Genomic DNA, 72,089 nt, shown 5'->3' with positions numbered 1-72,089 from the left:
ACACTCGAAACTATAGTGATCCTTGTACTCAGCTCATTATCATCCAAAGTTGTAACTATTTTTCTTATATTGAAGTTTGGTGATCGGTTGTTGCCATCACCCGAGGTTTTTTATGCTGGAGATCATACATTGATCAAGGGCTTTTTCCTCGTATAAATCATTGTGTCTTTGCATATTTCACACTGAAGTGATCCTTTACTTTTTCTATAAACCATGCATCATACCCCATTTACATAAAGTTTGGTTGCATTATCCTTGTGTGATTTTTGACCAAAACAGTTTGGCGCCCACTGTGGGGCAATTGGTGCTTCATTCATAAGAAAACTTTCTGTTCGAAATCATTTCAAAGAATTACATGGCTTCATCATTGAAAAACATGTCCACGGCGATGTCTGCAGTCACCTCGTCTCAGAACACTCTGCCTCCTCCACCGGCAGGATCCCAGAAGAATGCTGAGAAGAGACAAACTCCTACTAACTCTAAACCTCCATCTTCTTCTGCTATGAATTCTTATATTCCCAGTACTAGTGATGTATTTACTTTGATTTTGCAGATGAAGGATCGCATGCAGCGGCAGGATGAAACTAATGAAAGGATCCTCAGGGAAATTGGAGATCTCAAAAGACAAAGGAGAACGACAGAGGATCATTCCCCACTGATGCCCAAATCCTTGAGCTTTGATACTCCAATGATCACTTCTCAGCCATCGGAAATTCCAGACGTGCAAATTATGGGAGAATCAAGAGGATTGCACCTCGGATCAACAGCAATGACTCAGACATCAGGCTCACACTTTCAGCCGGCAGGATCCTATCCCCAGCATATGGGATCCTTCATGAAATCAGGAGCCTACCCGGGAGCGCAGCAGTTTCAAGGATCCTACTTTGTTCCAGGATCATCCCAGGTTCAAGGATCCTCCTTCGTTCCAGGATCATCTCAGATACCAGGATCCTTCCAGATACCAGGATCCTCCCAGATGCCAGGATCCCTAAAAAGTTTGCAAACAGGAAGTCTAGATGTCCATCAAGGGGACTTCATTCCAATGCAGACCATTGCTTCCACTGGTCCCTCCGTTATTCCAGAACCCCAGCAATATGGATTCACTAACTTGAACCCAATAGGAGGTAACACTTTAAATAATTATCTTACCACTAACCATGGATTCATGCAGGATACAGGTATCAATCATGCTATGGCCAGGGAGTTGCAGAAGCTAAAAGATATGATCTCAAGTGTTCCAGGGGTAGTCAAGCCTATCCCAGAGATCGCAGATGGAAGCCATAAGGTATCTCGCTTTGCACCACCAATTTGTGATGCAGAGGTACCCAAAAGGTTCCATATCCCTACTATGAAGCTGTATGATGGTACAACGGATCCTGAGGAGCACATAGCATAATACAGGGAAAGGATGGAGATCAATCCAATCCCGGAAAAGCTAAAGGAAGCATGCCTATGTAAAGGATTTGGATCCACTCTTACTGGATCAGCTCTTAAATGGCTGCTAAGTCTTCCCCCTTACTCTATTACTTCATTTGCTAATTTAGTTAATTTATTCAATAACCAATTCTCTTGTAGTAGAAAATTTGAAAGATTAACTAGTGATTTGTACAGGATAACTCAAAATCATAATGAATCATTAAGGGATTATATAACTAAATTTAGTAAAGAATCCTTGGACATTCCCAACTTGGATATGGCTACGGCTGTTGAAGCCTTCAAAATGGGACTGCTTAAGGATTCATTGTTCTATGATGATCTTGTTATGACCCCATGCAGGAATCTAGATGAAGTAAGAACTCGGGCACTCAGGTTCATCCGGCTAGAGGATGACAAAAGGATCCAGGAGAGACAAGTAGGATCCTCAAAACAGGAGAAGCATGGATCCTCCTTCAAGAGCAATAAGTTCAAATCCTACCAAAGAAACGACAACCAGAATGTGCATGCTGTTGACCAAGAAGAGGATGATGAAGATTATCCTCCAATCTCAGAATATTGTTTTTCCGTTGATAATCATGAGCTAATCCTTGCAATGCAGAATCTAGGAGAAAAAGCTAGGTGGCCCAGGAAAAATGATAAACCATCCGGGACTAAAGACAAGTCAAAATGGTGTGCATACCATGAGGATTTCGGGCATCTAACTGAAGAATGCATAGCTTTAAGAAAAGAGATTGGATATCTGTTAAGCAAGGGGCACCTAAAAGAATTGTTGGGAAGAAAAAAGCAAAAGACTCAGGATCCTGAAAGGATCCCTGAGAAGGCTCCAGCACCTCCGGCAAATGCACAAGTGATCAACTTTATTTCTGGAGGATCAGATATTTGTGGTACATCCTTCTCGGCAGCCAAAAGGCATGCAAAGGAGTCAAAAATGGATAATGGAGAAAGACCTATTAGAACATCAAGTGTCTCAGAAGGGAAGATGATAACGTTTGATGAGGATGATCGCATTAACATTCAGGATCCTCATCATGACAGTTTAGTTATTACTCTCTTTATCTCTAACCAATTTGTCCGCAGGATCCTTATCGATGGAGGAAGCTCAGTGAACATTATCCAGCTTGATGTTCTGAAGAAAATGGGTATTACAGAATCAGACATCACACCAAGATCCTCCGCGCTTGTAGGATTCAGTGGAGAAACGAAGAAAACTCTGGGGGACATCAAACTCCCAATCTACATGGAAGGATTACATAATTATCAGAAATTTTGTGTTATTGACTGTTTATCTTGTTGCAATGTTATCCTTGGCAGGCCCTGGATACATGATATGAAAGCAGTCCCATCCACCTATCATCAATGTGTGAAACTCCCTAGCCCATGGGGTATAATCAAGATCGACAGTGATCAGCAGGAGGCTAAGGATTGTTATACATCATCCATGAAGCCAACCTCGAAGCCAAGGGAGCAATAGCAATTACAGTATCCTCCGAGGAATGCCTTGGAGGCAAGGGAACAAGATGTGGATGAAATCCTCTTGGATCCTAGTGATCCTGAATCAAAAATCTATATCGGATCAGGGATCCTTGGCAAGATGAAAGAAGACATGATATCCTTCCTCAAAAGAAGAAAGTCTACCTTTGCATGGAAGCACGAAGATATGACAGGTATATCTAAGGATATCATAACTCATAAACTTGGCATTGACAGGTCTATCAAACCAATCCATCAAAAAAGGAGGAAGTTTGCACCAGAAAGGAATGCCATTATCCAAGAAGAAGTAGAGAGACTACTTCGAGCAGGTATGATCAGAGAGGTAAAATATCCAAAACGGTTAGCCAATGTGGTCGTTGTCCAAAAGAAAAACGGAAAGTGGAGGGTATGTGTCGATTTCACTGACCTGAATAAGGCATGTCCCAAGGATCCTTTCCCACTACCCCACATTGACTCCATGGTGGATGCAACAGCGGGGCATGAACTGTTGACCTTTATGGATGCATCATCTGGATTCCAACAAATTCAGATGGAACCATCTGACCAAGAGGATACAGCCTTTATGACCCCAACAGGTTTGTATTGTTATATTGCCATGCCTTTTGGATTAAGAAATGCAGGTGCAACATATCAAAGGCTGGTGAATATGATGTTCAAAGATCAAATTGGACAAACTATGGAAGTATACATAGATGATATGGTAGTCAAATCAAAGAAAGCTGAGGATCACCTAAGGAATTTGGAAGAAGCATTTGATATCCTTGATAAATATAACATGAAGCTTAATCCTTCAAAATGCCACTTTGGTGTTAAGGAAGGAAAATTCCTAGGATATATGGTAACTCAGAGAGGCATTGAAGCAAGTCCGGAGCAAATTAAAGCACTAGTGAACATCAAGTCCCCTGCCAATGCTAAGGATGTGCAAAGGCTAACAGGCAGGATAGCAGCTCTGAACAGGTTCATATCAAAATCCTCAGAAAAATGTAAAGAATTTTACGATATCCTAAGGAAAAACAAGAAGTTTGAATGGACTGAGAAACACGAGAATGCTTTACAAGCCCTTAAAGAATATATGTCCTCAGCACCAGCATTAACAAAGCCCGAAAAAGGAGATGTGTTATCCTTATATTTGGCGGTATCCTCAACCGCTGTAAGTGTTGTCCTTGTTAAGGATCATGAAGGTACACAATATCCTATCTACTATGTGTTAGGGCTGGATTTTTACTATGAATGATCCTTATACGTGATCCTAACCAGTGATCCTTATTTCTTTGGCAGGCAGTGATCCTCAGCCGGACCTCAGGATCAGGATCACGGGACATTGAGGTGATCCTAGTACTAACGGTCATTTTCGATTACTACAATATTATTTTGCAGGAATATCTAGCAGGATATGCCCTACATATCATGATCCAGGGACGCGCTTTTACAAATATGGCAAGAGCTGAATTGAAGATGAACGTTGTGCCGGATATGGAAACATGGCTTGATCTAAGGGCAGCAATTTAGGCTAGATTGTCTTTATTTCTAAAGGGGTAATGAGCTGATTAGTGGTCTATCTACCTAAAATAAGTTACCTACACATGTATAAATACCCATCTTCCTCATTCGGAAGAACACACACAACATACGACACAACTCTCAACACTTAGACACTCAGTGATCCTTGTACTCAGCTCATTATCATCCGAAGTTGTAACTACATTTTTGTTATATTGAAGTTGGTGATCGGTAGTTGCCATCACCCGAGGTTTTTTATGCCGGAGATCATACATTGATCAAGGGCTTTTTCCTCGTATAAATCATTGTGTCTTTGCATATTCATCACAGAAGTGATCCTTTACTTTTATAGCTAACCAAGCATCATACCCCGTTTACATAAAGTTTGGTTACATTATCCTTGTGTGATTTTTGACCAAAACAGATTGGCGCCCACCGTGGGGCAATTGGTGCTTCATTCATAAAGAAAATCTTTTGTTCAAAATCATTTCAAAGAGTTACATGGCTTCATCATTGAAGAACACTTCCACGGCGATGTCTGCAGTCACCTCAGCACAAACCACTCTACCTCCTCCACCGGCAGGATCCCAGAGAAATGCTGAGAAGAGACCAACCCCTTCTTTCTCTAAACCTCCATCTTCTTCTGCTATGAATTCTTCTGTTCCCAGTACTAGTGATGTGTTTGCTTTAATTTTGCAGATGAAGGATCGTATGCAGCGGCAGGATGAAACTAATGACAGGATCCTCAGGGAGATTGGAGATCTCAAAAGACAAAAGAAAGCGGCAGAGGATCATTCCCCACTGATGCCAAAATCCTTGAGTTTTGAGACTCCAATGGTCACCTCTCAGCCATCAGGGATCCCAGACGTACAGATCACAGGGGAGACGAGAGGATTACATCTCAAGTCAGCAGCAATGACTCAGACATCGGGCTCGTATTTTCAGCCAACAGGATCCTATCCTCAGTATATGGGATCCTTCATGAATCCGGGAGCCTATCCGGGGGCACAGCAGTTTCAAGGATCCTACTTTATTCCAGGATCGTTCCAGGGCCAAGGATCCTCCTTTGTTCCAGGATCATCCCAGGTTCAAGGATCCTCCTTCGTTCCAGGATCATCCCAGATACCAGGATCCTTACAGCTGCCAGGATCCCTAAAAAGTTTGCAAGCAGGGAATCTAGATGTCCATCAAGGGGACTTCATTCCAATGCAGACCATTGCTTCCACTGGTCCCTCCGTTATTCCAGAATCCCAGCAATACGGATTCCCTAACTTGAACCCAATGGGAGGTAACACTTTAAATAATTATCCTACCACTAACCATGGATTCATGCAGGATACAGGTACCAATCACGCTATGGCCAGGGAATTACAGAAACTAAAGGACATGATCTCAAGTGTTCCAGGGGTAGTCAAGCCTATCCCAGAGATTGCAGATGGAAGCCACAAGGTATCACGCTTTGCACCACCAATTTGTGATGCAGAGGTGCCCAAAAGGTTCCATATCCCTACCATGAAGCTGTATGATGGCACGACGGATCCAGAGGAGCATATAGCACAATACAGGGAAAGGATGGAAATCAATCCTATCCCAGAAAAGTTAAAGGAAGCATGCCTATGTAAAGGATTTGGATCCACTCTAACTGGATCAGCTCTTAAGTGGCTGCTAAGTCTTCCCCCTTACTCTATTACTTCATTTGCTAATTTAGTTAATTTATTCAATAACCAATTCTCTTGTAGTAGAAAATTTGAAAAATTAACTAGTGATTTGTACAGGATAACTCAAAATAATAACGAATCATTAAGGGATTATATAACTAAATTTAGTAAAGAATCCTTGGATATTCCCAACTTGGATATGGCTACGGCTGTTGAAGCCTTCAAAATGGGACTTCTTAAGGATTCATTATTCTATGATGATCTTGTTATGACACCTTGCAGGAATTTAGATGAAGTAAGAACTCGAGCACTCAGGTTTATCCGGCTAGAGGATGACAAGAGGATCCAGGAGAGACAAGTAGGATCCTCAAAACAAGATAAGCAAGGATCCTCCTTCAAAAACAACAAGCTCAAATCCTACCATAGAAACGAGAACAAGAATGTGCATGCTGTCGACCAAGAAGAGGATGATGAAGAATATCCTCCAATCTCAGAATATTGTTTTTCCGTTGACAATCACGAACTAATCCTTGCAATGCAGAATCTAGGTGAAAAGGCTAGGTGGCCCAGGAAGAATGATAAACCATCCGGGACTAAAGACAAGTCCAAATGGTGTGCATACCATGAGGATTTCGGCCATCTAACTGAAGATTGCATAGCCTTAAGAAAAGAAATTGGATACCTACTAAGCAAGGGGCATCTAAAGGAATTGTTGGGAAGAAAAAAGCAAAGGACCCAGGATCCTGAAAGGATCCCTGAAAAGGCTCCAGCACCTCCGGCAAACGCACAAGTGATTAACTTCATATCCGGAGGATCAGACATTTGTGGAACATCCTTTTCAGCGGCCAAAAGACATGCAAAGGAATCAAAAATGGACAATGGAGAAAGGCCTATTAGAACCTCAAGCGTCTCAGAAGGAAAGATGATAACATTTGATGAGGATGATCGCATCAACATCCAGGATCCTCATCATGATAGTTTAGTTATCACTCTCTTTATCTCTAACCATTTTGTCCGCAGGATCCTTATCGATGGAGGGAGCTCAGTGAACATAATCCAGCTTGATGTCTTGAAGAAGATGGGAATCCCAGAATCAGACATCACACCAAGATCCTCCGTGCTTGTAGGATTCAGTGGAGAAACGAAGAAAACTCTGGGGGACATCAAACTCCCAATCTATGTGGAAGGATTACATAATTATCAGAAATTTTGTGTTATTGACTGTTTATCTTGTTGCAACGTTATCCTTGGCAGGCCTTGGATACATGACATGAAAGCAGTTCCATCTACCTACCATCAATGTGTAAAGCTCCCTAGCCCATGGGGGATAATCAAGATCGACAGCGATCAGCAAGAGGCTAAGGATTGCTATACCTCATCCATGAAGCCAACCTCGAAGCCAAGGGAGCAATAGCAATTACAGTATCCTCCGAGGAACGTCTTGGAGGCAAGGGAACAAGATGTAGATGAAATCCTCTTGGATCCTAGTGATCCTGAATCAAAAATCTATATCGGATCAGGGATCCTTGGCAAAATGAAAGAAGACATGATATCCTTCCTCAAAAGAAGAAAATCCACCTTTGCTTGGAAACATGAAGATATGACAGGTATATCTAAGGATATTATTACTCACAAACTTGGCATTGACAGGTCTATCAAGCCAATCCATCAAAAAAGGAGGAAGTTTGCACCAGAAAGGAATGCCATTATCCAAGAAGAAGTAGAGAGACTACTTCGAGCAGGTATGATCAGAGAGGTAAAGTATCCTAAATGGTTAGCCAATGTGGTTGTTGTCCAAAAGAAAAACGGAAAGTGGAGGGTATGTGTCGATTTCACCGATTTGAATAAGGCATGTCCCAAGGATCCTTTCCCATTACCCCACATTGACTCCATGGTGGATGCAACAGCGGGGCATGAACTGTTAACTTTTATGGATGCATCATCTGGATTCCAACAAATCCAGATGGAACCATCTGACCAAGAGGATACAGCTTTTATGACCCCAACCGGTTTATATTGTTATATTGCCATGCCTTTTGGACTAAGAAATGCAGGTGCAACCTATCAAAGGCTGGTAAATATGATGTTCAAAGATCAAATTGGAAAAACTATGGAGGTGTACATAGATGATATGGTGGTCAAGTCAAAGAAAGCTGAGGATCACCTAAGGGACATGGAAGAAGCATTCGATATCCTTGATAGTTACAACATGAAACTTAATCCTTCAAAATGCCATTTTGGTGTTAAGGCAGGAAAGTTCTTAGGATACATGGTAACCCAGAGGGGCATTGAAGCAAGCCCGGAACAAATCAAAGCATTAATAAATATCAAGTCTCCTGCCAATGCCAAGGATGTTCAAAGACTAACAGGCAGGATAGCAGCTTTGAACAGGTTCATATCGAAATCCTCAGAAAAGTGCAAAGAATTCTACGATATCCTAAGGAAGAATAAGAAGTTCGAATGGACTGAGAAGCATGAAAATGCTTTACAAGCCCTAAAAGAGTATATGTCCTCAGCACCAGCATTAGCAAAACCGGAAAAAGGAGATGTGTTATCCTTATATCTGGCGGTATCCTCAACCGCTGTAAGTGCTGTCCTTGTTAAGGATCACGAAGGTACACAATATCCTATCTACTATGTAAGTAAAAGTCTACTTGATGCCGAATCCAGATACTCACACCTCGAAAAACTCATCCTTGCATTAATCATGGCATCCACGAAGTTAAGGCATTATTTTGAAACTCATACTATTATTGTTAAAACTAATTTTCCAATTAAGAATGTCCTCAGGAAACCGGATATGTCAGGGAGAATGGCTAAGTGGGCAGTGAAGCTTAGTGCCCATGATATAAGATACGAACCAAGAACAGCCATTAAATCTCAAGCACTAGCTGACTTTGTGGCTGATTTCAGTAGTGATCTACAAAAGGAAGCAGAATTGGAGGTCCAGCAGCTGGATGAGACCAAGGATCCTTGGATCCTACACACTGACGGATCCTCAAACATCAAAGGCACAGGGCTAGGGATCCTACTAAAATCGCCACAGGGGGACATAATACCCCACTCTATAGCTTGTGAGTTCCAGGCAACTAACAATGAGGCTGAGTATGAAGCCTTAATTGCTGGCTTACAAATTGCTAAGGATATGGGGGTAAAGTATCTCGAAGTATATGTAGATTCATTATTGATCACCAATCACTTTAATGGATCCTATGCTGTTAAAGGTGAAAAACTAACCAAATATTTAGAGATAGTCAAAGAATTGGCACTCTCTTTTGTTTCTTTTAGCTTAACACAGGTACCAAGGGAGGATAACACGGAAGCTGACGCATTGGCCAACCTAGGATCATCTTTGAAGATTCCAGAAGATATAAGTATCCCTATCATCCATATCCTGGCTCCTGCTATTGAAAAACAGGTGGCCATGGAAATAGAAGAGGATACTGCAATGATCCCTAGTCAAGAAGCCCAACCTAATTCAGGATCATGGATCTCACCGATCATGGGATATTTGCAACACGGGGAGATCCCGATGGGAGAAAATCCTAGAGCTTTCAGGATTAAGGTATCTCAATTCACAATTCTGAATAATGTATTATATAAGCGATCTCTTGCAGGACCATATTTGAGATGTATCGAGGATCCTGAAATTGAAGAGGTGTTGAAGGATTTCCATGAAGGAGATTGTGGAAACCACACTGGGGGCAGGGCATTATTCTCAAGGATCCTTAGAACAGGATACTACTGGCCAACCATGAAAAGGGATGCTGTAGAGTATGCTAAGAAATGTGATCCTTGCCAAAGACATAGCAATATCCTTCACCAACCAGCTGAATTACTACACCCCATACCATCCTCTTGGCCATTCATGAGATGGGGAATGGATATAGTTGGCAAGCTCCCTAAAGCACCTGGTGGAAAAGTATTTATGCTTGCCATGACTGACTATTTTTCCAAGTGGATAGAAGCTGAAGCCTTCGCTCAAGTCAGAGAAAAGGAAGTCATATCCTTCATTAAAAGAAACATTATAACCAGATTTGGCATCCCCTCTGAAATTATATGTGATAATGGTTCTCAATTCATTGGAAGGAGAACCACTAACTTTTGTGACAGTTGGGGAATCAAGATGATAACATCAACACCAGTTCATCCACAAGCCAATGGTCAAGCAGAATCATCCAACAAGATCATCATCAACAATCTGAAGAAGAAGCTAGGATCCAAGAAAGGAAAATGGGCAGAGGAGTTACCTTATGTGCTATGGGCTGATAGGACAACTCCCAAGAATGCCACTGGCCAAACACCTTTCTCTTTAGTATTTGGGGCAGAAGCAGTGATCCCAACAGAGATGGTGATCCCAACCGCTAGAACAAGTGCTCGTGATCCTGAAGAAAACGCTACAATCCTAGCTCAGGATTTGGATACTATTGAGGAAAACAGGGATCTAGCTAGGATAAGGATGGCAAGCTACCAACAAAGGATGGCTGGTGCCTACAACAAGAATGTCAGGATAAGGAAGTTCCAAGTCGGAGATATGGTGTTGAGAAAAGCATTTCAAAACACCATCAATCCTGCTGACGGGAAGCTAGCACCAAAATGGGAAGGTCCCTACTTGATTGAAGCTAAAGCAGGAAAGGGGGCATACAGGTTGCTAACCATGGAAGGAAACTTGTTACCAAGAGCCTGGAATGCTGTTCACTTAAAGAAATATTTCATGTGAACATGATCCCTCCTGCATGTGATCCTTACATTGAAATATCCTTGAAGGATCCTGGAGATATCGTTGATCCTTACTCAGGTAATATGCTTATCCTAAAACTATTGCATTTTCTTACCTTTTGCCTAAGGATAAGGATCATGTATCCTTCATCCTCTACTCACAAACCATTTGAGTTATGATAGTTCAGGTATCTCCAGCATATCATCAAAGATCTTCAAAAGCATCACAGATCCTCGGGTCCAACCCCAGTTATCCTTGGGATTATCCCCAGTTTCCGCCAGCAGCGCACGATGATCCTGATATAGTTCATGTCTTTGGGATCAGTACCCATTTTCGGGGCTGGCGACCTCATCGTACTGGCTATACTTGGGATCCTACGTATAATGGTGGACGCACCATACATCCGTTCCTAAGGTTTCTAACGTTTTCACGTTAGCTAAGGTTTTGACATTTTCATGTCACTAAGTTTGGATAGTTGCCAGAAAGGGCCATACTCCAGTTTACATACGATCCTTTGGGCTTGTCCCCAGTTATCCTTTGGGCTTGTCCCCAGTGATCCTCCGGGATCGTCCCCAGTTATCCTTTGGGCTTGTCCCCAGTGATCCTCCGGGATCATTCTCAGTTATCCTTTGGGCTTGTCCCCAGTTACTAACTTATCTTTTATATTGGCTTAGTCCCAAGTTATATTCCATTTTTTCAGGTTTTCGAAGTTAAACGATTAAGGATCCTTAATCCTTATTATCCATTAAAGTTTTACCTATGGTAATTTCGATTAAAGGTTAGGATCCTAACTTGGATCCTCAGGTATGATCCTTAACTACTTTTAATTTCATTATTCATTTGAATAACCTTTAGACCTTGACAACTGAACCTATGATCCTTAAAATAAACTATCTTGGAAACTTTCGATTATAGGATATTTGATCCAGGATCATATCCTAAATTTCTTAAACATAATTTGCTCAAACTTTTCAAACAAACATGTGTCAAAACAATTGAAAATCAAAAAGGATAACAACACAAGATAAGCCAGAAAGATTGAAGTTATATTATTAAACCAAAGGATCATTAACCCTTTCAAAAAAGTTGTCAAAATTACCTACCCAAAGCTTCTACCAGCAATACGTGGCCCGTCCGCTGGGGTAGGTAAAGGGTGTCCATGATAATAGGTTCAAAAGTATTGCAGGGAAATTAGAAGGCGGCAGGATCACAACGGCTTCATCCCCCAAACAGAGGATCCCTCCACCATGTGTAATCCTACCTATTGTTCAAAGGATCCAGGATCCTTAACCCTAAAAAACTATTGTCCAGAAATTACAAACCATAATTGTTCACAAACCATCAACCACAAACCACTACCAAAAACCTAAAAAATTGGGCTCCGGCCTAGTCAACAATATCCATCATCGCCCAATCATGCAGCTTACTTCTCTGCTGCTCCATCTCCACCAGCATCTTCACCTTGATCCTTGCCAGCATCACCTCCCTCCAGCATTGGGATGTCCTCAGCATCATCGTCATCTTCCAATTCTGCTAGCCTTGCCTTCCAACCTTCAACATCCCATGTGCTCCTGTCAAAGGAAGGATCCTGAGCCTCCGTAGCCATCTGCAGTTGTATCTTGTACATGGTTACCGCAGCAGAGACCTTAGCGTCTTGGGTAATGTCATGCTTCTCATAATCAAACTTGATCAACGCTTTAACAGCCTCATCTTTGACTGCCCGGATCTCCTTCTCAAGATCGGCAATCTTAAGATCCTTCAGCCCACACGTCTGTTGAAGGTCAGCAATTTGACGATCCTGATCCTCAACCTGATTGACGTAAGTCTCCATTTCGGAGAATTTCTAAAGAAGACAACAGGAAAGCAACATCAGACACATGTGATCCTCGGACTTGTCGAAGACAATTAACAGGGGCAGTGATCCTAACCCTATCTCCTATTTATAATGATGATCCGCAGGGATTGTCACATCAGTGACGTAAATATCCTAACGGCTAGTCCATGTACAACGGCTAGTAAACCGGAATCGTCCGTTAGAGATAAGCTCAAAACAAAATATAACTCATCTATTTACAATCAACTCCTTATATTTTGGGGGCAATTGTTAGGGCTGGATTTTTACTATGAATGATCCTTATACGTGATCCTAACCAGTGATCCTTATTTCTTTGGCAGGCAGTGATCCTCAGCCGGACCTCAGGATCAGGATCACGGGACATTGAGGTGATCCTAGTACTAACGGTCATTTTCGATTACTACAATATTATTTTGCAGGAATATCTAGCAGGATATGCCCTACATATCATGATCCAGGGACGCGCTTTTACAAATATGGCAAGAGCTGAATTGAAGATGAACGTTGTGCCGGATATGGAAACATGGCTTGATCTAAGGGCAGCAATTTAGGCTAGATTGTCTTTATTTCTAAAGGGGTAATGAGCTGATTAGTGGTCTATCTACCTAAAATAAGTTACCTACACATGTATAAATACCCATCTTCCTCATTCGGAAGAACACACACAACATACGACACAACTCTCAACACTTAGACACTCAGTGATCCTTGTACTCAGCTCATTATCATCCGAAGTTGTAACTACATTTTTGTTATATTGAAGTTGGTGATCGGTAGTTGCCATCACCCGAGGTTTTTTATGCCGGAGATCATACATTGATCAAGGGCTTTTTCCTCGTATAAATCATTGTGTCTTTGCATATTCATCACAGAAGTGATCCTTTACTTTTATAGCTAACCAAGCATCATACCCCGTTTACATAAAGTTTGGTTACATTATCCTTGTGTGATTTTTGACCAAAACACTATGTAAGTAAGAGTTTACTTGATGCCGAATCCAGGTACTCGCACCTCGAAAAACTTATTCTTGCATTAATCATGGCATCAACTAAGTTAAGGCATTATTTTGAAACCCATACTATTGTTGTTAGAACTAATTTTCCAATCAAGAATGTCCTCAGGAAACCAGAGATGTCCGGAAGAATGGCTAAGTGGGCGGTAAAGCTTAGTGCCCATGATATAAGATATGAGCCAAGAACAGCCATTAAATCCCAAGCACTAGCTGACTTTGTGGCTGATTTCAGTAGTGATCTACAAAAAGAAGCAGAATTGGAGGTCCAGCAGCTGGATGAGACCAAGGATCCTTGGATACTACACACTGATGGATCCTCAAATGTCAAGGGCACAGGGCTCGGGATACTACTAAAATCGCCACAGGGGGACATAATACCCCACTCCATAGCCTGTGAGTTCCAAGCAACTCACAATGAGGCTGAATATGAAGCCTTAATTGCTGGCTTGCAAATTGCTAAGGATATGGGGGTGAAATATCTTAAAGTATATGTAGACTCATTATTGATCACCAATCACTTTAATGGATCCTATGCTGTTAAAGGTGAAAAACTAACCAAATATTTAGAGATAGTCAAAGAATTGGCACTCTCTTTTGTTTCTTTCAGCTTAACACAGGTACCAAGGGAGGATAACACGGAAGCTGATGCATTGGCCAACTTAGGATCATCCTTAAAGATTCCAGAAGATATAAGTATCCCTATCATCCATATCCTGGCTCCTGCTATTGAAAATCAAGTGGCCATGGAAATAGAAGAGGATACTGCAGTAATCCCTAGTGAAGAGGCTCAATCTTATGCAGGATCATGGATCTCACCAATCATGAGATACTTGCAATACGGGGAGATTCCGATGGGAGAAAATCCTAGAGCTTTCAGGATTAAGGTATCTCAATTTACAATCTTAAATAATGTGCTATATAAACGATCTCTGGCAGGACCATATTTAAGATGTATTGAGGATCCGGAAATTGAAGAAGTGTTGAAAGACTTCCATGAAGGAGATTGTGGAAACCACACTGGGGGCAGGGCATTGTTCTCAAGGATCCTTAGAACAGGATACTACTGGCCAACCATGAAAAGGGATGCTGTAGAATATGCTAGAAAATGTGATCCTTGTCAAAGACACAGCAATATCCTTCATCAACCAGCTGAATTGCTACACCCCATACCATCCTCTTGGCCATTCATGAGATGGGGGATGGATATAGTTGGCAAACTCCCTAAAGCACCTGGTGGAAAAGTATTTATGCTTGCCATGACTGACTACTTCTCTAAGTGGATAGAAGCTGAAGCTTTTGCTCAAGTCAGAGAAAAAGAAGTTATATCCTTTATCAAAAGAAACATTATAACTAGATTTGGCATCCCCTCTGAAATTGTATGTGATAATGGTTCCCAATTCATTGGAAGCAGAACCACTAACTTTTGTGACAGTTGGGGAATTAAGATGATAACTTCAACACCAGTTCATCCACAAGCCAATGGCCAAGCAGAATCATCCAACAAGATCATCATCAACAATCTGAAGAAGAAGCTAGGATCCAAGAAGGGAAAATAGGCAGAGGAGTTACCTTATGTGCTATGGGCTGACAGGACAACTCCCAAGAATGCCACTGGTCAAACACCTTTTTCTTTAGTATTTGGGGCAGAAGCAGTGATCCCAACAGAGATGGTGATCCCAACCGCTAGAACAAGTGCTCGTGATCCTGAAGAGAATGCTACAATCCTGGCTCAGGATTTGGATACTATTGAGGAAATCAGGGATCTGGCTAGGATAAGGATGGCAAGCTACCAACAAAGAATGGCTGGTGCTTACAACAAAAATGTTAGGATAAGGAAGTTTCAAGTCGGAGATATGGTATTGAGAAAAGCATTCCAAAACACTATTAATCCTGCTGACGGGAAGTTAGCACCAAAGTGGGAAGGCCCTTACTTGATTGAAGCTGAAGCAGGAAAGGGGGCATACAGATTGCTAACCATGGAAGGAAACTTGTTACCAAGAGCCTGGAATGCTGTTCACTTAAAGAGATACTTTATGTGAACATGATCCTTTAAGCATGTGATCCTTACATTGAAGTATCCTTGAAGGATCCCGGTGATGCCAGTGATCCTTACTCTGGTAATGTCCTTATCTTAAAACTATTACATTTCCTTACTTTTTACCAAAGGATAAGGATCCTGTATCCTTCATCCTCTTCTCACGAACCATTTGAGTTATGATAGTTCAGGTATCTTCAGCACATCGTTAAAGATCTTCAAAAGCACCACAGATCCTTGGGTTCAACCCCAGTTATCTTTGGGATTATCCCCAGTTTCCGCCAGCAGCGCACGATGATCCTGATATAGTTCACGTCTTTGGGACCAGTACCCACTTCCGGGGCTGACAACCTCATCGTACTGGCTATACCCAGGATCCTACGTATAATGGTAGACGTACCATACATCCGTTCCTAAGGTTTCTAACGTTTTCACGTTAGCTAAGGTTTTGACATTTTCATGTCACTAAGTCTGGATAGTCGCCAGTAAGGGCCATACTCCGGTTTACATACGATCATTTGGGCTTGTCCCCAGTTATCCTTTGGGCTTGTCCCCAGTTATCCTTTGGGCTTGTCCCCAGTGATCCTTTGGGATCATCCCCAGTTATCCTTTGGGCATGTCCCCAGCTACTAATTTATCTTTTACATTGGCTTAGTCCCAAGTTATGTTCCATTTTTCAGGTTTTCGAAGTTAAACAAATAAGGATCCTTAATCCTTATTATCCGTTAAAATTTCACTTAAGGTTATCTTGATTAAAGGTTATGATCCTAACTTGGATCCTCAGGTATGATCCTTGACTATTCTGATTATACTGAACAACCCTTACTCTTTGACAACTAAGCCTATGATCCTTGAAAATTTTCAATGATAGGATATTTGATCTAGGATCATATCCTAAATTTATTAAACATGGTTTGCTCAACTCTTGTTACTCTAACAAATATGTTTCTAAAAACTGGAAAATAAGAAGATAAATAAAGGATAACAACACGAGATAAGCCAGAAAGATTAAAGTTATATTATTAACAAAAGGATCTTAAACCCTTTCAAAAAGTTGTCAAAATTGCCAACCCACATTTCTACCAGCAAAACGTGGCCCGTCCACATGGGTTGGCAAAGGGTGTCCATTGTCTATGCGGTCTTAGCAGGTGCAGGAAATTAAAGGCAGCAGGATCACAAGGCTTCATCCCCCAAACAGAGGATCCCTCCACCTTTTGTAATCCTACCTATTGTCCAAAGGATCCATGATCCTTAACCCTAAAAACTATTGTTCAAGTTACAAACCATAATTGTTTCAAACATCAACAACCACAAACAAACCACTACCAAACTCAAAAAATTGGGCTCCGGCCTAGTCTCGAAATATCCATCATCGCCCAATCCAGCAGCTCACACCTTTACTGCTACATCACCACCAGCTTCTCCACCCTGATCCTTGTCAGCATCACCGCCCTCCAGCATTGGGATCTCCTCAGCTTCGTCCTCATCCTCCAGCTCTGCCAACCTTGCCTTCCAACCCTCCACGTCCCATGAGCTTTTGTCAAAGGCAGGATCCTGAGCCTCCGCAGCCATCTGCAGCTGGATTTTGTACATGGTTATTGCAGCAGAGACCTTAGCATCCTGGGTGATGTCACGCTTCTCGTAGTCAAAGCTGAACAGTGCTTTGACAGCTTTATCCTTGGTAGCCCGGAGCTCCTTCTCAAGATCAGCTATCTTGAGATCCTTCAGCACACCCATCTGTTGAAGGTCGGCAATCTAGCGGTCTTGATCTTCAACGTGATTAACATAAGTCTCTATTTCGGTAAATCTCTGCAAGAAAAACAGGATATGACGTCAGACACAGGTGATTCTCAAAACCATCAGGATAACCAACAGGGGCAATGATCCTTACCTCATTGACATAGTCGAGAAACTGTTGGCGGAGCAGAGGAAATCCTTGAAGATCCTCCGGAGCCTTCCTCTTCTTTCCCTTACCCCTAATGGGTAATTTAGGGGCTGAAGCAGAGGGACTGGCAGCAGGAGTCTTCTTCCTCGAAGACTTGACGTTGGCAAGATCATCAATCCCAAACAAGGAGGCAGACTTGGCGGACTTAGCAGATTTCCTAGCACCTACACAATCAAAACAAGATAAGTCTCCTAACTAATTTAATATTTTTGCATAGAACTTACTTTTTGGTAAGGATACTTACTTGACATTGTGGCAGATGCGGAGGATACTTCTTGTGAATCTTGGATGGTGACTTGAAAACTTCTGGTCTCAGGATCAAGCTTCTTGAAAGCTAAAACTCTCTCTCTTGCAGCAGGAGTTAACTTGAGATGAGTAACGGATATAGCTAAAAAAAACACAAAAGACAAAAAAGACATTAGTGATCCTCATCATAAGAGACAAGTCTGATGGTGATCCTTCCAGGATCCTCTATCCTACCATGAGTAGCCCACTCCTTGGGCAGATCCTCCCCGTTAGGGATGGTATCTCTCCTAACAAAGAAGAATCGTCGCTTCCAGTTGGTATCATTTTTTGTGACCTTAAAAACAGGGTGATCCTCTCCAGCTTTCCGTTTCAACAAGTATCGACAGGAACCAAATGTGGTTAGATCATATAACTCGGCCAGCTCCGGCATCCCTAAGTCAATCCCCTCTTGCTCGATGATCCTCTCAAGGGTACACAGAACCCTCCAGATCATCGGCATGGCCTGGATATAGGACATACCGGTCAGAGAAAAGAAGGATTGGGTGAAGGCTGGAAAAGGATATGAATATCCTATGGTAAACGGAGTTGCAGGAAAGGCCACCCAGGCGTCGGAAACGAAATCACTCAGAGTGGTGGTAGTAAAAGACTTGAAGACGGTATCCGCCGGGAAACAGTGACGGATCCTATCAACATGAGCATCATTAAAGCAGCACCTCTCCGTAGGAGAGTCTTTGACGATCCCTTGGCTTTTTAAGGGACTGATCTTCTTGTGATCCTTGTGAGGGGAATTTCGGAGCAACATACTCTTGGCAGGATAAAAGCAGAAAAACAGAGCAAGAGAGGGAAGAAAGAGAAGAGAATACCTGATTGATCTTCGGTAGAGATTATAAAGGGAGAATATCTTGAATTTAAATGAAGATTGATCCTAACCCTATCTCCTATTTATAATCATGATTTGCAGGGATGTCACCTCAATGACGTAAAGGTTGCAACGGCTAGTTCGAGATTAACGGCTAGTTATCCGAATTGTTCGTTGCAGATAAGATCAAAGCAAAATATAACTCGTTAATTTACAATAAACTCCTTATATTTTGGGGGCAATTGTTAGGGCTGGATTTTTACAATACATGATCCTCACATGTGATCCTAACCAGTGATCCTTGTTTCTTTGGCAGATAGTGATCCTCAGCAGAGTTCCAGGATCAGGATCACGGACCATCATAGGATCCTCATGCTGACAGTTGCTTTCGTTGAATTTAATGTTGTTTTGCAGGAATGACTAGCAGGATCCGCTCTTAGCATCACAATTAAAGGACACGTCTTTACAACTATAGCATGTGCTTAATCGGAGATGGACGTTGTAAAGGATATGGAAACTTGGCATGATTTAAGGGCGATAATTTAGGCTAGATTTACTTTTATTTCTAAAGGGGTAATGAGCTGATTATTAGTCTTTTTACCTAAAATAGGTCACCTACACTTGTATATATAACACTCTTCCTCATTCGGAAGAACACACAACACAATTCTCACACGCTTAGACACTCGAAACTATAGTGATCCTTGTACTCAGCTCATTATCATCCAAACTTGTAACTATTTTTCTTATATTGAAGTTTGGTGATCGGTTGTTGCCATCACCCGAGGTTTTTTATGCCGGAGATCATACATTGATCAAGGGCTTTTTCCTCGTATAAATCATTGTGTCTTTGCATATTTCACACTGAAGTGATCCTTTACTTTTTCTATAAACCAAGCATCATACCCCATTTACATAAAGTTTGGTTGCATTATCCTTGTGTGATTTTTGACCAAAACAGTAAGGATGGCAACATATCAACAGAGGATATCCAGAGTGTTAGGGCAGGATTTTAATGACCTATGATCCTTACATGATATCCTAACAAGTGATCCTTGTTTCTTTGGCAGATAGTGATCCTCAGAAGAGCTTCAGGATCAGGATCATGGATCATCCTAAGGATCCTCATACTAACGATTACTCTCTTTGAATTTAATGTTGTTTTACAGGAATTACGAGTTGGATCTGGTCTTAGCAACGTTATCAAGGAATCTATCACGCTGATTTCGCACATGCATAACCAAGAATAGACGTTATGAAGAATATGGAAACTTAGCACAATTTACGGGCAATTAGTTAGGCTAAATTTACTTCTATTCCTAAAGGGGTAACGAGCTAGTAGTTAGGTGACTTGCCTAAAATACGACCACACACACTTATATAAAGGGCACTCTTCAGCATTTGGAAGGGACAACACATTTCTCACACGCTTCAGCATACGATACTATAGTGATCCTTGTACCTAGCTCGTTACCATCCGAAGTTGTAAACATTGTTTGTTATATTGAAGTTTGGTGATCGGTAGTTTCCATCACCCGAGGTTTTTTATGCCGGAGATCATTCATTGATCAAGGGCTTTTTCCTCGTATAAATCCTTGTGTCACTTATGCAATTTTCATCTAAGTGATCCTTATCTTTGTTCATCATACCAAGCATCATTCCCCATTTACATAGAGTTTGGTTGCATTATCCTTGTGTGATTTTTGACCAAAACAGTTTGGCGCCCACCGTGGGGCAATTGGTGCTTCATTCATAAGAAAGTTTTTCTGTTGGTGATCATTCCGGAGTGTTGCATGGCTTCATCGTTGAAGAATTGTTCCACAGCGATGTCTGCAGTCAATTCATCTAATGGCATTCCACCTTTGCCTCCACCACCAGCTGGATCTCAGAAAAATGCTGAGAAGAGACCAACTCCTATCTTCTCTAAACCTTCATCTTCTTCTGCTCTAACTTCTTCTGCTCCCAGTACTAGTGATATATTTACTTTGATTTTGCAGATGAGGGATCGTATGCAGCAGCAGGATGAAACTAATGACAGGATCCTCAAAGAAATCGGAGATCTCAAAAGGCAAAAGAAAACGGCAGAGGATCATTCCCCACTGATGCCCAAATCTTTGAATTTTGATACTCTGATGATTACTTCTCAGCCATCAGAGGCCCCAGACATTCAACATATGGGTGGATCAAGAGGAGTGCATTTCCGCCCAGCAACAGTGACTCAGGTATCAGGATCATATTTCCAGCCGGCAGGATCCTATACTCAGCATATGGGATCCTTCATGAACTCAGGGTCCTCCTTCGTTCCAGGATCATCCCAGGTTCAAGGATCCTCCTTCATTCCAGGATCATCCCAGGTTCAAGGATCCTCCTTTGTTCCAGGATCATCCCATGTTCAGGGACCCCTTCAGATACCAGGATCCTTGAAGAATTTGCAAACAGGAAGTCCAGATGTCCATCAAGGAGATTTTATTCCAATGCAGACCATTGCTTCCACTGGTCCCTCCATCATCCCAGAATCCCAACAATATGGATTCACATCCAATGTTCCTAACTTGAACCCGATGGGAGGTAACACTTTTAATAATTCTCTTACCACTAACCATGGATTCATGCAGGATACAGGTATCAACCATGCTATGGCCAGAGAACTGTAGAAACTGAAGGATATGATATCAAGTGTTCCAGGGGTAGTCAAACCTATCCCGGAGATTGCAGATGGAAGCCATAAGGTATCTCGTTTTGCACCACCAATTTGTGATGCTGAGATACCCAAAAGATTCCATATCCCTACTATGAAGCTGTATGATGGTACAACAGATCCTGAGGAACACATAGCACAATACAGGGAGAGGATGGAGATCAATCTAATTCCAGAAAGGTTAAAGGAAGCATGCCTGTGCAAGGGATTTGGATCCACTCTTACTGGATCAGCTCTTAAATGGCTGCTAAGTCTTCCCCCTTACTCTATTACTTCGTTTGCTAATTTAGTTAACTTATTCAATAATCAATTTTCTTGTAGCAGAAAATTTGAACGATTGACTAGTGATTTATATAGGATAACTCAGGGTCATAATGAATCATTGAGGGATTATATAACCAAATTTAGTAGAGAATCCTTAGACATTCCCAACTTGGATGTGGCCACAGCTGTTGAGGCCTTCAAGATGGGATTGCTTAAGGATTCATTGTTCTATGATGATCTTGTTATGACACCATGCAGGAACCTAGACGAAGTAAGGACTCGGGCACTCAGGTTCATCCGGCTAGAGGATGACAATAGGATCCAGGAGAGACAAGTAGGATCCTCAAAACAAGAAAAGCAAGGATCCTCTTTCAAAAGCAACAAATTCAAATCCTATAACAGAACTGACAACCAGAATGTGCATGCTGTTGACCAAGAAGAGGATGATGAGGATTATCCTCCGATTTCTGAATACTGTTTTTCCGTTGATAACCATGAACTAATCCTTGCAATGCAGAATCTAGGAGAAAAAGCCAGATGGCCCAGAAAAAATGACAAACCAGCCGCAGCTAAAGACAAATCAAAGTGGTGTGCATACCACGAGGATTTTGGGCATTTGACAGAGGAATGCATCGCATTAAGAAAGGAAATTGGATATCTGCTGAGCAAGGGGCATTTGAAAGAATTGTTGGGAAGAAAAAAGCAAAGGACTCAGGATCCTGAAAGGATCCCTGAAAAAGCTCCAGCCCCTCCGGCAGATGCACAAGTGATCAACTTTATTTCTGGAGGATCAGACATCTGTGGTACATCCTTCTCAGCAGCTAAAAGGCATGCAAAGGAAGCTAATATGGATAACGGAGAAAGACCTATTCGAACATCAAGTGTCTCAGAAGGAAAAATCATAACCTTTGATGAGGATGATAGAATTAACATCCAGGATCCTCATCATGATAGTTTAGTTATTACTCTCTTTATTTCTAACCATTTTGTCCGCATGATCCTTATTGACAGAGGAAGCTTAGTAAACATTATCCAGCTTGATGTTCTGAAGAAAATGGGTATTCCTGAATCAGACATCACACCAAGATCCTTCGTGCTTGTGGGATTTAGTGGCGAAACTAAGAAAACCCTGGGGGACATCAAACTCCCAATTTACGTGGAAGGATTACATAATTATCAAAAATTTTGTGTTATTGACTGTTTGTCTTGTTGTAATGTTATCCTTGGCAGGCCCTGGATACACGATATGAAGGCAGTCCCATCCACCTACCATCAATGTGTGAAGCTCCCTAGCCCTTGGGGAATAATCAAGATCGATAGTGATCAGCAGGAGGCTAAGGATTGTTACACCTCATCAATGAAACCAGCCTCGAAATCAAGGGAGCAATAGCAATTAAAGTATCCTCCAAGGGATATCTTGGAGGCAAGAGAGCAGGATGTGGACGAAATCCTCCTGGATCCTGATGATTCTGAATCCAAAATCTATATCGGATCAGGGATCCTTGGACAAATGAAAGAAGACATTGTATCCTTCCTCAAAAGAAGAAAATCTACCTTTGCATGGAAACATGAGGATATGACAGGTATATCTAAGGATATTATCACTCATAAACTTGGCATTGACGGGTCAGTTAAACCAATCGATCAAAAAAGGAGGAAGTTTGCACCAGAAAGAAACGCCATTATCCAGGAAGAGGTAGAAAGATTACTACGAGCAGGTATGATTAGAGAAGTGAAGTATCCAAAATGGCTGGCCAATGTGGTTGTTGTTCAAAAGAAAAATGGAAAGTGGAGGGTATGTGTCGATTTCACTGATTTGAATAAGGCATGTCCCAAGGATACTTTCCCATTACCCCACATTGACTCCATGGTAGATGCAATGGCGGGTCATGAACTGTTAACCTTTATGGATGCATCATCTGGATTCCAACAAATTCAGATGGAACCATCTAACCAAGAGGATATGGCTTTTATGACCCCAACCGGTTTTTATTGTTATATTGCTATGCCATTTGGATTAAGAAATGCAGGTGCAACATATCAAAGGCTGGTGAATATGATGTTCAAAGATCAAATTGGACAAACTATGGAAGTGTACATAGACGATATGGTGGTAAAATCCAAAAAAGCTGAGGATCACCTAAAGGACTTGGAGGAAGCATTTGATATCCTTGATAATTATAACATGAAGCTTAATCCTTCAAAATGTCACTTTGGTGTTAAAGCAGGTAAATTCTTAGGTTATATGGTAACCCAGAGGGGCATTGAAGCAAGCCCGGAACAAATCAAAGCATTGGTGAATATCAAATTCCCTGCCAACGCTAAGGATGTGCAAAGGCTAACAGGCAGGATAGCAGCTCTAAACAGATTTATATCCGAATCCTCAGAAAAGTGTAAAGAATTCTATGATATCCTAAGAAAGAACAAGAAATTCAAATGGACTGAAAAGCATGAGAATGCTTTACAAGCCCTAAAAGAATACATGTCCTCAACTCCAGCATTGATGAAACCAGAAAAAGGAGATGTGTTATCCTTATACCTTGCGGTATCCTCAAAAGCAGTAAGTGCAGTCCTTGTTAAGGATCATGAAGGTACAGAATATCCTGTCTATTATGTAAGTAAAAGCTTACTTGATGCTGAATCCAGGTATTCACACCTTGAAAAACTTATTCTTGCACTAATTATGGCATCTACTAAACTAAGACATTATTTTGAAACCCATGTTATTGTTGTTAGAACTAATTTTCCAATTAAGAATGTCCCCAGGAAACCAGAGATGTCCGGAAGGATGGCTAAGTGGGCAGTAAAACTTAGTGCCCATGATATAAGATATAAGCCTAGAACATCCATCAAATCCCAAGCATTAGCAGACTTTGTGGCTGATTTCAGTAGTGATTTACAAAAGGAAGCCGAATTAGAAGACCAGCAGCTGGATGAAACCAAGGATCCTTGGATACTACATACTGACGGATCCTCAAATGTCAAAGGCACGGGGCTTGGTATACTACTAAAATCGCCACAGGGGGACATAATGCCCCACCCCATAGCTTGTGAGTTCCAAGCCACTAATAATGAGGCTGAATATGAAGCCTTAATCGCTGGTTTGCAAATTGCTAAGCATATGGGGATCAGGTATCTTGAGGTATACGTGGATTCATTGTTGATCACTAATCACTTTAATGGATCCTATGCTGTTAAAGGTGAAAAACTAACCAAATATTTAGAGATAGTCAAAGAATTGGCACTCTCCTTTGTTTTCTTTAGTTTAACACAGGTACCAAGGGAAGAAAATACAGAAGTTGATGCATTGGCCAATCTAGGATCATCTTTGAAGATCCCAGAGGATATAAGTATCCCCATCATCCATATCCTGGCTCCTGCTATTGAAAATCAGGTGGCCATGGAAATAGAAGAGGATTCTGCAATGATCCCTAGTGAGGATACTCAATCTTCTTCAGGATCATGGATCTCACCAATCATGAGATGCTTACAACATGGAGAGATCCCTATGGGAGAAAATCCTAGGGCTTTCAGAATTAAGGTATCTCAATTCACAATCTTAAATAATATGCTGTATAAGCGATCTCTTGCAGGACCATATTTAAGATGTATCGAGGATCCTGAAATTCAAGAAGTTTTAAAAGACTTCCATGAGGGAGATTGTGGAAACCACACTGGGGGCAGGGCATTGTTCTCAAGGATCTTAAGGACAGGATACTACTGGCCAACTATGAAAAGGGATGCTGTGGAGTATGCTAAGAAGTGTGATCCTTCTCAAAGACACAGCAATATCCTTCATCAGCCGGCTGAATTTCTACATCCTATACCATCCTCTTGGCCATTTATGAGATGGGGGATGGATATAGTTGGCAAGCTCCCTAAGGCACCTGGTGGAAAAGTGTTCATGCTTGCTATGACTGACTACTTCTCCAAGTGGATAGAAGCTGAAGCTTTTGCCCAAGTCAGAGAGAAGGAAGTTATATCCTTTATTAAGAGAAATATTATAACTAGATTTGGCATTCCTTCCGAAATTGTATGTGATAATGGTTCCCAATTTATTGGGAGCAGGACTACTAACTTTTGTGACAGTTGGGGGATTAAGATGATAACATCAACACCAGTCCACCCACAGGCCAATGGTCAAGCAGAATCATCCAACAAGATCATCATCAACAATCTGAAGAAGAAACTTGGATCCAAGAAGGGGAAATGGGCAGAGGAATTGCCTTATGTGCTTTGGGCTGATAGGACAACTCCCAATAATGCTACTGGTCAAACACCCTTCTCTTTGGTATTTGGGGCAGAATCAGTGATCCCAACAGAAATGGTGGTTCCAACTGCTAGAACAAGTACCCGTGATCCTGAGGAGAATGATGCAAACCTGGCTCAAGACTTGGATACTATTGAGGAAATCAAGGATCTGGCTAGGATAAGGATGGCTAGCTACCAACAAAGAATGGCTGGTGCTTACAAAAAAAATGTTAGGATAAGGAAATTCCAAGTTGGGGATATGGTATTGAGAAAAGCATTCCAAAATACCACCAATCCTGCTGATGGGAAATTGGCACCAAAATGGGAAGGCCCTTATTTGATCGAAGCCGAAGCAGGAAAGGGGGCATATAGATTGCTTACCATGGAAGGTAATCTGTTACCAAGAGCCTAGAATGTTGTCCACTTGAAGAAATATTTCATGTGAGCAGGATCCTTCTGGCATATATGATCCTTACATTGGAAGTATCCTTCAAGGATCCCTGAAGTATCAATGATCCTTACCCTGGTAATGTCCTAAGCTCGAACTCTTATTTACATATTTTCTTATTTAAGGAGAAGGATCATGTATCCTTCATCCTTCTCTCACGAGATTTTGAGTTCTGATAGTCCAGGTATCCTTAGCATATTGTCGACAATCTTCAGAAGCAACTCAGATCCTTGGGTTCAACCCCAGTTATTTGGGCTTGTCCCCAGTTATCCTTGGGCTTGTCCCCAGTTTCGCCTGTAGCGCACGATGATCCTGGTATAGTTCACGTCTTTGGTACCAGTACTCGCTTTAAGGGCTGATAATTCCATCGTACTGGCTATACCTAGGATCCTACGCATAATGGTAGACGTACCATACATCCGTTCCTAAGGTTTCTAACGTTTTCACGTTAGCTAAGGTTTTGGCATTTTCATGTCACTAAGTTTGGATAGTCGCCAGTGAGGGCCATACTCCAGTTTACACACGATCCTTGGGCTTGTCCCCAGTTATCCTTGGGCTTGTCCCCAGTTATCCTTGGGCTTATCCCAAGTTATCCTTTGGGCTTGTCCCCAGTTACTAACTTATCTATTATATTGGCTTAGTCCCAAGTTATATTCTATTTTTCAGGGTTTCGAAGTTAAACAATTAAGGATCCCCAATCCTTATTATCCATTAAAGTTTTCCTTATGGTTATCCTGATCAAAGGTTAGGATCCTAACTTGGATTCTCAGGTATGATCCTTAACTGTTTTGATTACATTCATTATTTTGAATAACCCTTACACTTTGACAACTGAACCTATGATCCTTAAAATTAACTACTTTTTGGAAGTTTTCGACTATAGGATATTTGATCCTGGATCATATCCTAAATTTCTTAAACATAATCTGCTTAACTTTTCTTACTCAGACAAATATATATCAAAACAATTGGAAGTTAAAAGGATAACAACACAGGATAAGCCAGAAAGATTAGAGTTATTTTATTAACAAAAGTTTAAACCCTTCAAAGTTGTCAAAATTGCCAACCCACGTTTCTACCAGCAAAACGTGGCCCGTCCACATGGGTTGGCAAAGAGTGTCCATTGTTCATGCGGTCATAGCAAGTGCAGGAAATTAAAGGCGGCAGGATCACAATGGCTTCATCCCCCAAACAGAGGATCCCTCCACCATATGTCATCCTACCTATTGTTCACAGGATCTTAGATCCTCAACCCTAAACCTATTGTTCAAATACAGACCATAATTGTTTTAAAACATCACAACCACCAAACGAAAAAAATTGGGCTCCGGCTAAGTCTCGAAATTTCCATCATTGCCCAATCCTGCAGCTCAATCCTTCGCTGCACCAACACCACCGGCTCCACTTGCCTCTCCACCATGATCCTTGCCAGCGCCTCCACCGTCAAGCATCGGGATCTCCTCAGCCTCTTCATCATCCTCCAGCTCTGCCAGCCTCGCCTTCCAGCCCTCCACGTCCCATGTGCTCCTGTCGAAAGCAGGATCCTGAGCCTCCACAACCATTTACAGCTGGATCTTGTACATTGCTATTGCAGCAGAGACCTTGGCATCTTGGGTGATCTCATGCTTCTCATAGTCAAAGTTGATCAGCATTTTGGCAGCATCATCCTTGGTGGCTCGGAGCTCCTTCTCAAGATCAGCTATCTTGAGATCCTTCAACACAGCAACTTGTTGGAGGTCAGCAATCTGGCGGTCCTGATCCTCGATGTGGCCAACATACGTCTCTATCTCAGCAAATTTCTGCAAGGAAGATAAGGCATAACATCAGAAACAAGTGATCCTCAAAATTGTCAGGATACACAAACAGGGGCAGTGATCCTTACCTCGTTGAAGTAGTCCAGAAACTGTTGGCGGAGCAGGGGCAGACCTTGAAGATCTTCGGCTTCAGAGGCCTTTCTCTTCTTGCTTCCTTTTCCCCTAATAGGTGCTTTAGGGGCCGAAGCACTTGGGCTAGCAGGAGTCTTCTTCCTTGAGGATTTGACATTAGTAAGATCAGCAATACCGAACTTCGAAGTAGACTTAGAGGATTTTCCAGCACCTACACAACCAAAATAAGATAAGTATTTTAACTTAATTCGAATTCCCACATAGAATTACTTCTTAATAAGGATACTTACTTGACATTGTGGCAGAGGCAGAGGATACTTCCTGAGAATCCTGGGTGGTAACCTGGAAAGTTCTTATTTCAGGATCAAGCTTCTTAAAGGCCAGGAGTCTCTCTTTTGCAGCAGGAGTTAACCTAAGATGAGAAACGAATATAGCTGCACAATAAGGAAACAGAAAAAAGGTCAGTGATCCTTATGCTAAGGAATAAGTTCTATGGTGATCCTTCCAGGATCCTCTATCCTACCATGGGTAGCCCACTTCTTGGGCAAATCCTTCCCATCAGGGTTGGTATCTCTCCTCACAAAAAAGAACCTCCGCTTCCAGTTCATATCATTTTTGGTAACTTTGAGAACAGGGTGCTCCTCCCCAGCTTTTCGTTTGAACAAGTATCGGTGGGATCCAAAAGATGTAAGATCATACATCTCAGCCAACTCCGCCATACCCAGATCAATCCCTTCTTGTTCGATGATCCTTTCAAGGGTGTATAAAACCCTCCAGATCATCGGCATAGCCTGGATATAGCAGATGCCGGTGAGGGAGAAAAAGGACTCGGTGAACTGAGGAAAAGGATACGAGTATCCTATCATGAAAGGAGTGACTGGGAATGCTACCCAAGTCTCAGAGATATAATCGCTCAGAGCGGTAGGGTTAAAAGATTTAAAGAGGGTGTTCACCGGAAAACAATGGCGGATTTTGTCAATTTGAGGATCAGTAAAACAACACCTCTCGGTGGGAGAATCCTTGATGATCCCTTGACCCTTCAAGGGACTGTTCTTCTTAGGATCCTTGCTAGGAGAGTTCTGGAGCAACATTTTTTACAGAAGGATGGAAAGAGAAAGAAAAACAGAGCAAGTAAGAGAAAAGATAAAGGGGAATACCTGTTCAATCCTCTGGTCGCGATTATAAAGGGAAGAGTTCTTGAATTTAAATGAAAACGATCCTATCCCTATTTCTATTTATAATGATGATTTGTGCAGGGCTGTCATCTCCATGACGTCAGGTCGCAACGGATAGTTCATTCTTAACGGCTATATATCCGTTAAGTTAGTTATAGATAAGATTCGGCAAAATATAACTCATTAATATTACATAATTACTCCTTATATTTTGGGGGCAATTGTTAGGGCAGGATTTTAATGACCTATGATCCTTACATGATATCCTAACAAGTGATCCTTGTTTCTTTGGCAGATAGTGATCCTCAGAAGAGCTTCAGGATCAGGATCATGGATCATCCTAAGGATCCTCATACTAACGATTACTCTCTTTGAATTTAATGTTGTTTTGCAGGAATTACGAGTTGGATCTGGTCTTAGCAACGTTGTCAAGGAATCTATCACGCTGATTTCGCACATGCATAACCAAGAATAGACGTTATGAAGAATATGGAAACTTAGCATAATTTACGGGCAATTAGTTAGGCTAAATTTACTTCTATTCCTAAAGGGGTAACGAGCTAGTAGTTAGGTGACTTGCCTAAAATACGACCACACACACTTATATAAAGGGCACTCTTCAGCATTTGGAAGGGACAACACATTTCTCACACGCTTCAGCATACGATACTATAGTGATCCTTGTACCTAGCTCGTTACCATCCGAAGTTGTAAACATTGTTTGTTATATTGAAGTTTGGTGATCGGTAGTTTCCATCACCCGAGGTTTTTTATGCCGGAGATCATTCATTGATCAAGGGCTTTTTCCTCGTATAAATCCTTGTGTCACTTGTGCAATTTTCATCTAAGTGATCCTTATCTTTGTTCATCATACCAAGCATCATTCCCCGTTTACATAGAGTTTGGTTGCATTATCCTTGTGTGATTTTTGACCAAAACACAGAGCATATAACATGAATATAAGGACTAGAAGGTTTCAAGTTGGAGATTGGGTATTAAGGAAGGATTTTCAGAACACTACCAATCCTGTTGTTGGAAAATTAGCTCCGAAGTGGGAAGGACCTTATGAAATTGAGTCAGAATCTTGGAAATGAGCATACCGACTCAAGAATATGGAAGGGGATGTGTTGCCAAGATCCTGGAATGCTATACACCTTAAGCTTTATTTCAAGTGAGTTTAGAATTTAATTTCTAACTCAGGATGGTATGAATTCTATCTCTTTTAAATATGTTTGATTTAATTTATTCTTTGAAACCCAATACTGACTTAAGCATCGGAGGGGTGTTAGCCAGGCTAACACATACCTTAGCTTAAGGTTGTTTTGCAGAATATGCTTCGGGATATGACTCCAGGATATACACACAGGATAGTTCGGAAGATTAGAGGATTGGCACCCTCTCTCACGTTTAAGGGATCCTGATCCCTTCACAGGTTTAAAGGTTCACCTTTCTCTCGAATTGGGTTTAAACACCCCGTCTGGAGCGCAAGTTATCCAGGAATAGTTCAAGATGGCGGGACCAGTTCATGTAAAGGTGGCTGACAATTTCGTTATCATTGGCTATATCCTGGATCCTTAAGGTATATGAGGATTGATCACCCTTTCTCGCAAAAGAGTATTTTCATACTCTCTAAAGTTTAAAGGTTTTCACCTTTCTAAGTCTTGGAGTTTATACACTCCCGCTTGTAGCGCACGAAAACTTGGGATTTTCCCGAGAATACCTATGGGTTTATCCCAGAACACTAAGGATTTATCTCCAGGATATTTTCGGGTTTATCCCCTGTAACACAAAAATTATACAAACAGTTGCAATTGAGGTCCATAAAATTTCTAAGTATTCGAAAACATAATGCACACGGGACATTCCTACTAAGGCATTGTGAAGAACTCAGGGGATAAAGCTTGGGCTTAGTTCAATAAGTGTCCCAAACCGGGGACATCTCCGGTGGAAAAGTTGCAAAAGGATTAAAGTCTGAGGATAGGGTTATACTCTGTATCTGGTATGTTCTTTCCTTTTTGTTCCTTCAAAAGCCTTATCTAAATTGTCTAAATTTATGGAACTGTATTTGATAAAAGTTTGATTAAAACATTTATGAGTATAATACTTAGATTGAAGATATTCTGATCAGGATATATTCTCAGGATATATTATCAGGATATATTCTTAGGATATATTTCAGGATATATTTTCAGGATATTTTTCAGGGAATTTGCTCAGAATGTTTAAGGTATGATAATTAGATTGAAAAATTGACACTACACTTGAATCAAACATCAGTTATCAAAACAAGCTTTGTAAAAATAAAGATGGATAACAACAGATAAGGTCATAAAAGGTTATATTATTAACATATCAAAAGATTGTGCTTTTGGTTTCATCTCAAACTGAGACCCAGCCATCAAAAGCACAATTAGTTTTCTACCGTATTTACTTAACAGTTGAAGGTTTCATCTCAAACCGAGACCCATCCGCCTCCAAATGTTATATTGTTCAAAATAAACGATACTAACTGATGACTAAGGGCTTCGTCCTAAAACTCAGGATCCCTCCACCTTTGGTCACCATATTGTCTAAGTGCAAGAAATATAAACTGTTTGAAAGACAGGAAATAGAAATTGTTCAACAAACCACAACCAACAAACTTAAAAAAGTGGGCTCTGGCCTAGGCACAAACATCCATCATCGCCTACTTCGCTACTTTCAAGGAGCAACACCTTCTTCACTAGCAGCATTCCCTCCAGCATCTGCGCCGCCATCACCATCAGGATTCTTTTCAGCATCAGCCGCCTCCTCCGCTGCCTTGGAAGCCTCTTCACCCACAAGCTTAGCAGGATACTCAACAGGACTCCCCCCGAGATCTTTCAACTTCGCCTCCCAAGCACTTACATTCCAGGAGGGGCATTCAAAGCCCAAAGCCTTGGCTTCATAAGCCATCTTTAACCTGGCTTGTAGGAGGGAGATTACCATTGATCCCTTGAGACCTTCTCGGTAGGTAGTCATATCCTGCTTAAATTGAAGATGAGCAGTATCCAGCTTGGCTTGGGCGTCTTCATTAGCCTTGTTGATGGCAGCTTTAGCTTCTTGGGTCACAGCTTTGAATTTATCCTCATAGTGTTGTGACTTAGCGGCGGCTATCATCCCCTGATCGGTAATGGTGGTCTCAGCTTTCCTCAGCTTCACTTCCAGCATCTTGTTTAGACCACAGCTTTCTTCATAGAGGCTCGTCAGGCGTTCAAGACCCTACAAAACAAAGAAATAGGCATTAACACATATTAATATATATATATATATATATATATATATATATATATATATACAGCATATGGTGCAGGATATAGGATAAGGATATAAACCTGTTTAAGGAAGCCGGTCATAAAGCCGCTGGATTCAAGAAACCCATGGTTTTCAAAGGGGAAGGTCTCGGATGAGGCTGGAGAATCGGTCTCCTTTCTTTTGCGGGAAATTGAGGTACGTGGCTTTGTAGCAGGAGAGGGCTTAGGAATAGCTGCCGGTTTAGAGCTGGGTGCATGCTTAGAAGTGGAAGCAGGTTTGCTGGGTTCCTTCTTCACCTGGACAGGAATAGGGTAACTGTCCAGTTCATCAAGGTCAAAGACTTCTAGAACTTTGGCTGGTGCTGCAAAACAGGGAAAATATCTAAATCTTTACTTTTGTCTCTTATTTTATTAATAAAAAATATGCAAAGATTATGTGATTCTTACCAGACATATCTGATGAAGAGCATTGGCTTGAACTTAGAAGATGCTGTGTGAAGGATCTGTCACAATCAGGCAACTGGTAGACCCTGTTGATTCGTTCTTGGGATTCTTCAGTGGGAGGAGCCAACTCTTTGAAGTTTGCTGCATAAAAGACATCAGGATGTTAGTATAGGATATATCATCAGGATATGTTTGGGGATATCTAAAAGCCCTAAACCCTACCGGAGTTCAACCATTTCATCGGAAGGCTTTTGACCTCGGGAATGGAATCCTGTCCAACAAAGAAAAATTTTCGTTGCCACCCATCCTCATTTTTTGAAGCTTCGAGGATGAGGGGGTTGCTAGAGGTTGAGAAAAGCAAGAAGCGACTATTGCCATGGGATCGGAGACGGTAAGCAAGTGGAAGGTCTTCGATACAGAGATCGGGGACGTGAAGGGTTTTGATCTGGTTAAGCATGATAAGTACTCTCCAGACCATAGGCATTGTTTGGGCAAAATAGATGCCGGTAATTCGGAAAAAACTCCATGATGAATTCCGGAAAGGGATATCGAAGACCAAGGGAAAATGGGTATGATGAGAAACAGATCCACTCCTCGGAAGATACGTCGGAACGAATGCTCCGGTCGAATGGACGGATAATCGCCGTGTCGGAGAAAGCACCGGAGGTTCTTAACGCATAGATATCAGCGTTATCGAAGGAGCACACCTCCTACTCGGGGTTTTTGAGTAGGTTTTGATTGACAAATGACGAGGAGGACTCACCGGAATGAGAGCGTGTTCTGGTTGCCATCGGAAAGTTTGGGTGAAGAAATTCAAAGAGAAAAGAAAAGGGGAGTACCTGAGAATTCTGAGAGAGATGATCGTTTATCAACACGGAAAAGAGAAGATATAGGGGCTAAATGGATAGCCATCGAGTGAAAAACGCGTTGGAAGTTGTAGCGTGTCACTTCAACCATCATTTCGACTTAATAACCTCGATTCACGAGATAAGTTTTAAAATATATCCGTTGGAATTGGTATACCAACAGATATATTTTGGGGACAATTGTTATGGGTGATTTTCCGCTTATATATCCTGAATAATATTCTGACTATGTTCCTTTTGTTGTGGTCAGGATACCGGATCAGGATATTGGTAACATCCTGATGCAGTATCCTGGTAGTGACTAATTAATTCACGTGCAGATTAATGAAGCAAGTCTATAACGTTCAAGTGGACCTTTTCTCCCAAAGACTCGGGCTAATCTGTTGAAATAGGGACGTTGAAGCCGGAAGACGTGGATTATAACGTTCACAAAGGGAATATTCATTTAATCCCGGATTTATAGGCTAGTTAGTTAGCTTTGTTTTACTATAAATAGGATTGATCGGATCAGATAAGAACACACACAATCTCACGAACACTCTTGCTTTCTACTAGCTGCAATCACTCGCAAACACTCACACTTGTATTCAAATCGTATTGTAACACCTAGTCGATCCGTATCATATCCTGCACTGTATCCTGATACTTGAAGTAATAAGAAGAACAAGGCTGCTGCGATTGTCAGCTCCCGAGGTTTTATGCCGGCGATCTAGATTGATCAAGGGCTTTCCTCGTACATCCCGTGTCACCCTTTACCTTTAAGCGCATTGTTTGATTGTTGGTACAGCTCGATATCCTGAGCCGTATCCTGTAAATTGTTTTTGTTAGCAACTTAATCAGCATACATTTTTCAAATACTTCTAGCACACTACCTCACTTAACTAATTTGATCACTTAATTGCTTCGGTAATTTTTGACCAAAACAATATATATATATGTATATATATATATATATATATATATATAGGGTAAGGTTATTGTAAAAAAGGCGGTTTTTATGAGAAAGGTAAGAAAGAATGTAAACCATTAGATCATTGATCTAATGGTTAATATTAAAATGGAAATATTGTAATTAAAATAGTGTTTTTTAAATACTGATTTGATTTCATAGGGGTAAAATAGGGCATTCATATACTTTCCAATCAATAACCGTATCTATTGTATCCTGATTTCTCTCTCATTGCGATTCTTACGCTCGAAAAAACAGGGTGTTCTTTCCCACCAAAGATTATAATCTTCATCAGATTACAATGAGCCCTGAAATTGAAATCGTATACAAGTGTAAAATGCATAGTTCGTCGTCTGAGACAATCGAACGAAGGACGAAGAAGAAGATGGATGATTCAAATCGAAATGACACTACAATCCAACGGCTTAAACTACCAAAAATCAAGAAAACAACATCTGATTTTAGAAAAGGTTCGTCCGTCTTCTTTGATATTTTTGAAGTTTAATGGTGTTTTTTTATAATGTAAGATAGTTAATGTTAGCCAAGAACAAAAAGGGACTGATCGATTGTCGAATGGTGTTAACACTAGGGTTTCGTTGAATAAGAGTGTTATAATGGTGTTATATAGTTCATGTTTAGTTTGATTTGGTGTTATATCAGTTTAAGGCGCTATGAAGATTGGGTTTGTTGTTTTTGTGCAGGGTGTTTTTTTATATGGTGTTATATAGTTCATGTTTAGTTTGATTTGGTGTTATATGGTGTTTTTAAACATAATATGGTAGTATATGGTGTTTTTAAACATAATGAGTAATTAAATATGTAGGGTGTTATTTATCCTGGTCTTTGCAATTATGGTGTTTTTAATCATGTTGTTTATATGAAGGGTGTTATTTATTCTTGTCTTTGCAATTATGGTGTTACTTATTCTGGTCTTTGCAAAAATGGTGTTATGTATATTCATCTCAAGGGTCTTTGCAATTATGGTGTTACTTATTCTGGTCTTTGCAAAAATTGTGTTATGTATATTCATCTCACCAGTTATGTGTGTTATATGTTGATTTGTATATTGGTCTTCCCAGTTATGGTGTTATTAAGTAGGTTATGAAGATATGATTTATGTTTGTATGTATGGTGTTATTTATAATGTTACATAGTGTTTTATAAAAGCTTGGATTGAAAATATAAAATTTTTGTTTTGAATTGTGTTATACATGTTGTTGATGGCAGATATGGTGTCATATTATGGTTTTTGTATGATATTGTTATTTGTCCGTATAGTGTCGTTAAGCTCCCATGTTATGGTTTTCTTAAATTTGTTTGAAAGCTGATTTAGGATAAGATGTATTAGATGAAGTCTTTTAAATATAGTCTTTTAATTTCTTCTATAGTCAGGTCAAGCCATCGGCTTAGGGGGAAAATGTACAAATCACGTTTCAAAAACACAATTGACAGACCGTTGGCATGTAGTGACTCAGAAACGTCAAATAACGAGGACAAAGGTATTCCAAATGTAGTTTAAAGTATAAAGAAACAAAAAACAATACAGTATGCTTAGTAGCCATATGTGATTGTGTATGTATGTTGATGAGTGTTGTTTTTAACGTTGATTGCTTTGTATTAAACAGATGGTGATGCTGGGATGAATGATGCGGCTAATGCAAAAACAAGAGAATATGTTCCGCAGTTGATAAATATTAGTGCATTCATCTGTCGACTTAGTCTTGTATCGAGTCTTTCATTGCTCATGGCACGAAGTTCGAGAAATCAAGATAAAGTCTAATTTCGCATGAAGGAATAATTCCGTTTGAAGTGACTTTATGTAATTCCGTACGGAATTACTAGGTAATTCCGTGCGAGATTGTAATTTCGCTTGACTGTAATCTCGCTTGTATCGTTTCATGCGGAATTAGGTTAGCTATATATAGGTGTAGTTCCGTTTCAGTTGGGACGGAATTAAGACGGTTGTTTCCGACGGCGGAGCGCTGTCGAAGTGTCTTCAGATCTGTAATCGTTTCAGAATCAATACAAAGACAGTTATAAGTGTATATCTTGCTGAATCACACACAATATGTCTGTTTCCGCCTTTCATATTGTGTAGAACGCCTCTGATTGACTCGTTTGGGTCCGACAACGATCCTACAAGTGGTATCAGAGCTCAGGAGGAGGAGTTCTGCAGATTTCAGCCCGATTTCATCTTGTTTTCTCACTTCTACACCTTCTTTTCTGAATTGAACAACTTTTCACGGTCAAAATGATCTAAATTTCACATATAACAAGCGAAACAGTGTTTTAACAAAGCCTTGAGAAAATTAGACCTTAATTCAATTTAAACTGACAAAATTCTTAATTTCGCATGAAATTCTGATCGAAAATGATGACATCATTTTAATTCCGTTTGAAAGAGTTCTTTAATTTCGTATGAAATTAATTGATTTGGTTAATCTCGTTTGAAAGCACAACTAATTCCGCAAGGAATTAGTATTTTCGTTTGAAGTCGTTCAAACGAAATTATAATTTCGTTTCAAATTCTTAATTTCGTGTGAAACTGTATAATTCCGCACGGAATTACCTGATTCCGTTTGAAAGCCACTAATTTCGTTTGAAAATTGTTTGTAGCAGGTAATTTCGTTTGAACCTAATTTCACTTGGGAGTGATTTCGTTTGAAGGATATAATCTCGTTTGAAAATGTCTGACGAAGAATTTTACAACGCTTTTGCCACATCCCTGACTACTCCGGCTGCCATTGCTCATAACATGAACTTGGAAAACGAAACCGGAACTTTGCAAAAACCCCCGAAACTCATGGGAATTGAAGAGTACCACGGCTGGAAAAATCGTTTTGAAAATTGGGTTCAGGCAAACCATCTGAGAGCTTGGGAAAGTATTGAAACCAAGTATGTTAGACCACAGACTGTTTTGAAAGTTGATAAAATCATCTCAGAATTTACAGATAACGAGAGAGACAGTTATAAAGGAGAAAAGATGATGATTAGTCTTTTACAACAAGCTGTCAAAGAAGACATCTTTATTTTGCTTCAGCATGATGGTAGTGCATTTTCAATTTGGGAGGCACTTGAAAAGAAGTTTGAAGGAAGTACAGAGATGCTCAAGAGTAAAGCATCTCTGTTGAAAAAGGAGTTTGAGTTGTTTACAAGTATGCCAGGGGAGACTACAAAAACTCTTATTGAAAGATATTGTCATCTTGTGCGTACCATGTCTCAGTTGAAAATTACTAAAACTCCAGCTGAATGGGTTGAGAAATTAGCTGATGCTTTACCGCAGAAAGAATGGGGTACTTATCTCATGATCTTAAAGAATTCTGGAGAGTTTAGCAGATTGTCAATTGGATAGTTTATTGAAAAGCTTGAGGCACAGGATCTTGAACAACAAAAAATTGCTAGAATGAACAGCTCAAGCAATCAACAAGATATCAAATTGTACTACAAAGGAAATGTTCAAACTGTTGAAGCAAGTCTAAAGATCCAAACCGCTTTTAGTGCAGGAAATTCATCTGGATCAGTCAGTCAAAGTTCAATCAACACTAGTGGATTTTCAAATGTTAATCCTCCAAGTGTTCAAAGTTCAAATGTTGGTAATGGACATATGATTCAGTGCAATGTTGCATTGCATCTTCAAAATGGTCATAATTTTTCTGAAGAAGTGGTTAAAAGTCATATGGCATTACTAGTTACTGCTTTGGAATCTTATGAAGGATTGATTGCTGGAAAAATTGGCAATCCTATGCTAACCAAAGAAGATTATGATCAGATCGATGCAGAAGAATTGGACCGCATGGACATCAAATGGTGTCTAGCTAGTGTCTTGAGGAGAGCAGAAAAGTTTAAAATGATTACAGGAATAAATGATTTCTTAGATGCAAATCTCTCTAATTTAGGTTTTGATAAATCTAAGGTTATCTGTTTTTGATGCAGGGAGAAAGGTCATTTCAAAAGAGAATGAAAAAAATCAGGAAAATAGTGGAGCAAAGAATCCTTTTGGAAAATATGATTATTATCGAAAAGCCATATATCAACAGGTTGCTCTTCAACCGCATCAACAAAAGGAATCACAAACTGCACATGGGAAAATGATCGAAGATGCAAATAAGAAAGCTTATTTTGGTATCATTGATCAAGATGATGAGAAAATGGCTCCAGGTTTTAGCTGGGATAAATATGTGGATGAGAATAGGGAGTTTAAAGCTTTTATTGTTCAAATTGTTCAAAAACCAGAATTGATGAAAGAATGGATAACAGTGTTATCTGATGATGAGAAAAGTCAAGATGAAGAATCTGTTTCTTCAGAAAACAGTTCAACAGAAAGTAGTGATGATGAAGAGATTGAACAGATAAATGTTGGAAAAACTCATTTATCTTCTGACAGTTTTAAATTTTATTTTGTAGATAAATTGAAGAAACTTAAAGAGAGAAAAGCTGCAAAAGAAATGAAAGAAATCAAGATTGTTGAGAAGATAGTTGAAGTAGAGAAGATTGTGGAGATCGAAAAGATTGTTGAAGTCACAAAACCTTGTCTTACATGTTTGGAACCTTGCAAACAATGTGATGAAAAAGATAAGAGGTTTAGTGTTCTAGAAAAGTTGAAAGAAAAGTTGTTGTTTGATGTCAAGAATTTGAAAGAGTCGTACGATGTATTGATCAGAACTGTGAATAGTTTGCAAAAGACAAACTTAGAAAGAGAAGATGCTTTGAAAATGATGAATGCAACAATGATGTCTAAGCAGAAAGAGATAAATTTTTACATTGAAGAATGTTCAAAATGGAAGCAAGAGTTGGAAACTGAGAAAGCTGAAAATGAAAGAATAAGACGATTACTAAGAAGTTATTCAAGTTCTGATTATTTAATTGACATAATTTATCCAACTGTTGCAGGTTTTGAAGTGTTTGAAGATACGAAGCCGAAGAAAAAGGATGCTGGTAAGAAATAGAATGTTTGTTATAATAAGTGTCCGCCTCCGATTTGGGAAGGGTATTCGCCTAGAAAACCGAATGAGGAGCAAGTAAAAAAGGCAGTCAATATAAAGTTAGAGTCCGAGATAACCAATGCATTACCAGACAATATTGACATCACGTTCACAGTGTCCGACACAGATCATGAGTCCGAATTAATAAAAAGGGTGGTCGATCAGGTGTTGGATAAGGATGAGGAGTCAGAGTCAAAGTTCGAGTCCGAAAGTTCGTGTTTGTCAGTCGGGAGTTCGAGCTCGTCTGTCAAGAGTTATAAATCGTCGGAAAAACGGGTGTATAGTAAAGAATTTTTGTTGTCAAAATCTAATTTGAATGACGAAACATTTGAAGTTGCATATACTTTGAATGATTCTAATAAATTATATTTTGATAAAGAGTTTCAAATAAGAGGTGTTAAAACTGAAATGATCAAAAAGGTTTTCAAATTGACAGAAATTAATATTTCTGAAATAAAAGATCTTAATCTTTTTGGAAAACCTGAGCCTTACACCTCAAGAATTAAACAAAGGATAAACAAGAAAATGGGTTACAGTTATGGTTCGGATTTTCGAAAGAAACCAAATCATAATGGTAATTTCAAAAAGAAAGGTCTTGGATTTATTTCACCAGAAAATTATAAAAATGAGAAAATTTCTAAAAATACAAAATTTGTGTCAGGGACATCTGCTGAGAATGAAAAGAAGAGCTCATTCTGGAGACAGTCAAATCAGGAATTTCTTGCTGAAAAGAAGAAAAATGAAGCTCAGAGAAAAGAGACGAGAACCTGTTACAGGTGTCTCGAAGTTTGTCATATAGCTTGGAACTGTCCTAAAGCAACCAACACAAAACATGGAGTCTCAGAAAAACTCAAAGAAGTAGTTGTTGATAAAAACGAACCACCAATTGAAAGATTTAAAGTGTTTAAAAATTCAACATATGAAGTTGGTGAGTGTTCGAAAAGGTTTTACAAGAAAAGGGGAAATCTTGACAATCAAGCCTGGGTTGTTAAGAAATCAGACGTAAAACCTGGTGATGAATTTGATTCCACAAAATCAGAGGAGCCTCAAGTTGTTAAAAATGGTAAAAACTCAGTTCCACCTTTGGATGATGTTCATTTTCCACCATTGCAGGCTGAGAATTTAAAATCAAAGGTTGGAAAAGTTGAGATCTCGAACCAATTTTATTCTGAAAAGAATGAATTTGATGTTGAGAAAACATTTAATGGAAATATGAAGAAGATTTTTGGGAAGATGGTCGAGGGAAAGGCCAAAGGGGTAAAAGATTTTTATGCTACAAAGAAGGCAACTTACACCCCAACTGCAGATGAGTTGGTTTCACCCAAGATTGGTCAAGCTTGGGTGGATATATTCTTTGTTTGAAAAACCTGACTTGCCGGAGCTCCCAAGTTTGTAATCGCGGAGCAGGAATCGGCATCATCCTTGATAAAAATTGATTTTGTAAATGAATTTTAAAGTTGATAAATTTTACAGGTTGAGGACTTGCCGGAGCTTCCAGGTTGGTAAGTGTGAAGCAGGAATCAGCATCTTTATTGGTAAAATGAATTTGTGTAGATGTTTTATTCCTGCAACTGGTAAAGAGGTTTGGTCTTACAAGTGATTCGTCAAGGTCATTAAGTTGAACTTGACGTAATTGTTATACATGTGGTTGATAGATTTTCTTACAAATAGTTAAAGAAAAACAAGATGATGAACCCCTAACCTACAAGTGGTTTAAAATCAACAAAACTTATTTTCCGGAAAAATCATTTTGATTAAAACAAACTTAAGTGTTTTGAAATCAAATTGAGAAAATAGTTTGTTGTAAGGGGGAGTTCTGATTGTTTATGCCAAGTGGATGGCGAACTGAAGCAATTCATAGCAGTTGTCAATTTACTTGTACAGTTTTGTTTTCAAATTTCTTTAAATGTGTTTGCATTTTAGGGGGAGTAAAAATTTCAGAAAATCCAAAAACATTAGAAAATTTGAAAAAGCCAAAAACATGATAAAATCAAAAATGAGTTTTGTTATGAAAAGAGGAAATGATAGTACATCAGTGGACCATCACAAAATGCTAAAGAATTGAAAAGTCAAAATGTGATTAACAATCTCACCATGGATGTGCCAGTAGGTTTTTACACATTTAGTAGATTGTATTCGAGATATAAACCTAAATTTCAAACTTGCTTATCTTGTGGGGAACATTTCTTGGATATATGGGTAACCCCCGAAATCTTGTTTGAAAGATCACTTTTTCTGACATACTAGGTCTTTGTGCGTGGTGATATCTGGGGTATTATACCAGGACTTCTGATTTTGCGGAAGCAATAGCCTAGTCCTCGTATAATACTTTGAAAAAGCTTTAATCTTAAAGCCAGCCCTCTGCTAAAAAGTTGAGAAATATCGAAAGATATGTATCAATGGCAGTTGAAGAAAAGATCCCCAAACGGGACACACCGAAAGTCGAACCGCCATCTCTCTGCTGAACAGAAGTTCTGACCTGAGCTCTCACAGTTTCGCATTTACCCGTTTACAGATATCACTAGTGTACATTCACCTGTAAGACTGAATATTGGGATCTGGATACGGGAGTATATTCAAGAGATGGGACACGCGAATAAGTTTAAGTCATTAAAACACTAATCTCGTATCTCGAAACAATTGAACTTTGTGTAAAAATTTAAGTGGACCAGTATACTGACAATCTAGGTGAATAGTTTAGAACTTAAAATGTTCAAAGCTTAACAGTGTTGGTGATTGGTCTCATAAACTGATATGATCCTCTTACACAAACTCACAAAAAGATTGTCTGTAAATATTTCTTTACTGCATTTCATTGAAATCAAAAATCCAAAAAGTTTTTAAGTGTGTTTTAGCTTAAACTTTTGTAAAAATTCAAAAAGATTTTCGACAACTGATGTTTGAATAGCTGATTTTCAAAATTCCGAGTGCTAAACATGATGATCATTTTGTGAGGGGGAGTTTGTGTGTATTTGCTTACAAGTGGTGATCAAAAGTTTTTAAATGATAAATCATTCTGGATTAATTTGAGGGGGAGTTTGAATATATAGATTTGTCAAATATTAAGTTTGTGAAATTTGTTGTGAGGTAGAGAATGTGCAGGAAAGCCAGTTTCCGATATCTGAGGAGAATGTGAGCCAGGTCAAGAGATTTGATCAAGAGAATTAGAAAGCTTGAGAGCCAGATCACAATCCTGAGTCTGTGAAAGCCAGGCTGCGATCACAGCATATCGAAAGGGGGAGTCTGAAGACATCCTAGAAGAGATTATTTGTTCGAGAGGAGTGTGTTGGTGCTGAAGGAAAAGAGAGCAGACAAACTGATAAAGACTGAAGATGGCAAAGACTCGACACTTAAAGACTCGTCAACATCTGGGGGGGAGTCTGTTAGTGCATTCATCTGTCGACTTAGTCTTGTATCGAGTCTTTCATTGCTCATCGCACGAAGTTCAAGAAATCAAGATAAAGTCTAATTTCGCATGAAGGACTAATTCCGTTTGAAGTGACTTTATGTAATTCCGTACGGAATTACTAGGTAATTCCGTGCGAGATTGTAATTTTGCTTGACTGTAATCTCGCTTGTATCGTTTCATGTGGAATTAGGTTAGCTATATATAGGTGTAGTTCCGTTTCAGTTGGAACGGAATTAAGAAGGTTGTTTCCGACGGCGGAGCGCTGTCAAAGTGTCTTCAGATCTGTAATCGTTTCAGAATCAATAAAAAGACAGTTATAAGTGTATATCTTGCTGAATCACACACAATATGTCTGTTTCCGCCTTTCATATTGTGTAGAACGCCTCTGATTGACTCGTTTGGGTCCGACAACGATCCTACAATAAAAAACACACAAGGTATAGTATGAAAAAATGTTGTTGTGAATATAATTTGTTAGCATATAAGAAATGATAAAAATTGATTTTGAAACACAACAGATATGAGTGAAGTAGCAGACCAGGCTGGGAATGATAGTCAACTGGTCGTACACCCGTCCATCCATATAACATCCAAAAAAGGTATTATGTTGAAGTGTTTATATTGTGAAGTACTTGTTTACTAAAACAAATATTAAAAATTATTGTAGATTGGCAGCGAGACCCGGATGACGATTTTGTCGATACCCCACCGGGTAAGCGACGGAAATCGACTGCCAAAAGAACACCGTCTCGTGGAATGCATCAACCAGAGACACAACAATATAAGCCATTCACGGGTGCACGGATCAGGCCAAAGGTAGGTATCGACAATCTGATAACACTAGCAGCCGGCCTAAATGAGGAACAACGTCAGATAGTGAATAAAATTGGGTTTGGGTCGATATTTGGTTCTAAGGTGACATGTGTGCCTACTACTTTGGTAAATTGGTTGGTTTTAAATTACGACCCACACACTGGTGATTTAAATGTTGGCGGCTGGCGCATCGTAAACATAACATCAGAGCTGGTTAAGATTGTTTTTGGGCTACCTATGGGACCAACAGATCTTGCTGAAAAGATAGCAAAAGGAAGGATGTTGTTGTCCAATAGTTCAGAGATCAGTTTAAGCATATGGATACTAACCGGTTGTCGCCGGTTCAGCTGATGAATTACATATTAGATTGGCAGGCTGATCACGGAAGACTGTTTGTACTTAACTTCTTGATTCTTTACTTCTCACTCCTAGGCGAGACCACGACGTGTGACAACCCTCATAATTACAGGTATCCGTACAATTAATTAATACTAAATTTGTGCTTAATAACTGTGCTTAATTACAACTGTTGATATAAACTGCTTCATGATTTCTGTATCATGTATACATGTGCATCACATTTCATACTGTCACACCATTCATTGCACACAAACTTTAGTGACAAACTTGATGCACGAAGCACAGTTAGCACAATGGGCGGATAACTCAGAAATATACTGACAGTGCTAGTACATAGACAGACAATGTTTTGAGGCCAGTATGAACCAAAGACAGGATACTACACTAGTATGGAGTGTAGGGAAGTAGGAACCATAAAACTGTGTCACTAGGTGATAGTTTGAGTGCCGGAAAGTGCCTAAAACTCACTAATAATGCAGAATTCTGCATTATTTATTAAAATTCAACATTTTAACATGCTAGTAATGTGCAAAAATATGGCAAAATGGCCCTGTATGCTTTCCTAAGTGCCGGGAATTCAAAGCGTCACAAAAAGTTACATAAAAGACACTATATAGTATAACTTAGCACTTTAACGAACCGGTATCTAACCGAACAACCGGACATTACCCGGAATACTAAAATTTTGCCAAATTCATTTTTTTATTATTTTTGAACTAGTTATGGTCCCCGAATACCCCCAACACATTATATAAAGTGCCATACACATATAACACTAGATATTACCTTTAACTTCCAACCATTTACCTACTTACCATGAAAGTTTACAAGTAACCCCCCCCCCCCATGCCCATTTACGGTCCAAGGGACCCACCAAAGATCACCACCATACCTCCACACCATACCCACTAGATTTTACTTCTTATTTTATTTAGATCTTTGCTTGATTTGGTGGACATAATCTTGGAAGTAAGATTATAAGTATGGTAGGAAGATACATGAGATCATCACACAACATAACTTCACTCATCTCCCTCACTCTCTCTCCTCTCCCTCTCGGCTCACACTAAGGCCGCCACCACCACCACCTTGACACCACCATATTCATCCAAATCCAAGTTCATTCAAGTGTTAGAAGGTGATCCTTGGAGCTTGAAGCTTGTGGATCATCAAGGAGCTCTCTTACTTGCTTTTACACACCATTTCCATCATCTTTTTTCACGAGTGTTCTTCCCTAGCTTAAAGCTAGTAGTAAGATCTCTCATAACTCTTGCTTACTTTGTTTTTATGGTTAAAAGATGTGGTATGATGTAAATAACAAGAACACTAAAGAACATGAACTAAAGGCTTGAACATAAAGTACATAAAGATGAAATATGGTGAAATATTGTTAGTATGATGTTGTTTTGATTATGTTGATGAATACTTGTTGATTTCTTGATAATATGATGTTGATCATCATATGGAACTTGTTAAAGTATGATTAAAAACATGGTTTAACAAGTTAGAAGGTGATTATGGGTTTACATGAAATAATCATCTTCTAGATTAAACATGAACTTCAAAGAAAAATGATTTTTCTTGAAATATAAGTAAATAAAGTGAGTTGATGATCATGTAGATCTGAGATTAACAAGTGATTTTTCTAAACAAACCAAGTTCAAGAGCCGATTTTTGAAAGATCATGACTTTTACTTACACTCACACCTTTTTTGGAAATGAAATAAATGTAAGAACACTTTACTTACAAGAAGAGTTCAAAAGAATAAATTTTGTAAAATTTGTTCACAAGTTGTTAACACCGAGATTCTTTAAAAATGACATTTTTAAAGGGATGAATACACTTTCGAGGGTAACTAAACCCACTAAAAACTTCACCGAGTTACTACGTATTTTTATAAAAACATCAAGTTCATGTTGTGTTATAAATAGAATAGTTTTGCACTTGGTAAGTGTAATATTGGTTAGAGTATGGATGTTGATTGATTTGAATGATTTTTCGAAAAGAAAATGATATGCGTATAAGCATGGACACCTCCGTTTTTAGGGGAAACTATGGCGAAACTTTCTAAAAATCCCAAGACTTAGAAATTATTTTCTAACAAGTGTTTACAAATATGTTTTAACTTTTTTTTTCGAAAGTAAACTTCGCCATAGGTTTTGTAACAAAAATACAAAGTGTCGGAGGTTGGTTTTCGTAAATAAAAGTGGATAAATATATATTTAGAATATATAATTTATACTAAAACGCTTGTGTGAATATTTGTATGATTTGTGTACTAGTTATGTTATTTTAGGGTAAAATAATATAACTTATCAAAACACCATTACATTTACAACTCCAAAATAATACCAAAATTTCAAGGAATAAATATTTAAGTTACACCCTTGATATTGTGAAACCAAACGCAAAAACGTAACTTACGAAATATTCCGGAAAATACTTTTACAAATATATTTTTGGTAAATATTATTTTGGAAGTAAAGGAGGTGAAAATATATTATTTTTGGGAAAAATATATACATTTTGGAATACGTTACTTTTGACAAATAAGTTGTATATATTTTCTAAGTGAGACTTAAAAATATATTATTTCGGAGATACAAATATACATGTAGAAATACCCCCATCCTTGGGAAGGAAATACTGAATTAAAATACTTGAGAAGTATTAATACAAAAATGTTGGTTAAACAATTATTCCAAAACCAAATATAATTTAAAGTTAAAATAATTTTTGCAAAAATTATACTTGGAATAATATTGGGTAACACAAGAAAACGTAACTAAAAAACCTTCTTACTAAGCAAAGACACGGCCCGTTCGTGTAATAGGCATTAGTACATTGTAGGTTGTCGTGTAGCTGACAGAGCTTGAGTTACGAGCAGGAGACACACTACTGTGAGTTCATGTCCCCCTTTTCCTTAAATTGTTTTGTTTAGTTACTTCGGGGGTGAAATACATGTTACAAAGTGATACTTACAATACTATTGGTATGATTAGCCTAGGAAAGAACCATAGATCATGTGATAGGGTAGGCGGATACTTGGGACCATCAATCCTCTTGTAGGACCGAGGGGCATGAGTGATAGATCTATTTGGGTGTAGCGGGCCCACACCCATGAGGCCGGGGCGACCCATAGTGGTGACTATGTCTTCCAGCCGGGAGCCCTGTACAACTTTGCTAGGTTTGAGTCTTCCTACACTGTCACACATATCAGTGGCCTTGCAAACCATTGGTGATCTTTTCGTTGTTTGCAATCATACCGGGACATACATACATTGTTTACAAAGGTTTATACATACTTACACACGAGCTAGCTCAACTTTTGTTGATTTTTCAAACTACATATATTTCAGGAAACTCATGGATCTGGAAGGGTATGCGTGTGTTTCAAGCTGCGTTTGAATAAAGATGTCATCCAGGGTTGTAGGGTTTGAGAGGTGTAACCTATTCCTGGACGGGTTACATGTCTCTAAACCTCGTTTTATTGAAAGTCTTTTGTTAAGTCTTATGAACAAGTTTTAAACAAGTTATGGTTTGTAACTTATTTTGGGTTGATGTTTCAAGACAAGCATGTTATGGTATTTTCTAAACTATATTAATGGATGAACATCCCGTATTTTTATCATATAACATTGTTATGATTGTTGCTATGGTATTAAGAGGTCACACCAAATTAACCACGCTTCCGCAAAAGCAGGGTGTGACAGCTTGGTATCAGAGCCTCGATCATAGCGAACTAGGATTCTCTCTCGAGTCTAGACTATGATCACTAGGGCTCTCACGAAAACATTTTTTTACATTGCATACACAAAACGTCCAGATCCAGGGAACAAACATTTTTACAAACAAAAGACTCAAATACATATTACAAAACTTATATTTATAATTTAGTCTTAGAGACTGAGGGAGGTTCAGTCTTAGAGACTGTGGGAGGTTCAGTCTTGGAGACTGAGGGAGGTTCAGTCTAAAAGACTGAGGGAGGTTCAGTCTTAGGGACTGTGGGAGGTTCAGTCTTAGAGACTGAGGGAGGTTCAGTCTTAAAGACTGAGGGAGGTTCAGTCTTAGAGACTGAGGGGTTCAATCTTAGAGATTGGGGAAAATTTAGTCTTAGAGACTGGGGAAGTTGGTCTTAGAGACCAGGGAGTTGGTCTTAGAGACCAGGGGGTTGGTCTTAGAGACCAGGGAGTTAGTCTTAGAGACTGGGGAAGTTTGGTCTTAGAGACCAGGGAGTTAGTCTGAGAGACTAGGGAGTTCAGTCTAAGAGACTGGGTGTGATAGTCTGGGGAAGACTAGGACGATTACTTGCTTACATTGTTGTGACTTACATGCTTATTTGATTACATGTTGATATATGTGTATATGTGTGGTTGTGTTACAGACACCATGTCATCTTCTTCAGACACTGGAGTGTCAGACACACTGGACCCTATAGCGATAGTATCAGACGACGAGGTTATCCCAGAGGACGAGGTTTATACGTCGGACACCACGAGTACCGACGAGGATGATTTCCAGCCATTTGCCGTACCGGACTTTGGAGACGACATGCCTTTAGCTGATGGTCTTTTTGCTGGGGATCTACCTCTCATTCAGATCCCTGCTCCTTTTCCGCTGGCTGCAGTTCATGTTGAGGATCTGCCACTTGACGCATTATCTAATGACGACGTCGATCTATTCATCGAGGGTCCCCCGGAGGGTGACCAGGATGGAGGGGCCCCGATGGATGACGATATTCTGGTTGCTGATATTCCCGTTGATGACCTTGTTGTCCCTGTTGTTGAGGTTCCTGATATGGAGGTTCCTTCTGATTCATCTGGTCCAGATTCTTTTGAGTCAATGTCATCTTCTACTCTCCATGCGCTGGGGTTACAACGATACCCCACAGACACCGATACCGATACTGCTATGTCTGAGTCGCCCGTTCCGCAGCTGGGTTTTGGGTTCATCCCTGACATTCCACACGATTTTGATTCCGACCAGGAGGTCGAGTTTATCCCCGAGGAGCAGCCTGCTGAGGCCCCTGTTCTTCCTGATGATCAGCTTCTTGAGATACCCGCTGATCATGAGCCTGCTCTTGCCGATCCAGAGCCCGAGATAGCACCAGAGCCTGTTCTTGCTCTCGACCCTTTACCTGTGCACGACCCTATTCTTGTTGATGCTCCAGTCGTTGCACCACCCGTTGTTGATGCACCAGTTATTGCACCACCAGTTGATGATGTTCCAGTCATTGCACCACCAGTTGTTGAGGTTCCAGTCGTTGCACCTCTGCCTGACCCTATGCCGGTGTTTGTTGACCGTGCACCTTTTGCCACACACATTGATCCTAGGTATGTTGACACCCGTAACGGGTGGATTGAGGATGATGATGACTATCCTCCGTTTGTTCTACCAGTCACTCCCCCTACTGCACCTGTTTTTGCACCCTTTGATGTCCCACATTATCACCCTCACGTGTCAGACGTCCACCGCACGGATTTACCCATCACTTTTCTTCAGGAAATTCCTCCTCCCCGTCCAGGGGAAGGACCTTCTACCCAGCACCACGATCAGGTACCACCTATGACAGCAGCCTTTCCTTCTATACCACCATTTGCACCTACCGCACACACTGCTTTTTCTTCGTCAGTACCCACGGGCGAGCCATTTATGTGGTCTTCGCCCAATGCCATGCCTTTGTCAGATCCATACCATCCTTTTCATGTTGGGTATACGACGGATGATATACTTCTATCCTTGCAGTTACAACAGGATATGTTGAGCCGGAGAGTCGCTGAGCTTGAGAGGATCCCGCGTCATCCATCTTTTGTTGATCCATCACAGTCTGCTTTTCCACCTGCTCCATTATTTCCTTATCCAGATTATCACATCCGATTCCTGACGATGGAGCAGCAGATCGCTTGTTTGTTGCGTATTGTGCATGCCCTCGAGGAGGATTTGGTGCATCTGCGCCGTTTGCTTTTCATCCCTCCTCCTCCTCCTCCTCCCCACCATCAGCTTGAGGATTTTTGGTTTGTTGCAGGTGTTATGCTTTTGATGAGAATTCAGCTATTGAGCCTGACTGCACAGCATTTTGAAGACCACATGATGACTTATGACTTTTGATATCTGACTTTTGGTTGTTGTATATTGTAGACAATTCAGACAAGGGCGATGTGACCCTTAGTCTCTTTTAGATGTATGATACATTTGTAGACAATTCAGACAAGGTCTGGTTATATGATAGCTCAATCGCAGTATTCTCATTACATGCGTTGTTGGATTATTTGTTTTGTGTTATGACATGGGATGTTATGTGATATTGTGTTGATGAATGTTATTACAAACGCGTATTACGTACTCATTATACTTATTACAACTTGACCAATACGATCTTCTTATAGAAGATGCCTCCAAGAAGGGAAAACCGTTTGCCCACTACTGAGGCCGAATTGCAAGCAAGAATCTCCCAAGCAATAGCTGATTACGAGGCCTCACGCGCCAAGCGGAATTACCTCGAGGAACAACCCACCAAATGGTAATGCTTAAGTCTCTTGAGACACATTACATTACATTTGGATATTCCATGTGCAATTGCTAATGATTCCTGTATATACTTACTTGTACAGGCTGTACTTTTAAGCAATTTCTAGACTGTAAACCGCTAAACTTTGATGGCACCAGGGGTGCAGTGGCGTATGTTCGATGGACGAAAAAGACCGACTTAGTGTTACGAATGGGCAAATGCGCACCGGAACAGCAAGTTACCTACATTTCTGGACTGTTCACTGATGGAGCACTTTCATGGTGGAATCTCCAGGTCTAAACTCTGGGAGAGGCTGCAACATACGCTATGACTTGGACCGAGCTGAAAGAGCTCATACGTAAAAAGTATTGCTCCAGGGCCGAGATTCAGAAGCTGGAAACGGAATTTTGAAACCTTAAAATGGACGGCCCGAAAATCGCCGAGTATGTGCAATGATTCCATGGTCTGTCTCATGTGGTACCATACATGGTTACGCCTGAATTCAAATGCGTGGATCGTTTCATCTGGGGGTTGGCACCTCAGATTATGAGCATGGTCACCTCATCAAAACCGGCAACGATTACTAAAGCTATAGACCTGAGTGTGTCTCTGACTGAGGAAGCTATCCGGTTAAACAAGTTTTCAATTTCTGATCCGAAGAAGAAAGAAACACATGTGGAATCCTCAGGAGAAAACAAAAGGAAGTTTTCCAATTTTAAAAAGGGTACCAGCAGCGCCAGCAGGAAGAAGGAAGTGAACCCACCAGTTGAAGCTAAAACTGGTGCTAAAGTAAAAGGGAAGGGATACATGGGCGCTCTGCCCAAATGTGAGATATGTCAGTATCATCACTCCGGCCAGTGCAGGTTAAGGAAATGTGAGTCATGTGGGAAGACCGACCACTCTAAAGAAACATGCTGGGCTGGTACTGGTGTTGGTCGTGGTAATCAAAGAGTTTATGGAAGTGGGAATGGGAACCGCCAACAGGGAGGAACTGGCGGGAATGGAAATCAAGGAAACCATGGAAATCAAGCTGGGAATGGGAATCGCAACCAAAACAATGCTCAAGGTGGTAATGGGAATGGTCGAGGACCAGGGTGGAGACGTCGGGCAGTTCAAGCGAGAATGCCCAAAGCTTAACCAGGCACAAGGAAGAGTTTTTAATATCGGTGCGAGGGAAGCACGCCAGGATCCTAATGTCGTTACTGGGACGTTCCCTATTAATCAACGCTTTGCATCTGTGCTATTTGATACTGGTGCCGACTATAGTTTTGTATCGCTAGAATTTAAGAAAATGCTTGGGTTAACTGCTAGTAAGTTAGACATTCCATACTCAATTGAACTGGCTAATGGAAAGCTAGTTGGAACAAATGAGGTCATCAGAGGATGTATAATAGAGTTGGGAGAACACGAGTTTACACTAGATCTACTACCAGTCGAGTTAGGAAGCTTCGACGTGGTAGTAGGGATAGATTGGTTGTCCAGCAACTAGGCCGAAATTGTATGTCACGAGAAGACCATTCGCATCCCAATGGTGGATGGAGAAATGATTGTGGTTCATGGAGAGAAGCGCGATACGCCTCTGAGGATCATCAGCTGTTTAAAGCTAGAAAATGTTTGAAGAAGGGATGTGTTGCCTTCTTGGCACACATCATTGATAAAGAAACCACTGAGCCGAAACTAGAAGACATTCCAGTCGTGAAGGAGTATCCGGAAGTCTTTCCAGAAGACTTGCCAGGATTGCCACCGCCAAGGCAAGTCGAGTTTCATATTGACTTAGTACCAAGCGTCGCGCCTGTGGCTAAGGCACCTTATCGACTTGCGCCTTCGGAAATGCAGGAGTTGTCGACGCAACTTCAGGAATTGTTAGACAAAGGATTTATCAGACCAAGCTTTTCGCCTTGGGGAGCTCCAGTTTTGTTTGTTAAGAAGAAGGATGGTAGTTTCCGCATGTGTATCGACTACCGGGAGCTGAACAAGTTAACTATCAAGAATAGATATCCTTTGCCAAGGATTGATGATCTATTCGATCAATTACAAGGATCAAGTTTCTACTCAAAGATCGATCTACGATCAGGTTATCACCAGTTGAGAATACAAGAGGAAAGTATTCCCAAGACTGCTTTCAGAACTCGATATGGGCATTACGAGATCCTGGTTATGCCATTTGGTCTGACAAACACGCCAGCTGTATTCATGGATTTAATGAACAGAGTCTGTAAGCCGTACCTCGATAAGTTCGTGATTGTGTTTATTGATGACATATTGATCTACTCGAAGACGACGAACAACATCTAAGGGCTATTCTAGAGCTGCTTAAAAAGGAGAAGTTGTACGTGAAATTCTCAAAGTGCGAGTTGTGGTTACGCGAAGTCCAGTTCCTTGGTCATGTAGTTAATGGAAGTGGAATTCATGTGGATCCCACAAAGATCGAGGCGATCAAGAACTGGGAGACTCCAAAGACGCCAACCGAGATTCAACAGTTTCTAGGTTTGGCTGGTTATTACCGCAGGTTCATTGAGGATTTCTCGAAAATCGCTCAACCTTTGACCTCCCTTACCCAAAAGGACAAGAAGTTTGATTGGGGAGACAAGCAAGAAGAGGCATTTCAGTTGTTGAAAAACAAGCTTTGTGACGCGCCAATTTTATCTCTACCCGAAGGCACGGACGACTTCGGGGTATATTACGATGCCTCGCGTCAGGGTTTAGGCTGCGTGCTAATGCAGCGGTAGAAGGTTATAGTATATGCTTCTCGCCAGTTGAAGGTCCATGAGAAAAACTACACCACGCACGATTTGGAATTGGGCGCAGTGGTGTTTGCTTTGAAAATCTGGCGACATTACTTGTATGGCACGCGATGTACGATCTTTATTGATCACAAGAGCCTGCAACACATTTTTTTTATCAAAAAGAGCTTAACATGAGGCAAAGACGCTGGGTTGAACTATTGAATGATTATGACTGTGAAATCAAGTATCACCCAGGGAAGGCGAATGTGGTCGCCGATGCCCTGAATCGGAAGGAAAGGATCAAGCCCATAAGGGTTAGGGCTTTGGAAATGATTGTTCAAACAGACCTCTCGTTGCGCATTCGTGCCACACAGAGAGAAGCTCTTAAGGAAAGGAATATTGAGAATGAATATCTCCATGGGATGGAGAAGCAGTTGGTATCAAATGGGGAAGGGACGTTGTGCTTCATGAAACGAATTTGGGTTCCCTTGTTTGTTGGTTTGAGAAACATTATTTTTTATGAAGCTCACAAATCTCAGTACTCGATCCATCCAGGATCGGATAAGATGTACCAAGATCTAAAGGATTTTTATTGGTGGCCGAGAATGAAAGGCGACGTTGCGATATATGTTGGCAAATGTTTAACTTGTGCCAAGGCAAAAATATGGCAAAATGGTCCTGTATGATTTCCTAAGTGCCGGGAATTCAAAGCGCCACAAAAAAGTTACATAAAAGACACTATACGGTATAACTTAGCACTTTAACGAACCGGTATCTAACCGAACAACCGGACATTACCCGGAACACTAAAATTTTGCCAAATTCATTGTTTTATTATTTTTGAACTAGTTATGGTCCCCGAATACCCCAACACATTATATAAAGTGCTATACACATATAACACTAGATATTACCTTTAACTTCCAACCATTTACCTACTTACCATGAAATTTTACAAGTAACTCCCCCCATGCCCATTTACGGTCCAAGGGACCCACCAAAGATCACCACCATACCTCCACACCATACCCACTAGATTTTACTTCTTATTTTATTTAGATCTTTTCTTGATTTGGTGGACATAATCTTGGAAGCAAGATTATAAGTATGGTAGGAAGATACATGAGATCATCACACAACACAACTTCACTCATCTCCCTCACTCTCTCTCCTCTCCCTCTCGGCTCACACTAAGGCCGCCACCACCACCACCTTGACACCACCATATTCATCCAAATCCAAGTTCATTCAAGTGTTAGAAGGTGATCCTTGGAGCTTGAAGCTCGTGGATCATCAAGGAGCTCTCTTACTTGCTTTTACACACCATTTCCGTCATCTTTTTCACAAGTGTTCTTCCCTTGCTTAAAGCTAGTAGTAAGATCTCTCATAATCCTTGCTTACTTTGTTTTTATGGTTAAAAGATGTGGTATGATGAAAATAACAAGAACACTAAAGAACATGAATTAAAGGCTTGAACATAAAGTACATAAAGATGAAATATGGTGAAATATTGTTAGTATGATGTTGTTTTGATTATGTTGATGAATACTTGTTGATTTCTTGATAATATGATGTTGATGATCATATGGAACTTGTTAAAGTATGATTAAAAACATGGTTTAACAAGTTAGAAGGTGATTATGGGATTATATGAAATAATCATCTTCTAGATTAAAAATGAACTTGAAAGAAAAATGATTTTTCTTGAAATATAAGTAAACAAAGTGAGTTGATGATCATGTAGATCCGAGATTTACAAATGATTTTTCTAAACAAACCAAGTTCAAGAGCCGATTTTTGAATGATCGTGACTTTTACTTACACTTACACCATTTTTGGAAATGAAATAAGTGTAAGAACACTTTATTTACAAGAAGAGTTCAAAAGAATAAATTTTGTAAAATTTGTTCACAAGTTGTTAACACCGAGATTCTTTAAAAATGAGATTTTTAAAGGGATGAATGCACTTTGGAGGGTAACTAAACCCACTAAAAACTTCACCGAGTTACTACGCAATTTTATAAAAACATCAAGTTCATGTTGTGTTATAAATAGAATAGTTTTGCACTTGGTAAGTGTAATATTGCTTAGAGTATGGTTGTTGATTGATTTGAATGATTTTTCGAAAAGAAAATGATACGCGTATTAGCATGGACACCTCCGTTTTTAGGGGAAACTATGGCGAAACTTTCTAAAAATCCAAAGACTTAGAAATTATTTTCTAACAAGTGTTTACAAATATGTTTTAACTTTGTTTTTCGAAAGTAAACTTCGCCATAGGTTTTGTAACAAAAATACAAAGTGTCGGAGGTTGGTTTTCGTAAATAAAAGTGGATAAATATATATTTAGAATATATATTTTATACTAAAACGCTTGTGTGAATATTTGTATGATTTGTGTACTAGTTATGTTATTTTAGGGTAAAATAATATAACTTATCAAAACACCATTACATTTACAACTCCAAAATAATACCAAAATTTCAAGGAATAAATATTTAAGTTACACCCTTGATATTGTGAAACCAAACGCAAAAATGTAACTTACGAAATATTCCGGAAAATACTTTTACAAATATATTTTTGGTAAATATTATTTTGGAAGTAAAGGAGGTGAAATTATATTATTTATGGGAAATATATATATATATTTTGGAATACGTTATTTTTGACAAATAAGTTGTATATATTTTCTAAGTGAGACTTAAAAATATATTATTTCGGAGATACATATATACACGTAGAAATACCCCCATCCTTGGAAAGGAAATACGGAATTAAAATACTTGAGAAGTATTAATACAAAAATTTTGGTTAAACAATTATTCCAAAACCAAATATAATTTAAAGTTAAAATAATTTTTGCAAAAAAATATACTTGGAATAATATTGGGAAACACAAGAAAACGTAACTCAAAAACCTTCATACTAAGCAAAGGCATGACCCGTTCGTCTAATAGGCATTAGTATGTTGTAGGTTGTCGTGTAGCTGACAGAGCTTGAGTTACGAGTCGGAGACGCACAACTGTGAGTTCATGTCCCCCTTTTCCTTAAACTGTTTTGTTTACTTACTTCGGGGGTGAAATACATGTTACAAAGGGATACTTGCAATACAATTGGTATGATTAGCCTAGGAAAGAACCATAGATCATGTGATAGGGTAGGCGGATACTTGGGACCATCAATCCTCTTGTAGGACCGAGGGGTATGAGTGATAGATCTATTTGGGTGTAGCGAGCCCATACCCATGAGGCCGGGGCGGCCCATAGTGGTGACTATGTCTTCCAGCCGGGAGCCCGGTACAACTTTGCTAGGTTTGAGTCTTCCTACACTGTCACACATATCAGTGGCCTTGCAAACCATTGGTGATCTTTTCCTTGTTTACAATCATACCGGGACATACATACATTGTTTACAAAGTTTTATACATACTCAGTTACACATGAACTCGCTCAACTTTTGTTGATTTTTCAAACTACATGTATTTCAGGAAACTAATGGATCTGGAAGGGTATGCGTGTGTTTCAAGCTGCGTTTGAATAAAGATGTCATCCAGGGTTGTAGGGTTTGAGAGGTGTAACCTATTCCTGGACGGGTTACATGTCTCTAAACCTCGTTTTATTGAAAGTCTTTTGTTAAGTCTTATGAACAACTTTTAAACAAGTTATGGTTTGTAACTTATTTTGGGTTGATGTTTCAAGACAAGCATGTTTTGGTATTTTCTAAACTATATTAATGGATGAATATCTCGTATTTTTATCATATAGCATTGTTATGATTGTTGCTATGGTATTAAGAGGTCACACCAAATTAACTACACTTCCGCAAAAGCCAGGGTGTGACACGACGAACAATTCAGTTAACGTGTGATTCATTTCAAATATTCAGCCAGACGTGGATATCAAAAGCTTCAACTGGTGCCCGTACATGGTCTCGTGTCTCAATAGAACGAAAACGGCGTGGCATGGTGGCGATGATGCTTTCCGAGGGCCTATGTTGTTACTGGCGGTAAGTTGATCGTATTTAACTTCTAGTATTGCAAAATTATTAAGTAGCATCTTTAGTTAAATAACTGATAAGCCATACTTCACTATATAACACCATGTGTAACTTAAATAACTCCATACCTAATTGAGTGTTGGGATTGAACCCTACCAGAGGAACAGATAATGAAAGCCAAAACCGAATCACATCAGTGGACTCACAATAAGCAGCAGTTTACACTTTGCTTTCCCCTTGAAGGTGGCTCAAATATCTAATATGCTCCAAAGTACTGCCTTTATCAACATATGTTGACCTACAACTACTGATCAACACAAAGACTGATGAAGTCTAAAAGCCCTGCTGTTCAATCTGCTGCCTTGAGTCAAGCACTGCTGATCATGACAAGTACTGCTGGGTTCACAGCAGTGGAATGATGCAGCAGCAGTTTTATTCATCTTATGTAATATTATGCAAAATCAGTAGTTAGCAAAGCAGTAGTTGTATAGATCAGTAGATAGAGTTTGTTAAGTTGTTAGATGTCACTTTCATGGTGACGTCAGCTGAGATGCTTCAGTGGTTTGGATTGTCTATAAATGTAACAGTACTCTGTACTGTTACACTTGATCGTTTTGAGTGAGTTCTTCTCCTCAATTCAATCCTTTCATCTTGTGCAACCAACCTTGGGGTATCAGGCTGAGGGGGAGTTTAGTTATGTAAGCATGCTTGTAATCTTTTGATTTTCATTGTAATCATTCAACTTAATGAGAAAGCATGTGTTTATCAAACTATTCTCTTCTTTGATTATGTTTATAAAGTTTGTATTCATTTCCGCTGCAATTTACATTGTTTTATATCCATTGATCTGTCAAATTCTTACAAACAAGCATAATCATGACAGCCTCCGATCCTAACAATTGGTATTAGAGCTTGGACAGTCAAGTTCGATCTAACAATTAATTTGACATAACAGTTCAGCTCAAATTCATTGATACTAAGGTTGATTGTATTTAGTTGAAATACAGATCAAATGAAATCATGTTCAAAATGATGAATCTGATTCTCTGTAAAACAACCAAGATGTCATAAGATTCACAAATTTCAAACAACAAGTGATGTCATGCACAAATCGCTCACAGTGTTCAGATCTGGAAACTTATCTGGTAACTATGATATATCTTCATTCAAAATTGATTTCAACTATTGTTATGAAATTTGTGATGATTTCATCATGTTTTATGCTAAAGTATGAACCTCAGATTAACAAAACCTCTGTTCATAATAAACACTAGTGTTTTGCTAACTTAGAAAGAGGGAAATAAAACTTTAGTCATGAAATCTTATGTTTTAAAAGGCAGGTTGAGAATCCTCAAAAGGACCAAATCAACTCTGTTAAAACACATGAAGAAAATCTGGGATCAAAACTGTCCAAATCATATGTAATGCGAGAACTGGTAATAAAACATGTACAAATGTAGCCAGATCTCTCAAAACATTGCTGAAAATGATTCTGGATTGAGGATTCTTTCATAAAAACCTCCCAGTAAGTAATTTATTACTTATGAATGGGAAGGGTAAAAAAGGGAAGAAAGAAAATGAACAAAACTCAAAAGTGTGCTTATCTCAAAACTCTTGAAGCCAAAAGAAAAAGAGTATAAGCATAAAACACTTATGAGGTCAAAGTCAGGTAAACAGTGGTCATCATGCAACTGTGTGCTTTCATCAAATACAGGAATCGTTCAGGTAACAATGGCATCTCCAGTAGTTGTCCTTAAAAGGAGAATTTACAATCAATTGTTAAGAAAATGACCCCAAACAATGGTCAAAATAACTTGAGAATGATATGATCATGTTCTTACTTGAAAAGCTATCAGATCTTTTTGATGTTATTTTCAAAACATCCTTTAACTATTTCTTAAGGTGTTTTTCTCAAATAAAACCGGATATATTACTTCATTTTCTGTGAATAATATATTTTGGACCTTTACTCATTTTTGATAGTAAAATGTTCATCTCTGGTCAGGATGTAATTTCCTTATTTTTGTGAGAAATTACTATTCCTAAAACTAATCAAAAGGAAATGATACACATGTCAAGGTCATGTCAAGCTCAAGATAGTTTGTCACTAATCAAAAGTTGATTGTAAAATGATTTTGAAATACTAAGATACTCATGTTCTAATTCAAATAATTAGACATAAAATGAGTAGCCTTAGTAGAAAAGTCTTCATCTCTGGGATGCTAAACCACTGTCAGACTGAACATGTGGCAAAACCTTGAACAATGATTTCTGAGATAACTGCTGGCAATTTAAACTTGATAATTTACATCTAAAATGTATTTTGTTAAGCATAGCATTCCTGAAGCTAAACAGATGTTGGACATGATATTGTGTTCACACAAGATCAATTCCTACATCTGAACAAGCAGATGCTAACATTATTTGTCAAAAGTTGAAACACTGCTGCACTATCAGTTGTTGCACTAAAAGTCTTCATTTTATTTTATACCACTGTTTTCCCTTAACTGCTGTTGAGCCCCAACATCTGCTCTCTAAAGTTTGTCCCCTGCTGAAAGTCAACCCCTGCTCCTTATAAATCTTGAAAAACACTGATGTTCAAAATCATTGTTCTATCCACTGATATACTATCCTTAGATAGTAAAAATCATCCACTGCCTCATTTTGTTACCGTTGTAACTACTGATGCTCAATCCATCAGTGGCTGTCAAAACAACTGTCCTCCATTATTTACCATTTCATCAGGGATTGGCACGTGGTCAGCTTTTAGCCGTCAGATCATTATAACCGCTGCCACATCAGCATTCACTTTTTCCCTAAAATAAAACCCTGATTAAACCCAAACATGGGCTCACACTGTCGAATTGAATTCCAAAAATTCTCTTCTCAAAGCAGTTTCCCACTCTTCTTCACAAAAACTTTCTTCGATCTTCTTCATCAAAAATGACGAAACCAAAATCGAACTCAAAATCAAAACCATCTTCTTCTTCCACCCCAACAGACGCCACTCAAATGGCCGTCGAAACCACAGAAATCCGTTACAAAGCCCCTCACAGTTATGTGGGTATACTCACAAAACCCACAACTAACAACACCTTCGACTCCATCATTGATATCCTATCTGCATCAAAGTATAAAACTTTGTTCATAGCAGACGCTCCCATTTATCTTCAAACCCAGAGAAAGTTCTGGAAAAATGCCACCCTTGAAAAACAAGGAGACATCATCACAGCCATCAACTCCTCGATACAGGGTAAGAAGGTTCAAATCTCTCCACAATCTATTTCTAAAGTCTTCAAACTCGATGACTTAAAAGGTAAAACCTCATTTTCTAAAACCGAGTTGAAAAAGGATTTCATGAACAGGGGGTATGCAGAGCAACCAAAAAGGGATACCTTACAAAAGGGTTATTTTCCTTCTGCACCCAGATTTTTATTTCACACACTATTAATGTGTGTTTCTAATAAAACAACGTCTTTTAATGAAATACCAACAAAAATTCAATGCCTGGGGTATGCAATTTTAAACAATGAAAACTTTAATTACTCCCAGGAAATATTTGATGATTTGGTAAAAAAACGTTGATAATAAGGCATTTCTGCTCTTTCCAAGATTTTTAAGCTAATATTTTGAACAAAAATTTGTAGAGAAAGATGAAGATTTGCCCAAACAAGGTGCTTCTGTTAAAATAAACTGTTTAACACCTGAAACATTCTCTAGAATGTTGGCACCAATAAAAACAAAAGCAGAAGTGCCTGAGCAGAATTTAGCAGATGAAACTGCTCCTCAGGTATGTGCTGCTGAGCCCACTGCTCCAGGTGATCAAAGCAGCACACCCACTGTTTTGAAACCCACACCTGCCACCACTAAAAATACAAAAAGAAAAACATCCAGAAAGCCCACCAAACCCAAACCAAAGGCAATTCTGGAAGATGAGATCCCAGAGTCAATGCCAGTGACAGCACAAAAGTCACCAAAAACCACTGCTGCTACTTCCTCACAACAGATGGAAGAAAGATCTCAACCATTGCCTAAAACTCTTCCTGCATCCTCACAAAAGGATCAGGTTGTACACATAGGGACCCCACAATATGAAGCTCTGGACCCGCTCGGATCCATCTTCCACAGTCCTAATCCCAAAGACATGTCTCTTTCAACTCCTTCACCCTCACCCTCCATATTACCACAATCAATGATACCTTTGTTGCATACAGTTGATATTACTCAGACACAAACCAGTTCCTCTCAAACACCTATCACTGAGAGTATACTCCCACAAGTGACTGGGTCGGGTGTTGATATATCTGTTAACCCAGCAACAACTGAGGAGGTTACACTGCAGGAATTACAAGTAATTCCTGTCAGTAGTTCAAGTGGAGCAGCCACTACAAATGTTGGACCCACAGGTTTGCATTTGGACAATGGTTACATACATAAGACTCCCTTGAAGGCAATTTCTTCAATAGCACCACTGAGAACCACCAGTGAGTTTGTTTTAACTACTAGCAACATTAAAAGGTTATCAAGTGCTGAAGAAAGAAGTCCCCAGTACCAAGAACAAGGGGCATCAATGGCTGACTTTTGGGACTCTGTTCCTAAGTCATACATTGGTAAAACCACTGCTGGTAGGGATTCAGATGATCCTGTTAATTCAGGTGATGATTCAAAATATCAGGAATTGACGGGCAGGGTCGAAAACCTTGAAACCTTTGTTGCTGAAATAAAAGATATGGTGCAGCAGCTGTTAAAAGCTCAAAAAGCCCAATCCACTGCTCCTCCTGCTCAAGCACCTGCTCAACAGGCACCTGCTGCAAATGAGTTATGGAACCTATTCCAACCACTACTGGAATGACAAAAACAGATGGCAGACCAGCAGCACGCCATACATGTTCAAAAGCTGACAAATATGGTGGAATCAAGATTCAAGGATACTCAGGCAGATATTAAAGCTATAAAGGCTCACATTCAAAGTGCCTCTGGAAAGGTTCCCTCCACTGTTCTTTTCATGAATGAACCCTTCCCAGATAATGCCAATAAGGGGGAGAAGATCAAGTGGAAGAAAAAGGGAATTGATGATGGTATGTATGTTGAGCCAGAAAATAGTCAAACCAAAACTGCAGTATCAACACACACCACATCACCACACACCACCACAACTACTGCTCACCACCATCTGTGTCTACAGCACCAAAACCACCAGCATCATCAAAAACAGCCAGCCCATCATCACTTCCTGCCAAAAAGCAGAAGACAGCAGATGTTATAACATCTGTTGTAATGACAACAGTGATTGAAACACCAGTTGTTCCAACTACTGTCAGTCAGCCACTCATCACCACTCAAACAACTGCCATCACAACCCCTGCTTAAAAGGAGAAGACATCTGTTGATACATCAGTAGTTGTAATGACAACAACGGTTGAGGCACCAGTTGTTTCAACAGCTGTTAGTCAACCATCCACCACTTCTCTCACCTTTCCTACATCACAACCAAAGCTCTTCAACAGAAAAAGAAAGCCAATCTCTGCCGATGAGGGCATACATGATCCTAATGCTGCAAAATATCCACTGGAACTTGAAGCTATCAAAAATGAGATGAGGCAATTCTATACAGAAGAAGATCCTTCAAATAGAAGATTCTCCTCACTCATAGGCTACATGGCACCAGAGGATATGGATGATTACCTCAAGATCAAGGCAAGGCAAGCTAAAATAAGAGCTAAAGTTGAGAGTGAAAGTGAAGGTTTAAGTGACGAAGGCATTGCTAAAAGACTGGAGTTCTTCCTCTCAAAAGTGAAGCAGATAGCAGAGTTTGCACAAGAACTGAACAAAGAAAAGGCTGATCAACGAAATAAATTAAGAAAAGAATATCTAGCCTATATCATGAAAGAGAAGTTCTATCCTGCTGAAGAAAAACAGTTTGAAGAATGGCCAATAGTCGCTCTAAAGCATGAGGCTGATAGGATTGACAGAATCAAGAATGATCCTACAAATAAGAAGAATGCTCCAAACTGGAGCAAATACAAAAAGCTCATTGCTGACCTAACTGCTGAGTATAAAGGAAAGAAAAAGGAGCTGGTGGATGCAAAAATGGATATTGCTGAAGCCATATCAAAATGGTCAAAACAGCAGACTGATGAAGCCTATGAAAGGCTGAAGAAAAGAAAGATAGCTGTTTCAGGTGCTTCAAAGAAACGTGAACAAATGATGAAGCTTGAACAGCAGATTGAAAGCCTCGAAAAACTGTTCAAATCAGCAGATAATCCTACTCTTGTGACAAACCAAGAAGAAGGAAAACTACTGTCTAAAGAAGAGGTCAAAGAAAAGGAAGCTGAGTACTTCAATGATGCCATCATGAAAATGGGACTAAAAGAAGAGAACTCAACAAAGCTTCAGAACCTTTTTAAGAAGGTATTAACCAAACCTGCATCACCCAACACTTCGACAGGCATGACAGACTTTGAAAGGCAAGAGCTGATCGAAAAGAGACTGCAGAAGACATAGCTGCAGCTAACAATGTCATTGAGATGGCCTTCAAAAGAATGTCTGAAAGTCTGCAAGTGTTCACAAGGCCATCATCTCCAAAATCATCAAAGAATAAATCTCTCCCAAGAAACCCATTAGGTTTAAAAATACTAAAGTGGATGTCTGATAAAAAGACCCACGTATTGACTCTGGTCAGAACCAATGGTGAAGTGAAGTACATCTCAAGGAAAGAAGCTCTTGGCCTGAGTCTTGAAGATTTGCAGGATCTCCTTGAACTTACACTGTGTAGGGATGAAGATGACCTAAGTTCCAAGAATTTTGAAGAAGAGTTTAAAGAACAAGCTAAGGAACTTCTGATGAGGAATAAAGGTCCAGAATAATGAAGGGTTTTGGCATTATCTGTTCCAGGGGGAGATTGTTGGGATTGAACCCTACCAGAGGAACAGATAATGAAAGCCAAAACCGGATCACATCAGTGGACTCACAATAAGCAGCAGTTTACACTTTGCTTTCCCCTTGAAGGTGGCTCAAACATCTGATATGCTCCAAAGTACTGCCTTTATCAACATCTGCTGACCTACAACTGCTGATCAACACAAAGACTGATGAAGACTAAAAGCCCTGCTGTTTAATCTGCTGCCTTGAGTCAAGCACTGCTGATCATGACAAGTACTGCTGGGTTCACAGCAGTGGAATGATGCAGCAGCAGTTTTATTCATCTTATGTAATATTATGCAAAATCAGTAGTTAGCAAAGCAGTAGTTGTATAGATCAGTAGATAGAGTTTGTTAAGTTGTTAGATGTCACTTTCATGGTGACGTCAGCTGAGATGCTTCAGTGGTTTGGATTGTCTATAAATGTAACAGTACTATGTACTGTTACACTTGATCGTTTTGAGTGAGTTCTTCTCCTCAATTCAAACCTTTCATCTTGTGCAACCAACCTTGGGGTATCAGGCTGAGGGGGAGTTTAGTTATGTAAGCATGCTTGTAATCTTTTGATTTTCATTGTAATCATTCAACTTAATGAGAAAGCATGTGTTTATCAAACTATTCTCTTCTTTGATTATGTTTATAAAGTTTGTATTCATTTCCGCTGCAATTTACATTGTTTTATATCCATTGATCTGTCAAATTCTTACAAACAAGCATAATCATGACAGCCTCTGATCCTAACATTGAGTAACACCATAAGTGACTGAATGAAACTTTGTATCTCTAAATAACACCACATATGATTAAATAACACCATATCTAAATGAGTAACACCATAACTGACTAAATGAAACTTTGTATCTCTAAAAAACACCACAGATGATTAAATAACACTATACTTCACTATATAACAACCAGGATAACTGAATAACACCTTATATAACTAAATAACATCATATATAACTGCATAACCCCCTATATAACTTAATAAAACCATAAATAACTGAGTAACATAATAGGATAACTGAATAAAACCACTATTTTTAAGATGTTTTCAATTAGTTCGATTCTTATTGCAAAATATTGTCGCAGATTACTTACAGAATTGTGATAAAGAAGATACCTTCATCACACAGATCAAATGTTGTTGAACTTGTAGATGATGATCTTCTGATCAATGTTGAATGGGATATGGAAAGGATGCACGCTGAACAACATAAGAAGAAAAAGACGAGGGAAGAGAAAAAAACCAAACGAGTAGAAGGGGTTGAGTATGGTGAAAAACCAATCAAAAAGCAAAAATAAACACAGATAAATGAAATGGAAAAGGCGAAGCTGATTGATGAAGGTACTGAAGAGATCGAGATCGAAGATGATGATGCGCACTTGGGTATATGCAGACACTGTGCAGATTACTTACTGTCACAAACTGACACCAAAACATGTGCATTATTTGTAGGTGCGGATGGCGAATGCCGCATTCCGATGGTCTCACAGTACGAGGACACTCCATCACCATTAGGAGCATCTGACGACGATTTTGAGCTGGTAAACATCTTATGATTCGTAGTAGACTTGACAGTATATGTTATTTCTGTTGATATGTTATTAAACCGGGATTTCGTACAGGTTCGGTCGAATTTGTTCGATAACCTGTTTAGTGAATTTGAGATATGCATGAACAAGATCAATAACACCTTAACAGAATCGTGTCTGATGTTCCCCAAGAGTGATCTGTTGAAACGAAAAGCAATGGAGTGGAAAGAGATAATGAAAAAAACACTTTGTTGTTGATGATGAGGAAAAAAAGGAGGGAGATGAAGTGGAAACGACTAATAAAAACGTTGAAGCTGAAGAGGATGGTGTGGCTGAAGCAGCTGAACCCATTGATATGCAAAAAGGTAGTGTATCATTAGTCGGAGATAACACTCCTGCGAACGAGCAAAATAAAGATCGTATAACACAGTACACTTCTCCCTTTTCACCAATGACGTTGTCGTTTGTCGCAGAAGCGGATAGAGTTGTTGAAGAGGTTCAAAGTGAAAAGACACCAGCGACAAGATTCAACGTTTCGGGAATTAAAGCGGTGAACTTGTCAACAAGACTGGCCGACGCATTAACGGATGAAGAACGTAAGGACGTAACGCAGCCTGCTCAGGAGGTGGATCGGCTAGGCCGAAACGAACAATCAAGCTTCCAGATGCACTGCGGTCATCGTATGTCGAGCGCGCTGTCATGTTGAGAACCGTTCGTGATAAGGCTGAAGACACACTGGCTCGATGTATATTTTGTGCAGTAGGAAACATATGGTATGAATCTGAATTGGACCTTTAAAATGTGTTTGTGTAGTGTATATATACGTTACAAATTATTTGAATATATATTGAATTATACATTCATGTCGATGGTGTTTCGGTTTGTAGGGATATTTTGTTCAGCAACAGCGATAACATGTCGGTGATGAGGGGGCCTTTTGAGTCGATGATGCCTGGTGTAACTGTACATGTGAATGTCATCAATGCCTGGGCCGCAGTCTTGAACTATGAAGAAAAAAAGAAGAGGATGGGGACAGCCCCAAGATTATTCTGCAACGCAGTAATGTTGGTAAGTTATTCTTGTACTTAATATAACACCACCCAATAACATATGACTATATAACATCTTTGTTTAATCCAAGTTCTGGAGATTACTAAGTGAAAACAGACCATATTATGTGAGCATAGTGAATAACACAATGTATTATTTGGGTTTGCTTAAATAACACCATAGTTCAGGAAATGATAACACCATGGTTTATTTGGGTTTGCTTAAATAACACCATAGTGCTGGAATTGAATAACACCATAGCTTATTTAGGTTTGCTTAAATAACACCATTGTTCTGTAATTAATTAACTATAAAAACACCATAGTATGTGAACACATTGAATAACACCATATCTTATTTGGGTATAGTTGTATAACACCAAATGTTATTATATGTTTACACATGTTTGTGTATACTTAATAACACCATAGTTTGCTTGTGAATTCTTAAATAACACCATAGTTTATTATAAGTTTACAAATTTTTTATTGCTGAATAACATCATACCTTATTTTTGTTTACCTGAAAAACACCACAGCTCGAAAAAGATTTCGCGTTGCCTGATGATGACCGCTTAGCAGAGTTTACAACAAACATGAATGTTGTGCTAGCTGGGACAGAATCAAAAGTATTTAAAGGTTTCCAGATGGTGTTTATACCTATGTTGACCGGGCAACATTACTATCTCCTATTTTTCAACTTGAAAACAAGAGAGATCTTTATTATTGACAACGTAGAAGGTGCTGCGGGCTTAGAAAGATACCACGGAAATGTGGAGAAGATGGTATGTTTGTGTAGATTTATATTTATGTGGCTGCCGTAACAAAAAAAATATTTCTTAACATTACTAATGTGTAACTGCAGATAAGTACGTTTTGTCGGTATCTAAGTCAGATGCATCCAAAAATCGCTTCAAAGCGATACAGAACCAGTTCGACTGGTGTTCCCGTGGCAAACACTTTACAATGGCATCGACTGTGGTATTTTCCTGATGCGGCATATGGAAACTTACACTGGTAAGCTCGTATAATTTTTTGTTTATTAAAAAAATAATTAAAATACATGTACACGAAATATGAACAATGCTGATGATTTGGTATTGAATAGGAACAAACGTGGGACATTGGATGTGTGGTTTCTCGCATGAGAGGGACATCAAAGGAGAAGTGTTGCCTGATCAAGCAAAAGAAATCGAGGATCTGCGTAAGAAGTACCTCTCAAAAATGCTCCCAAGAGACGTGAACACGGAACAGGGCCTAGTGGAATGAGAAGTACAAGAATACGCACTTTTGGACGAGGATGAAAGGGTGAGTATGGAAGATAATGCAATCTGTCGGATTGGTGAAAGGTTGGGCAGTGCCGTGTAGGTGGACAGCAAAACAACTTAAACTTTTTGTTAGAAGACAAAAACATTTTGGCAATTTTAGATTATTTGATGTGTTAGCATTTTGGCAAAGTTGTGATTATGGTATAATTTGTCTATGTAAAGCCTGATTACATTTCGTAAGCTGTTTCTGTTTTATATGTTTTATTCTGGTGTTTTAATGAATTTATATTACCATTTTCGTCACAAAAGAATGTGTATTGACCAGATGGTTTTTTACAAAGTAAGTGATATCATGTTAATGATGTATAAAAAAACATACCAACTGCTTTGCACAAATAAGACACTATTGGCAAATAAATAACACCATAAAGCTTCACAAACATAAAAAAAACAACATGAACAGATCAAACACATATTAATAAACCAGTACAACTACTAAAACACCCTGAACAAAAAATAACACCACTGGTTAACAAAAAATACCCTGTGTGCAGACAAATAACACCATTAAACTTGCCGTATACATAATAAAACACCCTGAACAAAAAATAACACCATTGATTAACAAAAAAAAAACATATTTAAGGGAAACAAGAACACAAGATATAAAACATTGTCACCGGTAATATGAAATTCGAACAGAACCAAACAAAATAAAACCACGAGTTTCTGCGAATCCGAAAAACGATAGAAAACCTAACAATGTACGAAACAAGAAGAAAATACGTTAAAAATAGCGAAATGTTTAGATATCTCTAAACAACTTACTACTCCTCTTCTCCATCCTCCTCGTGTGATTCGTCCTCATCTTGTTCATCCATATCTTCTTCAACTTCCTCCCATTCATCTTCCTCCTCGTCAACTTCATCAGCTTCTTCACCGTCATCCTCGGCCATAGCTTGTTCTTTAGTCCGGGTAGGGTTTTTGCAAGTACGTCTGTTATTCCCGTATCTAAAACAGTTTTGACACTAACGACTCTTTTTGCCCAACTGACTTATAGCAATTTCACGTTTGGACTTCATCCGTTTAGGCTTACCCATACCTTTGTATCTTGTTCCAATGGGAACACAAACGGTTACATATGATGGTTTTGTGTTACCGGTAATTTCAGCAAACCTTTTGCGACGACTCTTATGTGGGGCATTGACGACCGCCTCATTCACAGTTTTGAAATAGTTAACAACATGATCCCTGAACGAGCAGAGCGCATCAAAGTTGGCGACAAGCTTGTTAATAACCGACTCCGTAGAATATGTGATCTCACGTACAACACGGTTAACTTAATTATAACGATCCTCATTCTCGTTGATACCTAGAATAGAACTAGGGGCACTATTGGGAATAGCCTCCCGAGTCCAGCGTCATAATATATAGCGTTGTGGAAACTCCCTAATATCAAGCATCCTTAGCACACAAAAGATGTGTGAGCACAGCAACCCAAACTGTTCGAATCTTTTGCATGTACAATACACAGTCATGTCGTCCTCCCACATCATAACCTATAAAACACCATTAAAAAATTAGACTTTTGTTAAACAAATTACAACATAAACACAAACTAAAAAAAATACCATAACACCATATGTAACCGGTACTCGGCAAGAGCTATACATTTTTAAGAAATAACACTACAAAACATCATGTGTATACCTCGAAGAAAGTAGTGCATGGTTGTTCCCAGTCCTTCACAAAAAAGTTAACGAAGTCACCCATATTTTCCCACTTTCCGATAGCACATCTGTGTAAACCATTTTGTATCTCCAACTGCTGATCAAAAAATATAGTGCGTGTGTATATCTTGGACTCTTGATCCTCCAAAACAAAGTCTACGGCCCATATTTTAGCGTTGGTGTTTCTGGTGTCATGGTCATTCTTCCTGTGCTCATGTCTCTGAGCTTCAATAGCAGAATCAAAATGCCTGAGAAATTCGACAAGAGTGCACTCCGGGTTACAAAACTGTCCAAAGAAATGGTTCTCACTCTATGAACGAGATGAGGTACGCATAAGCCCGGACATGAACTCCTCGCGATAATAAGCCGGTATCCAAGTATTCCTGATTTGATAAACTGACTGCAGCCACTCATGATCAACCAAGTTAAAATCGTTCATTATGGTAGCCCAATCACTTTCAAACTTCTCAGGTAGAATTGAATCGGTCCACACAATGGCACACAACCTCTTTTTGAAATCTGTACTATTGCAGATTGTAACACCAACCTAAAACACCATTGAAGAACATATAACACAATAATCACCATAAAGTATGTAAAAAGAAAAAAAGAAAGGTTAAAAGGACGAACAACTAAACACCTTAGCAGTAAGCTTGTCCATGATGTGCCACATGCATAGCCTATGTCTACTCTCAGGCCATGTATCTTCAATAGCCTTCTTCATGGCTGGGTCTTGGTCGGTGACAATCACCGGAGGGGCACGGCCAAATGCTCACGAAACACTTTTAGCAACCAACTATAAGTTTCAGTCATTTCGTTGCCTATTATAGCGGCACCAAGAGTAACGTTGCGATTGTGGTTGTCGATACTAGTAAATGGAACAAACATCATGTCTACCAACGTATGAAGGACAATTGGGGTAGCGGTCAAAGCGACGCGGATATATTAACAAAAGCGTTGGACGAGTACAACTCGACGTGAGGGACATTCGCATACTTGCAGTGTTGGGAGCTTCTACGTAGAAGTCCAAAGTGGGCTAACGTACCAACCATGACGTCTAGTAGTAGGCGCAAGGTGAAACAATCCAAAACATCCTCTTCTGTTGATCCGGAAACACCCACTTCCGATGCTCGAAACCTGAATTTAAACAATCCTATTAACGAGGATGACGAGGAGGAGGGAAATGGATTTGCCCCGACCTCCCGGTAGACGAGCTAGGGAGGGGGGTGGTAGGACGGAGTCGTCTTCGCCGGGTGCCGAAATGAAATTTCGAGGAGATGAACCGAAGACTCCAAGATATACAAGACCTTGGGCATAGGCGTTTGGAAACGTTGCAAGAAAGTAACGCCGAAAATAAAAAGTTCGTTACGATCCAAGAAACGAGGCAAATGGAGAGAGTCTTTGTCTAAACCAACCGATCACCTTCAAGGAGACATATTGATCATAGCACAAATGCATAGGCAACAAATCCACGAAAAATACGGATGTTAGAGCTTTATTTTTAGTATTTTTTTACCGTTTGTATTTTTTTTAGTATTTCTCACATGTCTTGTATTTATCTTTTAGTATTTTAATTAGTTTAATGTAATTTTTTTACTTAATGAAATATTATTTGTTTTAGTTTTCCTAAAACACTTTAAAAATAAATAAGATAATAATTAAACGAGGCATTATACCGCTAGACTCCTTTTTATCTTCACATTTCATAATACCATCGTATATGATATTATAAAAAATGACATCATCAATTTATTGAAGTACTATTTATATATATTTT

The sequence above is a fragment of the Helianthus annuus genome, chromosome 1, assembly GCF_002127325.2.
Source record: "Helianthus annuus cultivar XRQ/B chromosome 1, HanXRQr2.0-SUNRISE, whole genome shotgun sequence".
Lineage (NCBI taxonomy): Eukaryota > Viridiplantae > Streptophyta > Magnoliopsida > Asterales > Asteraceae > Helianthus > Helianthus annuus.
Note: the sequence above shows the minus strand (reverse complement) of the source record.